We start from the raw sequence: 72089 nt of genomic DNA on the forward strand, positions 1-72089 counted from the left end.
AGGTTTAGGGCTGTGGTTCCCAAACGCCAATATACTCATCCTTCTTCCTTTAATCCGAACAAGTTATAATTCCCCAGAGTCTTCCCCAGCTTCCCCTATTCTCCCCTCCCAACTCACTTGCTTTTGATGCCAGAGGCCTCCCCTGAAGGAAAACAGCCATGAAGATCACAGCACCTCATACTGAGTATGCTCTCACACACTCACACACACATCCCAGAGTAAAATGGGAGATGAGGAAAGGGCTGCCCATAGGTGGTGCATCTGAGACAGGACTGCAGATGGCATCCAGGGTCCGGTGTGCAGGACATAATTTGTACCAGTGCCCAGGAGCCAGAGGGGGCCCAGAAACTTTAAGAACATAAGAAGAGCCCTGCTGGATCAGGCCAAAGGCCCATCTTGTCCAGCTTCCTGTATCTCACAGTGGCCCACCAAATGCCCTAGGGCTGGGGTCCGCAACCTGCCATTCTGGAGCCACAAGCGGCTCTTTCAGCCTTCTGCTGCGGCTCCGTGCGGGGCCAACCCGTGGGAGGGAGGGGCTCACCCCTCCCGCAACACACCTGCCCCTCACCAGCCTGAGCACACTAGCGCAGCTCCCACGCATCCTGCGGCTGTGCCCCATAGGAGAGGGCATGAACGGGCTGGCGGAGCAGCTCCTGCCCAAAGAGCCCCCACCGCCCGTTCCCTCCTGCCCGAGCTGCAGCGCAAAAGCAAGCAATTGAGTGCAGCTGCTCAGTCCTCCTGTGCGTGTCTCCTCAAAAGTAAGTCCCATTGTGCTTGCTCCCAGGAACGGGTGCCCAGGATTACAGCCTTCAAGCTCCCCAGTCAGCATTCCCCGTCACTCACTCACCCTCTCACTGCCCCATTTCCTTCACTTGTTTCCCCCCATGATCACGGCAAAAGCAAGCAATTGAGTGCAGCTGCTTTGTCCTCCTCCAAAGCTCAGAGCACAATCCTGTGTGTGTCTCCTCAGAAGTAAGTCCCATTGTGCTTGCTCCCAGGAACGGGTGCCCAGGATTACAGCCTTCAAGCTGCCCACTCAGCATTCCCCCGTCACTCACTCACTGCTCCATTTCCTTCACTTGGAAACTTGAAAGGGTTTTGGAGACCCCTGCACCAGATGGTATTCTGTATATGTTTGTATACTGTATGTGTAACATACTGTATATGTAGCATCAAAGCATATTTCATTGTTGGGAAGTAATCACTGTTAGTATGCCTTTTATTTTATGCAGTTTTGAACTCTTAGCTTGTTTGTTCAGGAGCACCTTTGTGTACAGTGTTAAGTAGTACTAAGTGGTCTTGTTCAGAGGTAGTATTGTGTGGAAAAGCATTTACAGAAGTACAGAAATGACAGTAAAGAATGACAGTATCCTTCACAAGCAGTTCACCTGTGCACAATCTAAAACAGTTGTTCTCCAACTGTGGGTCTGGACCTGATTTTTAGTGGGACCTAGAAGAGGGAAGTGTATTATATAACTGTGACCTATAAGAGGAGAGCGCAAACTATATATGCAGTGTATATATACTCCCCTGGGAGTGAGTCCCGTTGACTCTACTGGGGCTGACTTACCTTTCCCCCTGTTTTTGCACTGGTATGTATGGAGATCTGCCCCCCCCCAACTTCCATCTGTTGGTTCTGTGTGCAAGGGGTTTTGCAATGGTCTTGCTGTGATATCTATATAGAGATCTTCCCTCCCCCCCCACCTTCTCCCTGTTTTTGCACTGGTCTGTATAGAGATCTGCTCCCCCCCCCCACTTGTATTGGAATCGAGGAAGATCTGGTGAGGAGGTAGATGTGGTGTCAGCAGTGGCCCCTTTAAGGGTAAGCCTGGGCATCCAGCAGAGTGTGCTGCACAGCTGCAGCCACTTGAAGGCAATAGGGCTCTCAGGGATATAAGAGCACCTGAGGCAGGAAGGGTTTGTGGGTTGTAAGTGCAGGTTGACTTTGGAATCTGACCTGGCTTATTGACTTTGTACTTTGACTTGGATACTCTGACTGACTTTGGAATCTGACCTTGGACTGTGACTTGGCTTATTGACTTTGGACTCTGCCCTGGATACTCTGACTGACTAAGGGACTGCTAGAGACACTGGAGTTTGAAGTGCGGCTGCTGTGCCCAAGACCTGCTGACGATCCAGGGTCTGCTGTAGTGGTGGGAGGCTGCTGGCAGGAGAGAGGACCTCTGCAGGTTGAACAGGGGAGCTACCCTGGAGGTGGGGTCCAGCAGGACTGCAGGGCAGAACCAGGGTCATTTGTTGGGGGAAAGAAGGGGAGCTAATTTGCTTAAAGTGGGCATAATTCTCCAGGCAGAGAATGGCCTTGGAATCAGGCAAAACACCATAGAGGACCAGGTGTCTGAAAACACAGGACAAGAATGTATGATAAAACTAACTAAAAGCTACAAGAGGGGGCTACTTTATAAAAATGGGACCTATAAGAGCATAAAGGTAAAAAACAAACAAACTATATATGCAGTGTTATCTTCATTTTAGGTGTCAAAAGGGTTTTGTGGCTCCCGAAGTATTTTTTCCTCTGGAAAATGGGTCCAAATGGCTCTTTGAGTGTTTAAGGTTGCTGACCCCTGCCCTAGGGAGCACACAAGACAAAAGGCACAACCTGCGTCCTGGTGCCCTAAAAATTTATCTGCCCCTATAGGGATTCAAACCACCAACCCCCAGCTCCGCAGGCCAGCACTCAACCCCTTGAGCTATAGAAGCTCTTATAACTTTCTGGGATTTGACATTTTCCAGTCTCACCCAGAATCGCTGCCTGCACATGAGGCTGTATTCCTGTACCTGGCTACAAATGCCAAGCAGCAAGGCAGACCTGAGCTCTGCATTGGGGAGCCCAGTAGATCTGAGAGACTTTTCCAGCTGTCACTCCTTTCCCTCACAGGATGATCAGGTGTCCTCTTTTCCCAGGACATGTCCACTTTTTTCAGCCTCATGCCCTGGGAAAAAACTTAAATGTCCTCCTTTTCCCTGTCAGCAGACTGCACACAGCCCTCTTGTAAATAATAAAGTACATGCAGTAAGTTACATATAATACAGTTTTAAACTGAATACAAATATAGTGTTTAAATTAACTGATACATGAGCAGCTTTAGCCTTTCTTGGGTCCTGTCCTACATTTTTCATAGAATGTCCTACATTTTGTGAACTTTTTGTTTGAGAGTGGCACATAGATGATGATTTGGGGATGCCTTGTCCTCTTTGGCAGCTACAATGCCTAGTCACCTGCTCCCTGGCCCCACTTCTCCCCTCCCCACCTGCGTTGCCCCTCCTCCCTCTCTGTGAAGCGGCCCAAAAGCAGCTTTGAGGCCCCCCATCTGCCTAGACACTGGAGCTGCACTGGGGAGCCTGGTAGACCAGGGCGTCCTCACCCTCCCTCCCGCCCCCCACTGTGAGGGGACCAGAGAGAAGCTTTGAGCCCCCCATAAGCCAGACCCCAGACCGGGTCTCAGCCCAGGGCGTCACCCCCCTTGGGAGGAGGCCGGAGAAGCTGCGCCCCCAGGCCCCCGCCGGGCGCCACTCACGGGTCGGCTCTGTCGGGGCCGCGGCCGCGGCAGTGGATGGGGTTGAGCTCGTCCTGGGGGAAGGCGTGCGCCATGTAGTTGTCGTAGCCGAAGACGAACATGCTGCGGGCGGCGTCGCGCAGCTGGCTGCGGAGGTGCGGCGGAAAGGCCCGGCTGTAGCGCTGCTCGTACTCGTCGCCGCCGGGGACCGCTGCCGCCCGCCCCGAGGAGAAGCCGCCGCCACCGCCGCCCCAGGCCCTGCCCAGGAAAGAGGCCCAGTGCGGGCCCACCTGGAGGCAGCGCGAGGACGGCGACGAGCCGCAGGCGGCGGGGGAGGCGAAGGCCCGCAGGCGCTGCTGGTAGAGGCCGAGGCTAGGCCCCGCCAGCCACAGCAGCGCGTGCCCGGCCAGCCGCAGGGCCAGTAGCGCCAGCACCAGCGCCCGCCATTGCATGGTCGGGGGAGTCGCAGCCCTCAGCGCCGCCACCGCCGCCGCGCAGCACTTCCACGCGCATACTTCAAGGCCGCCTGCCTGCCTGCCTGCCTGCCTGTCTCACTGGGGGCGGGGAAGGGGCGCGAGCGCTCTCGCTTCCGCCTTCGGCTCCTTCGGCCGCCGTCCTCCCGGCCACGCCTCCCGGCTCAGAGCACTGACGAGCTCCTCTCGGGGGCGGGCAGGAGGCTGCCCGCGCCGCCTTGCGCAACACGTTAGAGCGGAGACCGCGCCCGGCTTCCCCCTCATTGGCTATCGCTGAGAATGACGCCAGCCTATGGAATGCTCCGCCTGTGACAGGAGGGTGCGGGGCTTGCGGAGGGAAAGGCTGAGGTGGCTCTCTCCATCTGGGCGCACGCGCTCTCGCTCTCCGCCGCTGGGAGCCCTGCGGCGCGAGGGAGGGGCGGCGCCAGCAGGGGGCGCCCAACGAACTCTGGCTTCAGCTGCAGGAGGCTGCAGCCCGGAGAAGAGGGAGGCAGAGAAGGGGGCTCCACAGGAATGGCCAAGACACCTGCCAGTCAGAGGAAGAAACCGGGGGTTGTTCTCAAAGAGGTCAGGGAAGGACTTTTATGGACAGTTTGAGAACCACCAAGGGGAAAATGAGTGTTTCTCAAACTGGGTCACGAGCCCACTTCAGGTGGGTCCCCATTTATTTCAATAACTTATAGACTTGATGCTCCCATGGGATGTGGCTGCATCTGGGGACGTCTGTACTTTTAACAGGCTACTCTGTGTTGAGTTGGCAACCTTCAGTTTCAAGAGACTACGGTATCACGCTCTGAATGGTGGTTCTGGCACAGCGTCTAGTGTGGCTGAAAAGGCCAATCCGGGAGTGACAATCCCTTCCACACCGAGAGCAAGTGCAGTCTGTCCCTGGTCTGTCTCCCTGGCTGTGGGCCTTCCTTCTTTGCCTCTTAGCCTCAGACTGGTGGCCAAGTGCCTCTTCAAACTGGGAAAGGCCATGCTGCACAGCCTGCCTCCAAGCGGGCTGCTCAGAGGCCAGGGTTTCCCGCCTGTTGAGGTCCACTCCTAAGGCCTTCAGATCCTTCTTGCAGATGTCCTTGTATCACAGCTGTGGTCTACCTGTAGGGGGCTTTCCTTGCATGAGTTCTCCAGAGGAGATCCTTTGGGATCCGGCCATCATCCATTCTCACGACATGACAGAGCCAACGCAGGCGTCTCTGTTTCAGCAGTGCATACATGCTAGGGATTCCAGCACGTTCCAGGACTGTGTTGTTAGGAACTTTGTCCTGCCAGGTGATCCCGAGAATGCGTTGGAGGCAGCTCATGTGGAAAGCATTCAGTTTCCTCTCCTGTTGTGAGCAAAGAGTCCATGACTCGCTGCAGTACAGAAGTGTACTCAGGACGCAAGCTCTGTAGACCTGGATCTTGGTATGTTCCGTCAGCTTCTTGTTGGACCAGACTCTCTTTGTGAGTCTGGAAAACGTAGTAGCTGCTTTACCAATGCATTTGTTTAGCTCGGTATCTAGAGAAAGAGTGTCAGTCAGTGGGACTTACTCCTGGGGAAGTGTGAGGAGGACTGCAGCCCAGGATTGTTAAAAATGTTCCAAGCTTCAAAATTTCCAGAAATTTTACATCTCTAGCTTGTGTTATTGTACATTTAAGGTATTGTGGGTCTTTTGTTAATTTCAGTTTTCTTAATAAAGTTCACAAGAAAAGCAGCCCTGTCAGCCAACAACTTACATCTGAACTTACATCTTACAGGGTGGCCACTGCCTTGTGGGGTCTTTGTTTCTGTTATATATACACTGACACTTCAGAGCTTTGATTGTTTTGAAGGTTGGGATTATTATATATGCTGGGATATTTATATTTCAATCTCTGTAAACTGCCTTGCAGGCATTTTACAGCCCAATCCTATCCATACTTTCCTGGGAGTAAGCTCCATTGAATCTAATAGAACTTACTTCTAAGTAGATATGCATAGGATTGGGCTGTAAGAAAGTAGAAAGACGAGGTAGAAACTCTTTGACCAAATACTAAAAATGAAGAAATAGCCCAGTTTCTCAAAATCAAGGCTGTATAATATGCATATTATGCCAATCATTTGCTAAATAAACAAATTGAGTGGCAGATTGGGAAAGGGTTAAATATTACTGCCCTGGCTTTTCCACACTAAATCTTCACATCCTCTCACTGGTGCTTTTTCAGTGAAGAAATGGAGAACTGAATTTTTTTCCCCTCACAGGAGGACTATTATTATTATCATCATCATTATTAAGAATATATACTGCTTTTCAACAGGAGTAGTTCACATAGTAAAATAAATGGTTCCCTGTCCCTAAAGGGTTCAGTCTAAAAAAAATACCAGCAACAGCCATTGGAAAAGACTCCATGCTGGAGGGACAGCTGGGCTCCCCCCTGCTAAATATGACACCACTTAGAAAGGAGCCTGTTTGCCCAGTTATCAGGGGTATGTTACACACTGTGTTACAGTTGCATACTATGTATGTATGTGTTTATTATAACATTTCTACTTGCCATAAAATAGCCTGCTTACGGAGGGCAGGAAGTCTGGTCTAGAGGGTAGAGCCTCCATTTGCCTGAAGATAACATCCACAGGTCGCCGGTTCGAGGTCACCGGCACCGTGCGACCTTGAAGCAGCTGACAAGCTGACTTATTCCATCTGCTCTGAGCTTGGGAGGATGGAGGCCAGAATGTGAAACCAGATCAGAAAGAAACGTTTGAATGTTGTGGTTCTTGAAAGATAGAATCTTCTTTCAATTGTAAAAATCCCTACAGGGATTTAAATAGCCTGCCTATGTAAACCGCCTTGAATAGTCTTGAATAAAGACCAAGAAAGGCGGTATATAAATACCTAAAAAAAAAAAAAAGGTATAGGTAAAGTTCAAAGGCTAAATGAAAACCAACAGAATCCGCATCAACTGCGTTAACCTTTAACTCATTACATGGACTCATAACCTGTTCTTCTTCTTATATATGACTACTCCTTGTACAGTATGGAGTATGACTACTCCTGAAGTACAGTAGGTGCTACTTCTTTATCTGTAAAATAATGTTTACCACTTCTATGCTCAAAGCTGCAATCATACACCATCTTTGCTGGGAATAACCGCCACTGAATTCAGTTGGATTTATTTCCAAGTAGACATCCATAGGTTTGCACTGTAACAGTACAAGTGTGTGAATCTACTCAGAAGTAAACTCCATTAAGTTCAGTGGGGTTTTCTTCATGCTAATGAAGTATGCATAGATTGCAGCCTAAAAGAAAGGCATGCTTGTACCACCCTGTTGTCAGACTATTGGCTATTTCATGAGCCCCATTCCTTCCTGTGTTCAACATTGTTGAACTTCATAAGATAAACCTTCTAGATCAGGCCATCTAGTCTAGCTCCCTTAGGTGGAGCCCCCACAGGAGAAGGAACAAGGGGGTGGCAGCCAGAATGGTGCCTTTTCCAGTGGCTACCACTGGTGTCTTCAACATTTTTTTTATTCTAGGAGCCCTTTTCGGATAGGGAACCACTGATTATTTTACTTTGTGAACTATTTTTTGTTGAAAAGTGGGACATTTCTTCTCTGTAAGAAATAATAAACCACTTTCCGTTTTCAGAGTTTGCCTACACAAATCAAATATTCCATGAGCCGCAAAACTATGAGAATTGGTCACCAGCCTTACTTAGGTTTCCCCCTCCCCATACTGTAGTTTGCAATGGCTTTCTAGGGGCAACAGCTGGTCCATGTAACAAGCCACTTGACACAAAGTGGTACCTATGTAAAGCAGTGCGCACATACACCTATTGGAGATGAAATAGACTGCCACACATTTATTGTCTGTTGCAGTTCAAGTTCTTCATTTGTATGCAACAGTCAGTTTCCAGAGGTTTAGACACCCATCCAAGTAGGTCACCTCTTCATGCATCTGACAACATAGGCTCTGACCCAAGAAAGCTTCTGCTACAATACATAGGTTAGCATCTAAGACCCTGGAGACCTCCCTTGTTTTTCCCAGACAACTTTTCAAATTGCCTTGCTGTGCCCCTTCGTCTAAAGCAGACTTCCTATATAGACATATCAGAAATGAGATTTGACATGGTGAATTACAGAAGAACTAAATTCAATAATTTGTGGTTATAAAGTTGAGCTCTGGACTATTATGGCCACACCTTCCACAACAGAGAGAGACTTGTTGTTTTGGTGCCCAGCTGTAGCTATCAAAAGCCACATGAAATGCAAGAATAAGTGAAAGAATGTTTTACTTAGCCTATTATTGTTAGGCTTGGTCCTCCTCAGAGTCACTTTTTGACTGCTAAGAAATACACCACTGGGCTAACAGCTAAAGACCTACAGGGACATTAGCCCTCCTATAGCAGTTTGACCTTGTCTTTAAGACATTAACATTCTGTTGTTGGTGAAATATTTTGTCTTGAATTAATTTTATTCCTATACAAATTTTTCTCATTTCTGCTGTAAAGCAAATTTAGGTTTGTATACGAAGTGATAATTCTAATGCAAATTAGTATGTAATACTATCTTGTGCTATGCTGAAGCATAGATCAAAACAGACAGCTCATGACATTTGCTTGCAATTAGTTTTGAAACATCCTTTATCTTCTCATATAAAGACTGTTTGTACAGGACGCTCTGATCTTACAGTATTAGATTACATGCATTTACATTTTTAGTGTTGGTATTGACTTACAAGTCACCCTCCTGTCAACCATGACAAGAATCTATTTCAATTTAGAAAAATAACTTTAGTTTAGCCCTCATTGTTATCCCTACCTAATTTGTTCCTGAAAAAGACCCTTATAGCGAAAATTCAGATGAGTACAATTATATCCGAACATTAATTTCAATGAGAAAAATCCTAACTTGTCCCAAAGCCATTCCAAGTTCACTCAAAAATCACCCTAAATGCCTAATAAAGTTGTGTGGCATGACAGAACAAACAATAACATTACACAGCACAAAGAAAGTGTTGATAATGAAAATGTTTCAGTTCCATCATCACATTATGAGCTTTATCACTTCAAGCGTTAGTTGCGAACTATGATCAACTCTTTTCCCTTTTTCACCTTTCCTATGAGTCTCTATCTTCTTTTGTTCTTTATGACCCATATTCACATTCTTAATTTGTAAGAAATACAGCAGAAACGCAGATTCCCCTTTACGGTGTAACGTGCAACGATCATGCCATGAAGGAGTGGGGACATTTTACCCATCAGGCAGTGCATCTCATGTGAAGGAGGGTGCCTCTTCCTGAGCTGCACACCATCCTTTGAGGATCCTGAAGAGCACTTCCCCTAAAGCCCACAGGAGCAAACCAGAGGAAGGGGACTCTTCTGGACCTTTGTCCTACCAGAGGAAGAAATTCAAAATTTGATTTGACCTCCAGCCGTACAAGTCAAATTCATTCCCTTCTCTGATGCCAGAATTCAAAGCAAAGGGAAGTTCTGCTCATTGGGTAACACGGGAGGTAGATCTTGCCTCCACAAGGGACTTAGGGTCCAATCCTATCCAACTTTCCAGCATCAGTGTAGCTGCAATGCAGCCCCAAGTTTCCTTAAGGAGGCCTCTGTGACTGCCTTCCCACCATAAGATGCAGAGCACACTCCACTGGCACAGTTGCACTGACTCTAGAAAATTGGATAGGATTGTGCCCTTACTGCTTTACCTTTCCCCCACCATTCCAAGACCTATCAAAGATCTCAGTATAGATACAGGGATAGTCTTAATATGAGCAGTATGGCTAAATGAAAAACATTATAGTAAACATGGGGATAAAGAGGGAGGAGTATAGGTATTTGGGATCATAGCTAGGCAGGACAATGAATATATAAGTAGAATTCATTCTGGAGGTGGGCTCCATAGGTCTGAAAGGTTATCAACTACTGCAATAGCCGATTCATTTTTTGTACTTGTTTTCTTAATACTTGTTTTCTTTGGGTAACCCAGTACAGGTCTACAAAGCCCTTAATTATATCACAAAAAGGATTTAACTGGCAAGAGTGTTCATGTTTGCACAAGATGAAGAAGGTCAGTGGAATAATGCAAGCCTCTGATATGGCCAAAATCCAAGTCACATAGTCAATGTTCCGCAAGTACGTAGTTTAAACATTACAACCTGTTATCGGAAATGATCATTGGGATATTCATTTAAATACATGCACATTTTAATTGATCAATGAAAAGCTGGAGACCAAGGTGGGGAATAAGAGTCAGTGGCAAAAGCAATCTGCTTGTAAACACATTTCAGACAAACTCTTGTAAAGATACCTTATGGTTTATTCAACTGTCAGAGTTTTTCATCCCTACTCACCTCCTAATCATCACCTTGCAGCCTGTCCTGCTTTCAAAGAAAATATGACCTAGTACAGAGGGTGTTAAATCTTCCCCCTTCTATAACTTTTTGCCAGGATTTTATTGTTCACATTTGCATAGTCTGGGCTGCAGCTGTAAGCCAATTGAGCTCTGTGCTGATAACAGCTGCTATCAGCAAAGCCATTCCATGGAATAACAAAATCTGTAGAGGTGGCACAGCCCTAGACAACTGGTTTAGCACTAGGAATTAACACTAGGAATTCTGGTTTAGCACTAGGAATGAAAGTGTACTATTTGACTGCAACCCAAAGTCATTCCCATCACATACACTGAACTGGTCATGGTGGCTACTTCTATGCAAGTAAAACTTCAGGGTCTTTACCTTTTCTCAAAGGCAGCTTTTCAAACATCTTGCTCTTTGACATGTTATTTCAATGTCACTCTAGGCCCAGTCCTTGATATAATCAATTTAAATCTTCTCAATGTACAGGGGTTGTTTTGCCTTCGCCGAAGTCCATTATTGAATGTTAGCCTTTTGTACTCCCCCATCCCCACCTTTACCAACCAGTACTGATATTCATCCTTAATCCACTGCAACACTGATCTAGGCTTTTGCAGTTATGACCATCAAGCATCCTTATTCCACATTAGTAGCACTAAGGCTGCAATCCTGTGGGCACTTTCCTTAGAAATGTCATGCTGTAAAGTTATAGCCCACCATCATAGCGCCCAACATAATATCAAAGTCACACTGAAGCACAAGCACACTGAAGCATCCTAAAATGTAATGCTTTGAACTGGACTTTGACCATGGCAATTGCCATCTGCAGCCATGCAGCAGAGTTTTCTAGAAGACCAGCAAGACTATCTCCCACAATATTATTACTCCTTTAAAATATCAACACTTAACCCACTAATAAAGGTAGGGTACAGTTATAAAAGCAGAAGCCAGATTCAAATTCTTGCTCTGGTGTCCTAGGTAGACAATATTTATGCCCAAGGTCAAATACTACTCCAAAAAACTGTGCTCCTCACTCAAGCCCTGCCAGAATGTCTAAACTTGCCAGGGGCAAATTAGGACTCTTTCAAGGCACTTTGCTTTTTTCCACTAAAATTCTGCTAAGTATTGGGGCTTGACTACAAGCTACAGAGCCTTGACTCTATGCAGATGTCAGTGGATAACAGTCCAGACAGCAGCACTTGCTGATAATGCCAGGTCCCTTACTATTTCTTTCTGAGCAAGAATTCTTTGTCAGAAGTTTGTGTAGCAAGATTTACATACAAAAAGTGAGAAAATTGTCTTCAGACAAATGTTCTGGCCTGGGACATTTGTTTAATGGAGGAAACTTGCACTTGAACTTTAAGCAGTTGGCAGAGGTCATTGTACTTCTTCCAGTCTGGCCATTAATATCAAGGCAGAAAGTTTAAGGTACTTCTGTGGTAAGCAATTTCTTCCGTAAGAACAGATAAAAGGCATTTCTGCTAGGAAGAGGGTAGTACAGGAATGCACATTTCTACTTTGTGAATAGGTAACAGTTAAGTGATCAAGCTGATACTGCAACAATAACTTTGGTGGACACAGTGCAGCCTTTTGAGAACTTCTGAACCCAAACAAAATTTCAAACTGCTACTGGCACTGTGACAGCTACTGTTTAAAATATCTGCTTAAACCTGAAGTACAAGAACCCATCTACAAATGGGTTGTACTCTTGCTTTATTTCAAGAACACACAAACTCTGAAGAGTCAAGTGACATACATTTCACCATGACCCTGAAAATGCAAGTTTATTAGATAAAGCTAAAGAGCAATAAACCAACAAATTGCAATCCACCTAAATAAAAAAAAAATTCACATATTTACAGAGTTTGGTAAATGTATAAGTTGTTCACATGCGGAGATTAATGCACAGGTTAAAAAGTTGATAGCAGTTTTTGGATGTCAAGATGTTGAAAGCAGTGATGTACGTACAAAGTAACCAGATATACTGAATTCAGCAATAGGCCAGTTACCTAAACAGAGTTTGGTTCTCACAATCTAGTTCAGCTTCCTTATTTTAGGCACAAGCAGAGTTGCTCTAGTTAAGTGTAGCAGCCCATGTTGAACTGATAACTAGAACAGCAAGTTATCGGCCCTTTTCTACAGCATCAGCAAGGATACAGGGTTTTTTGAAGCACAATGAAGTTAAAAATGCAAGGTCAGTTTGCAAATGGAGGCAATACTTCTGTGCAGCAGCTTGTATGGGAACAGTAGGGCCATGGCAGTATAAAGCAAAACTGGTTGCCCAGGGGCACATTTGTGTATTAGTTAACTTGGTCCATACCTATGGCAAACCTGTTGTAATTTCATACAAGCTCACAACTAGGTTAGGTTTACAGCCACTGCATGATCCGATTTTGTTTACCTCTCATTGTCTGCACAGGACCGATTTGTCACATCCAAGGCATGATATGAAACTTAGTGACAGAAAGCCCTTAAGAGCAACAAAGATGCTTGTACAAAGCTAGAGGAGTTTGCCATACATGAAAGGTAGCAAAGGAAAATCACACTGTGGCTGTTAGAGGAGTGATGCTTGGTCCAGTATGAAATGTCTTTCCAAGAATCTTCTTTGGACTGGATCAGGCACATAAGGAACGAACATGCCCCTACAATTCACCACTCATGTTAAAAACAAGGACAAGTGTAGCATCTAAGTACATGCAGGTCCTGCTTTAAAAGAAAGCCACCACACAATGAGGGGAAATACAAGCAGGTGTACCATATATTTATATGCATACAGTGGGCTACATCAACAGTACTGTATGAACAGAGTCAGCCTCAACAAATCTATCCCTTTAAATATTGACATTGCCAAGAAGGTAAAGCTACAAAAGGAGCATTACAATTTTCCGTTCATACACCTCTATGCTGTAGAAGCTAACCAAGAAACAGGATCAGTTCATTGATTCTTTGTGCTTCACAACACCATTTAACATTTTACAGCCTGTGAATTTTACACATGATTATACACCGAGAAAGCAGGCAAACCTAGAGTTGTCACAATATCCTAGGTGTTTCCTAGCACCAAGTACAATTGTGAACAGCTAAACTATAAACAGAAAAGGACAAACCAGACAGTGATACAGAATTCCTTTTGTGCTGGGAGTTAGTGTGACACACAAGCATCATGGAGCTGCACAGCCTTTGCAACGCATTTCAAAGAAAAAGTGTCTTTTTAAAATCTAGTCTGAGATTACATTCATTTCACCTGCTTATCATGTTTTCCAATCCTTGAAAGCTTTAATTTTAAATACTCTATTCCCTACCCCTTAAGAATTTTAACCCATGTATCATTATTAGCAATGGCCTGCACAGATTTTAAAAGAGTTCAACAGTCTGACATTCCAGTTCACTGGGAGGAATAAAACTTGAGAGTCTATGGTAATTAGTGATTTAATTTCTAGTGTCTGGCACTCTCCATTGCAAACATTTTAACAGTATCTACCACATGCATCAGAGAGAAAAAAATTAGTATCCAATTTAAACAGTGTTTGAAAAGCTTCATAAGCACAATAAATGGTGCTAGAATCCTTGTGCTGTCCTGTGTCAGCATCTTCAATGAGCCACTAAGTACAAGAATTAAATAAATTTGCTGAAAATCAAATATAAAATCCTGGTCAAGGAAGACCAGAGCAGAAACACATGGTTTAATGGTTGGGGGTAGGAGGGGGAAGATGAGAGAAGAGCACCCACTGCCACTGTTTAGATGAACTTAATAAAAACATTTGCACAATTCATGACAGCTCTAGCCAATTCTTTATGACAGAAGTAGGAATACAAGTCTTCAGCAGTGCACATGAGGCATGAACTGTGAAAAAGGCAATCCCTTGGATACAGGAGGACTATCCTGGATAACATTTCATCATGGCGGGAGTAGACAGTTGAGATTATGGCCAACTGGAGGAGGGGTAACAGCACGATTTCAGCTTCTTCTAGATTTCGAATGCTGAATAAGCCACTGAAGTGTGATATCTAGGAAAGAGAAACATTGGTTAATTAGCTTTTAATATATCCTAGGTCCAGCAGTTGACCATCAAAGAAAATAAAGGGATGAAGCTCATTCATCATGTACTTCCAAATAATTCAGTCTATAGCCCATAAAAGCTAAGAGTTTTTTCCCCTAAATTCTATTATGGCTATATTTCATTTTGTGCATACACAAAATTTACAAGGTGGCAGCAGGTAGATGGGTGTCCATAATGGGAAATGCACAATTCTGGAAGTGTTTTCTACCAGACCTTGCCCAACAGCAGATACTTTATACCAATCTTCTCTGGACTTGCATTTCATCAGATATAGGATTGTTTTTGCTCACTCTTTCTAAACTATTGCTTGTTTTATGAAAATACACAAAACCATCCAAAACTGTCCACAGAACCTTTCCTAGCCTTGTTGAGATTGAACACTACCTTTTCACTTTAGATACGAGTTACATAATTTTAGGTCAGGATCATCATTAGCAATATTGAGTTTCTCACCTGTATGAAACGTTAAAGATAAAATTGGAAGTTATGAAATGTACTACGATAGTAGATGCTAGCTAAGTATCTGAACACAGCTTTCAGACTTAGACACTATCATCAAGGGAGATTTGCATATTTGAGAACAGAGCCCTAGGCATCCAGTTTCTGCTTCTAGTAGCAAGTAGCATTTCTGGATTTTAATTACCTATATTGTCCTTCTCTTTGCAGGAAATTGAGTAGCAGCAGATTTCTCTGTCTTGAATAGCAGCCAGGTTCCTGAAAAGCAGCAGCAGAGAAAGAAATTGGTGACAATCCCATGCAGTGCCTACTTAACTATTTGAACAGCACTCCTTTCATATTAACAGGAAAAAAAGCTATGTGATTTGAACATAAACTACTGGAAAGCTATTGTTCCACTCTTCCTACAAGAGTGATTACAGTAGGAAACTGGTTTTTACAATATGCCTGTTATTCTAAAAAAAAAAAAAAAACAGCTTTACAATTAGAGAGGAACAGTATAAATACATTTGTGTAGCACTTACATTTTTTCAATAAGTTGCTTTTCATCCAAAGCATTAGGAAGGTCTCTTTTGTTTCCAAGTACTAGAACCTAGAAAGGTAACAGATAGATATTTAATGGCACTCTTAAATAGAATATATTTGCCCTGGTCAAAAAAGACAAGACAGATTTATTTGCTGAATACAAGTTAAAGATGAGAAACTATACGAAGGAGTCAGATTCCAGCATCTTATTTAGAGAGTCAACCTAAAACAGTAGTAGTCAATTTTTGACAGGTGTGCCAACAAGTGTTAAACTATGGTACTATGCCACTCTAGAGGGTGCTATATTCACATTCATAGTACAGCTTTTAATACTATAGCACTTTACCCCTGGAGCAGGTAGCAGTGCAGGAGCAGCAGGCCGAACACCATAATAACCAGCCTGATCGCCTGACCTGTGATGTGTAGGCAACAGCATTTGTATGCAGAGAACTTACAGAGGCAAAGCATGGGCACAGCCATTCTTAAGCACTCACTAATACACAATTCTAGAGGTATTTTGGAGACCATTAGTTAAATACTTTAAATTCCAAGTATTTAGGGAACTTAATTGTCTCTAGCTAGTTCTACCTCCATCTTGAACGCTAATCATGAAGGTCAAAATCATTCTTTCCATTTTTCATATGGAAACAGAAGTCAGCTTAATCACTGGGTTGATGAAACATATTGAGTGGGTTTGCATGCTAGACGCTTGCACTCTGGGAAACATGAGAAAATTCTATGATTTTATCCAAATAGTAGTAAATCACGACTAAATGTAAGATGCAACCCCATATATTTTGGTGCACTTCTGTACAACATCATCTGTTGTAGAAACTTCTAGGAGAGGATCCATTTCATTGTACCAAAAACTGAGCAAGAGTTGATATTAGCACATGAGAATGACTTGCATATAGCACTTAAGAGTATGGAATGGGCAACACTATATAAAAAGTTGAACAGGTCTCAGTGTGACTAATGTTTGAAAGCAACTTTAGCATGTGCAAAGTTGCATTTCTTATTTTCTAAATGGCTTTCTTCATAGGCGGGCACACAGTTTGTTACTGCCATACTTTTAAAAAAACAGGTGTGTACACACACACACACAAAATGATTACTACTCACAGGAATTCCTTGTAACTGGGGTTTGTCTAGTAGATTGTGCAGCTCATTTCTAGATGCTTCTATTTTTTCACGATCGGCAGCATCTACCATATAGCTGTTAAAAGAATTTGTTCCTGTGAGTGATGCAACCAGTTCATAGGAATTCATATGAACTAGACCACATTGTAAAACACTAGAATATAAATATATTTTTTACAGTTGTAATTATCAGAAGCCCAAGAATCCAAGCCAGGTGAGGAAATAGGGAACAAGGCAAGAATTGCAATGCCTGCAAACTCCTCAGCCAGGAGCCACCATCTTTGATCTCAGGAAATCTTGCAAGATTCAAGATGGTAGTGCCCAAATCTTATTAGCTTTAGGAGAACAGGTTGGAGGGGCCACTGGGGACATCCTGCAGTGCCCCTGTGAGTGTGCTGCAATGCCCTAACGCAGAGGTTTTCAGCCTGTTGGTCCTGGCCTCTTTGACCTTAAGGGGCGGGGGCAGCCAGGAGGCAGGAAGGAGACAGCAACGTGATCCCCAGGATCGCGCTGCTCAGGTGGCTGCAGGCGCTTGGCTCTACTTACCACAGCCTCCTGAAGCCTCCCGGGGGTGCGGGAAGCCCTGCGCAACTGTCTGCGGGGCTCCCCGATGCTTCCAAAGTGAAAGTGAGGCGATCGCACCCCAACTCCGCTAAACCGGAAGCGGAGCGCAATTGCTCCTCTTTCACTTCTGATGGGACTGCAGGGACTGGGGTGCACTCACTAGTCCCTGCAGCAGCCGTCCCTGGGTGCAGGGAGCCTTGTGTGAGCCTCTGCAGGGCTCCCCAGGTCAGGGAAAGTGAAAGTGGAAAGATCGCGCTCCATTTCTGGTTTTGTGGAGGCAAAGCACAATTGCTCCACTTTCACTTTCCCTGACCTGGGGAGCCCTGCAGGCGCTCGCACAGGGCTCCCTGCACCCCGGGAAGGCTGCTGCAGAGACTGGTGAGTGCACCCCAGTCCCTGCAGCCCCCCTGAGCAGCACGATCCTGGGGATTGCATCGCTGCCTTCCCCTGTCCCAGCTGCCTCCCACCCCTCCCTTGCAAGAACTTACTACGGTTTCAAACTCCCAGAGAGTTTGAAAACCGCAGCCCTAAGGCATTGCGATGCACATTGAGAACCCCGGTCTCGAGAATTATAAAAATTGCCATGTCAAAGAAGCCATTCAAAGAAGCGAGATTCAATTTCCAATGCATTGTTACAATTCAAACAGTTAGGGGTGGATTCTGCAAGATACCTAAAGAATCCACACTACACAAAAACACAAACAAAAGCAGCCACAAGAAGTCTACACTTACACAATAGCATTAACTCCTCTGCAGTAGCGTTCCCACATACTTCGGAACCGCGGTTGCCCTCCTATATCCCAGATCTTTGAAGGGACAAGAAACAATTATGCCAGAAGCCTGAATCAAAACTTTTAGAAGTTATAACAAATACATACTATAGGAAATAAAACATTTTTAATGTGCTAAGTGGAGCCCTGGAGGAGATAAAAAGCAGCTCTCTCATTAATACTACTTCTATTGAAACACAGAAAGGAGGGCTTATTTATTCAGAGAGGCTTACATCCAAATTAACTGAGCAATATAAAAGCAGCAACAAGCTTCCTAAACAATTACAGTGATTGCTCCCCATCTATACAAAACAACACTGCTCCTATCGAGCAGCAAGTAAGTCTGTTCCAATTAACCTGAATGTTGCGGGCAACTTAGGAAATGCAACAGGCCCACCAGGCCCTGCAACTCTGCAGCTTTTCAGCAAATGCTCACTGCTGGGCTTAACTTTACCCTGCAGTGTCCTAGTCATGCATACACTCATATTTACCCAAACCTTTTCAAAATGAACAGAACAGTCTAAATTGTGTTTTTCCTATAATATTTTATACTACCAAAACAGCTTCTAAGGCTATTCAACTCTTTCCACAAAGTACAGTATAGTGGCCTCAACCGTTCCTGAGTAATATTTACCTTAGAACATTGTCAAGTACCAGTTGTATTTAGCTGGGCTGAAATATCATGCCTTTCATAAACAGAACTGAATATCTGACACTCTCACCCTACATTTGTGACCCAACACTCAAGGGTTACGTGTACTTGTATTAAACAACTCCTATTGGTTAACAGTTCTAAACAGATAATACAAACATGGTGCTATATATATGGAGCGCCTCAGACTGAATGCTGAAATAAGAGTATATTCCTTTTGACTTTGACCTGAACATCTCATATTTTAAGACGACATTCCTTTCAAAGTGGTAGCAGCTTAGTTTACCTTCACAAGGGCAGAATACATACCTTTATTGTGACATTACCCTTGGTAACTTTCCGCATGTTGAAGCCCACTGTAGGAATCATATCCTCACTAAACTGACCTGACTGAGGAAGAAAAAAGAGCACACTTAGTAGGACAATAGGCAAAAGATCACAAGCCACTTAATTAGCTTTTCTAGCAAAATACATGCCAACTATTTGCTCTCCTATGCTGAAATTCCAGAAGACAGAAGTGTAGGAAAACACTAACCAAGATTTCATGCATCTCCTAACATTCTTTTTAAGAGGACAATATATGCAGTTATAAGACAACCAATGAGCAAGTATCACATGAGCAAGGCCCAAAACCATAGAATGGGAGGAATAAGGGAAGGGATGATCACACGTACTGAATCACAGGCAATGACTCTAATATGGTGTGTAATTTAAGAAGCAAGCATGGAAAGTGTTCTCAGGCTTCCCAGCATTACCTTGGAAATTAATTATGCCACTCCCAAACAGTCATTTGCCCGCAAACATGTTAAGAAACTATTAGCCAACTGAGAGAGAACATCTCATCTATTTAAAATTAGTTATCACTCAAGAAGCAGTACTCCCAGTCCCCTAGGGTGACAGGGCAGTTAGTATCTGGAAGAACCTGAACTTATATACTTCACAGGAAGCAATGCTAGCATCACATGTTGCATAATTTCCAGATGTCAAACTTGAAAATCAACTCTGGGATAAGTCTAGATGTGAGAATATTTTAAGACAGTTTTGAAACTGATATACTACAGTATGTGTTAGTGTGGACCAGGGGTGCCCAAACCCAGGTCAGGGGGCTACTTGTGGCCCCCTAATTCGGCCTGCAAGAAGCCCCCAGTATTCAATGAGCCTCTCGCCCTCCAGAGACTTGCTGGAGCCTGTGCTGACCCAACGCAACTGCTCTCAGCGTGAGGGCGACTGTTTGGCTTCTTGCATGAGCTGTAAGATGAGGGGTCCCTTCATTGCTTGCTATTTCACATCTGTGATGCAGCAGCAGCAGCGAAGGAAAGACCGGCCTTGCTTTGTTCTAGGCCTTTTACAGGCCTTCAGCTACTGCAAGACCTCCATTCATTCAGGTAAGTTCCATCTCTAATATATTCATTTATGTAAATTTATTCAAATTTGAGATGTAAATTCTTCTTTTTTTCCCCAGCCCCTGACACAGTGTCAGAGAGATGGTGTGGCCCTCCTGCCAAAAAGTTTGGACACCCCTGGTGTGGACCATGATACTCTAGATTTAAGTACCGCATCTTTGCTCAACACGTTTAGGCATCATAGTCTGCTTTCCACCCCCACTCATGTACAGATGCCTTGACAAGAAGCATCAATCTGAAACCTTCTCAAAGGCTGCCTTGTACACACTCTTTTCCCTGCAATATGTAAGATACAAGCTTTTTGAGAGTAAAGAGTACCACTGAGCAAAACCTGCAAGCTCTCTGATTAGGGTCTAGCAAAGCACTGCAGAAAATGGAGCCTGCTCCTTTCTGTGAAGGTCTCCAGGTCAGGTTAAATTTGTCAAACTTTGACAAAAGGAATTGGCACAATCACTTGTGTGTTTTAAGACAAACAAGCTAAATCTCCTGGGGAGGGTTATCTTTAAAAAAGACAAACCTGAGAACTAAAGACTATAAAATGCAAATTACAGAACAAGACTAGATCAATGCTTATACTGAGGATTGTATTATTTACACGCACTGGCTAATCGCTTGGCCCAATCCGCAAATGGGGGTGCAATCCTAACCTGTGCTAGAACAGACAAGCCAAGTGGCCTGCACTGTATCTAACACGAGTTTTATGCTGGTTGGGACACAATTCAGAGTAAGGGATTTCCTTCCCCTTACCCCAAGCAATGCCTCAGGCAGCCCTACAAGGCTACCTGGATCCGCACCCGCAATTTCATGGGTGCAGATCCGAACAGCCCAAGTAACACCACTCAGGCCAGGGATTGGGATCCGGCCTACATCACCGTGGCCAGTCCCAGCCACCCTCAGAGGTAAGGTTTGGATCACACTGTGAGGGCCTATACTTTTACTGATACTTGTCTGCTTCATATTCTGCATACAAATAACCCAACTCAGAGCATCTTGGAATAAGTTCTCATCTTATAACACAAAAAAGACAGGACAGGTGTCCCCCTGCATCCACAGAGCTGGTATCCATGGTTCTCCATGCCTATTATCTTCCATTTTTTTATTAGCAAGCAGGCGTGTTTCTTGCTTTAACAGAGGTCAGAACACGAATGCAACATGCTGGAAGGCAGCCTTCACGCTGGAGGAACACAGTAAGAAATTTAACAGGAAACAAGAGCTTCCTATAAGGGGTGTGGGAGCAAATCACTGTACTTTTACAGGGTCCCCTCTTATCCAAGATTTCCATATCCACAGAGGGACCTGGAATTGATCCCCTGTGGATATGGGGTGTGTGTGTGTGTGTGCTTGTACTTACAGGTTGGTTTCTTTCCAAGAATGCCCCCAAAGCAGTGTTATCACCTTTTTTTGGTCATATTATACAGTATTTTGGCATCCCACCCAATGCTTCAGCTATTGGATGCTTACTACAAGACCCATTCTTTCAAAAGGGGTTTCCTCTTGGCAGAACCCCACTTCCTTGGTTGAACAGAACTGTAGAACATGCGGAAAAAATCCCCTGTGAATGCTGGGACAAGGAATTATATGCTCAAACCAGGAAGCTCCCTGCCCTCAGAAGGGCAAGGTTTCAGGGGGAACTCCTGCTCCTTTTGGCAGGTTAGTAGTGCTCCCAGGATCTCTCTAGACACGGGATGTCTGGCCAAGGATGACTGGCAGCGCAAGAAGGACTGGCACAGCTCTTGCCACAAAGAAAGTCCTGGACTGCAGTGAATTGCAATGACATCTGAAGACAAGGAATCTGGAAGACCACACACTAAGAACTCCATGAAGCACAAAGACATCTCACAACAATTAAAGCTGAATGCTAGATAGCCCAACCTACAATTCAAATGCTCTAATGGTCTTATCCACAAGCAGCACAGAGAAGCAGCACGTGCCTCTTGCTCATGGATACAGAAAGTTGGACTAGATGGGCCTGTTGTCTGATCCAGCAAGACTCTTCTCATCAATTGCCCAGATCACTAGCTGAATCCTTAGAGATGTGAACTCCCAGGAAAAAAAACCCAAAAAATTCAGAAAAATGGGTTTTTTCTGTTATTTTCCTGAAGACTTGTTTTTTTCTGAAAAATTGAAAAAGTGATTGCAGAGATTGAATTGAAAAGTGATTGCAGCAATCACTGCATCTGAATCAGATAGTGCACTTTTGTCAGAAATTCCTTATTTATATATATATTGGCAACCTTCAGTCTCGAAAGACTAAGGTATCGCGCTCTGAAAGGTGGTTCTGGCACAGTGTCTAGTGTGGCTGAAAAGGCCAATCCGGGAGTGACAATCCCTTCCACACTGGGAGCAAGTGCAGTCTGTCCCTGGTCTGTCTCCCTGGCTGTGGGCCTTCCTTCTTTGCCTCTTAGCCTCAGACTGGTGGCCAAGTGCCTCTTCAAACTGGGAAAGGCCATGCTGCACAGCCTGCCTCCAAGCGGGTCGCTCAGAGGCCAGGGTTTCCCACTTGTTGAGGTCCACTCCTAAGGCCTTCAGATCCCTCTTGCAGATGTCCTTGTATCACAGCTGTGGTCTACCTGTAGGGCGCTTTCCTTGCATGAGTTCTCCATAGAGGAGATCCTTTGGGATCCGGCCATCATCCATTCTCACGACATGACAGAGCCAACGCAGGCGTCTGTTTCAGCAGTGCATACATGCTAGGGATTCCAGCACGTTCCAGGACTGTGTTGTTAGGAACTTTGTCCTGCCAGGTGATTCCGAGAATGCGTCAGAGGCAGCGCATGTGGAAAGCGCTCAGTTCAGTTTCCTCTCCTGTTGTGAGCGGAGAGTCCATGACTCGCTGCAGTACAGAAGTGTACTCAGGACGCAAGCTCTGTAGACCTGGATCTTGGTATGTTCCGTCAGCTTCTTGTTGGACCAGACTCTCTTTGTGAGTCTGGAAAACGTGGTAGCTGCTTTACCGACGCGTTTGTTTAGCTCGGTATCAAAAGAAAGTGTCGGAGATCGTTGATCCTTATTTAATGACCAAGATAAAAACAACTGTTTTTGACAATCTCAGCATATCTCCACTTACAACTATAGAAGAAAGTAAAGTGAAAGATTTTATTTTTAAAAGGGAAGAATTTTGTTGCCATTCAATTCATGCTGCTGCAAATCTGCTGGATCCAAGATTCAAAGGTGGAAACAGAAATGATGATATCACTGTTACTGCGTTTGAGTGGGTTACAAAACAAGCATCACATTTAGGACTTCACATTGGGAAGGTATTTTCAAATGTTGCAGAATATAGAACATCTTCAGGGATTTGGTCCAGGAATGCAATGTGGGATTCTGCCAAACATATTCTCCCTGCAACATGGTGGTAAGGTGTTTGAACAACACAGCCTCTGACTCCTCTTGCATCTCGCTTTCTTCAGATTCCTCCATCTTCTGCAGCATGTGAAAAAATCTAGTCTATGTTTGGAAACACACTAAATCAAGAAATAAACTGACATGTGAAAGGGTAGAGGCTTGCTTGAATCTGGGTAAACTTTCAGTTTTTGGAAGTCCATAATAACGGTGATAATGACAGACACAACAGAGTAGCTGCAGAAGCAGAGACTGAAACTGATACTGATAATTACAGCTCAGAAAATGATTCTGATGAAATTTCATGCCCATTCATTGAAACTTAGTCCCACTCCCTTCTATACACTTCCCCCCCTCTTCAATTTTTATGAGAATGGGTTTTTTTTTTTTTTTATTTAACACTGTGGAGTGGAAATATGAATAATTACTACTTCTGGATTTTTAAAAATTGTTTTGTGGAGGTTTTTTGTCTGTTCCACATAAACTAGTATACGGTTCAGGAGATTGTTGCTCCATTTGTTACAATTACAAATAATTATTTAAACAGTAAATTCTGTTTGTAATAATTGTTTGGATACACTATTTTTAATATGCTAGTTGTGATAATTTTATGTCAAGTCAAATTGTCCATAGTCATATTTTATGTTCCTAAAGTAACAGAATGACTTTCAATCGGGAAAAGAAAAAAAGTGCTAATATAGCATTTTTTTCAATTTTTCCAAAAATTTCCATTTTTTTTTCCAAAATTCCAGGAAAAAACTGGGGTTTTTTCCAAGCTTCAAAATTTCCTGAAGTTTTACATCTCTATGGTGTTCTAAATAAAACAAAGAAAATTTGTTGTGCCAAACAGAATTCAAAAGAAGAATTCCAAAATGGAAAGCAAAAACACCAACATGCTAATGGCTAGGAAGGCCAGTATCAGGATGTGAAAAGAAAAGAAAAATGCTAGCTGTCAGTCAGTCTCCTTTGTTCATTAAAATTATCAGGTTTGCTTCATCTCTAGAGTAGAAAATTAGAAATTAGTGTGCAAACAGTAACTGATTTTTTAAAACTATTCCTATGGCCTAAATCAGCATTTAGGCTTTATAGACCTTCAAACAATTAAAAACAGGGTTGGCAATTCAGTTGCCCAAACTAAATCAGTCTCCATTTCCCTATGGAACAAGATAGCGGGGATTTCTCATTCTGTACTTTGCTAGCTTCTATTTGAACTCTTATTCAATTTTCAGCATTTGACACTTCCTTAGTTTTAACCACACATGTAAAGTCAGAATAGTCATGAATTTTGTAATCCACACTTATGACTGCAGTCACCTGACCTTTGAAACAGCAGACAGCTAGAGACCTACAGTATTAGTTGCTGTACTACATACTTGTGAATATATTTTAAACCTATGTTTCACTCAATTATTAGATAGCAATTAGACTTACTGCATTAGGTGCTATGATTTCAAAATTCTACTTTTAAACAGTTCTCTAATCTCTAGTTTTATTCTAAGCAAATCACTAAGCTTGGAGCTAGAAAATGCAGATGCTTCAAATTTATGCCTTCAAGGTAAGTGTCATATGCTTGTGTAAGCAAAAAACCAAGTTCAAAAACCTTTACAAATAGTTTAAGCTGACAATGTCAGCATCTCTAACCAGAAAAGTTTGGATGCACAGTTTCAAAACCAAAGGGACAATGTACTTAAAGTATTCTCAAATGCGCAATTGATATACAGAAAAAGATACTCTAAGCCACCCCGGACTTCTCCCTAGAGAAAAATCTGGGTATACATCTTTTAAATAATAATTGCCTGAATAACAAGATGCTAGGTGAACAGCAGGGTTTCAGTTTGGTAAAATGCAGCTACTGAAGTTCACAGTCTAGATCGGGGTGACCAAACCCTGGGCCAGGGGTCACTTGCAGCTGTCAGGGGCTCCCAAATCGGCCCACTGGGAGACCCCAGTCTCCAATGAGCCTCTGGGCCTCCAGAGACTTGCTGGAACCCTTGCTGGTCCAATGCAACTGCTCTCAGTGTAAGGACAACTATTAGACCTCTCACCTGAACTGTGGGACAAGGGCTCCCTCCACTACTTGCTGTTCCATGTCTGTGATGCAGCTGCAGCAGCGAAGGAAAGGCTGGCCTTGCTTTGTGCAAGGCCTTTTATAGGCCTTGAGCTACTGCAAGACCTTCATTCATTCATATAAGTTCCATCTCTAATAAATTGATTTATGAAATTTATTCAGATTTTAAATGTAAATTAATTTTTTCCCAGCCCCCGACACAGTGTCAGAGAGATGATGTGGCCCTCCTGCCAAAATGTGTGGACACCACGGTCTAGATCACAGCCACAGCAATGCAAGTTCCGGGGGAATCCAACCCTCCCACTAAATTACGTTACTCTACATAAGTGGTCTTCAACCTTTTTTGTGCCATGACCCTACTAACTGAAGTATGAGACTGGGCACCCATTACGCCCATCAGGACCTGATGTGTCCCCATAGTCATCCAACCCCCACCCCATTTCCCTCTACCTCTTGCATCTTCCCAACAACCCTGTGAGGTAGCAGCCTAAGCAAGGTTGACCTTCGGAACTGCAGGAGAAAACAGCAAGAAGAGGCTGTGCAGGATTATATCAAGAACTCAGTTTTGATAAGGCAGCACCACTACTGGGTTGAATTCAAGCCTTTCTTTTGCGCAGGCTTTGACCCACAGATTGACAACCTCTGCTCAACATGACAAGAAAAGGGACAGAATCCTGAATGTTTAAGCAACAGTACATTACTAGGCAAGTTGTATGCAATGAACATGAAATTGATCTATAATTCTCAAAACTGGCATTCAAGCTAAAGAATTAAACACTTCTACATACTTGCAAGCATAGTTACAGCATTATTCACAATTATGTAAATTGATGAATACCTTACTAAGGATTTGAGATAAGCATTATAGAATTAACCATGCCAAATGTCTAATAGCTGTATGCAAAACCCTGACTTCAGACATCCAAGCCCTTTCAAATTCAGATGCAGAGTTATATGTCCCTGCAATATGGACAGACACATCATCATTTTAGCACAGGCACAGTCCATCCACTGTGGTGCTTTTGCACAGGTGCAATAGTGCCGGGCAGGCAAGAGCAAGCTTTTTTGATTTGCATACGTTATGACTTCCAGACAAGCCTCCAGCATGGAACCAGTACGTACCTTTGGGAGTTGGTGCATTGGGTTACTAACATCTCTGTATTACAGACCTAATTTAATTTGAACCAAACAAGGTATTGAACCAAACAATGGTTTGATCTCAAACCATGGAAACAATATGTCGGAGATGTTCTTGGTCAAGGCTTTCAAATGGAAATTCCTCATTATATTTGAAAGTTTCAAACAATAATGTGTAGTCTTCAGAATATACAAGAATTTACATGATTTACACAGCAAAAATGCAAACAAGAATTTGATCAGCAGGGAATAGGATGTTGGCTGATGATCCATTCTGACATTGGACTACATGCGAAAAGAGGTAAAACCTTTCATTATGTACAAATTCAGAGAAATTTCTCCTGTTTAATATCGTGACAGTGTCCTGATCTACATCCCAGTGATGTGGCCCTGAACAGTGGGAGCCCTGATCTACATCCCAGTGTTGGAGCCAGATGTTCCTCCTAGCCACTACATTTGCAGCCACCACTCTAGCGCTGAACTGCATGGCCTCCAGGGACGCGTCTGCTGAGAAGGCTGCTGCTAGCGACAACTTCTTGAGGGTGTTATGTGTGGGCCTAGACAGGGACTTGTCTGAGGCCATCAGGTCCACCACCAGGCCATAACAGCTCTTGTCATAATGGAGGTGGCAGCTGATGCCCTAATGGCTAGGGCGGAGGCCTCAAAATCCCTCTTGAGGGCGCTCTCCACCCGTCGGTCGCAAGGGTCCCTGGGGCCCCCTCCCCCTCTGAGGGCAGCACGGCTGAGGAAGATAGTGCTGCCACCAGGGAGTCCACACCTGGGACCTTCAGCTGCTCCATAACGTCAGCTGGCAGACAACAGAGTTTGTCCACAGAGCGTGGGGTATGCCTGGACCTGGTGGGTGTCCCCCATTCAGCCTCTAGGGCCTGCCTGAAGGGGTCTGGGAAGGGAACCACAGCCTTGGTGGTAGCCTTCTGGGGACAGAGGAACTTGGAGCTGGGCCTGCAAGGCTCTGAAGCCTCACATGCCTCGGTTTCCCCTTCGTTACCTAAGTCCAAGATCCTGCTGCCTTGGCCAGTAGGCGTGGGTACAGGTCCGAAGGGAAAAGCTTGCCCCCACTTTCCTCTGGGGACCCTTGGTCCTCACCAGTGAGTTCTCCCTCCTCCCTGGAGTCCTCAGACGGGTCGGGGTGACTGACTCCCAGGGGTCTGAGGTTGCCCTGCTGGATTCCTTGGTCCGCTTGCGGCAGTTGGGCTTGTCTGACTCGCCCTTTTCACCCATGGCCTTATGCCGCTTGCGTGGGGGGGCTCCCTCTTGGGGCTGGTGGAATTTAAGATGATTACGGGGCTGGGGCACCTTCCTTATGAGGAAAGGCTATGGCGTTTGGGCCTCTTCAGCCTAGAAAAGAGACGCCTCAGGGGGGACATGATTGAGACATACAAAATTATGCAGGGGATGGACAGAGTGGATAGGGAGATGCTCTTTACACTCTCACATAACACCAGAACCAGGGGACATCCACTAAAATTGAGTGTTGGGAGAGTTAGAACAGACAAAAGAAAATATTTCTTTATTCAGTGTGTGGTTGGTCTGTGGAACTCCTTGCCACAGGATGTGGTGATGGCGTCTGGCCTGGACGCCTTTAAAAGGGGATTGGACAAGTTTCTGGAGGAAAAATCCATTACGGGGTACAAGCCATGATGTGTATGCACAACCTCCTGATTTTAGAAATGGGTTATGTCAGAATGCCAGATGCAAGGGAGGGCACCAGGATGAGGTCTCTTGTTATCTGGTGTGCTCCCTGGGGCATTTGGTGGGCCGCTGTGAGATACAGGAAGCTGGACTAGATGGGCCTATGGCCTGATCCAGTGGGGCTGTTCTTATGTAATTGGAGCTGGATGAGGATTGGGGGCCGTTTACACTTCCTCTTGCCCCTTATGGGCCTGGGATTGCTGGCTTCCCCCAGGATCTGCCGCACCATGTCCTCAATTTGGGCCTGGGACAGTGCAAACACCCCCCCCCCCCGGGCTGGCCCATACTGGCTTATGGTGGGGCCATGTCCCCCTGGGGTAACTGCGGTGCCAGGTGGGTCCTGGTACTCCTCCTGTCCTCCTTGGGGCTGTGGCCCCAGGCGCTGCAGGTTCCTGTCCTCCTTGGGGGGGGCCTCACAAAGCTGTAAGACTGGAAAAGGTGGGGGGTCAGCTCAGCCTGCCTGGGTGCTCACCCTTCGCCTGGAGGATGCCTGCCCCACGGTGATTCCACTATGAGGGGTGCGGTAGCGCCACCTGCTGGGCGTGCTGCCCATTGGCGTTCCCCCCCCCGCGCTCGCCTACCACTGCGGGGAAGGGGAGACTGCACTGTCTGGGGGCTTATCGGGTCCGCTGCTGCCGCTACTGGAGGTCAGCGGGGGGTCGCGCCAGATGAGGGGGGACCCCGGCGACTGACACCCCCTCACTGCTGCTCCGCTGCCGCTTGGGGGAGCAGCGACCGATGGGCGCTTCACCGTGCCGGCGAGCCTCCTGAGGGGGCGTAGCGTCGCTGGGGCCTGCGGAGTGCTCCGCCACTGAGCTGCCTAGGCCTGAGTCCCTCCCACGGGGAAGGGGGGAGGGCCCAAGATGGCGCTTGCCACGGTTCCGGTGCTCCTGCTGGCCGCCCTGCCGTGAAGGTGCTGCTGCTGCCGCCGCTGGCGTGGGTCTGCCATTGGCTCCGCGCGGGGAGGGGGTTGGAAGCCTCCCACGCCACCTCAACCCGCCGTTCCTGCCGCTTGCAGTGAGGGGGGAAGCAGCGCTGAGTCCCACCAGCAGGCAGGCTCTGGGCTGTTCAGAGCCTGGGAGGCGGGGGGGAAGTTCTACGCCCCTGCTCCTGGGAAGAAGGCTGAAGGAAAAATAAAAAAAATACTGATATTGTGCCAGAGCACGACAGAGGTCCGTCCTTGTTCCTAGAAGGTAGGACCAGAACTGGGGAGCAGCATGGGACGCCCCCAACGTGGGAGGAGTATCCGTTCACTGAGGTTCCGATCCTACCTTCCAGGAGGAGGGGCATCCCAGCAGCAAGAATGCCAGCCCTTCCTTCCCAGAGAACTGTGTGCCTGAGAACTTATTGAATGTCATTTCTTAATCATACGCTTCTGGTTATTTTTCTCAATGTGCTTATGAAAGATACAGATGAAGAGATCAAAAATTACTAAAGAATCAGCATTTGCTGTACCCTCTTGAATGGGATGCAAGAACATAACCACATTCAGGTTGGTATATGATTAGATATGCTTATGCAAAGAGAAACCTCTACAACAAAACATTTAACATATTTACAACTGTAGCATCCAGCCTATGTTACATGAAATACCCTCCAAACGCTCAAGCTTTCCTTTACTCATGTTCCTTGTCAGGAAGTGCTCCTGCATTTTCAGCAAAAACCTATAAATGGTAAATAAATCACTCCTCTGCCGCCTCCTGCAACCATGCCTCACCTCCAAATCCCTGTTCTTGCTTTAGTGCCTCATATTCCATTATCCACTTCAGCCTTCTGCTCCTTTTTCACCCTACATTTTACCATAGCTAATCCCTGGCTATACTCAAATATTTGGCCCTGGAGACAGTATTTTCTTAGACACAGAAGATTAAGCTCATCTCAGCAATGCAGTAGTGCTGAATCTTTGTGATAATACCAATACAACTGATCTTACAACCAAGGTGACTTCATTAGAAGGGAAAGGGCAGGGTGCTAGTTGGTGAATATTAATATACAGACACTCCCTGACTTGTGTAGTTTTGAGTTTACATATAGTCTGGGCTGTGCAAGAGGCTCCACCTGTGCTCCAATCCTCAGAGCACAGTGATCTCGCCCCTTCTTCTGTACAGGCTCACAAATGGAAGAGGAACCACAGAGCACACTGGGAATGATTCCAGCTTACAGAGCAAAGTGAGTGACTAGCATTACAGAGTGACAAGCATAGGTAGAACCCCTTGTACTCAGGCTGATTGTTTAGTCTTCACTTCAGCGTTAAGTCCTAGCACTTATCTGTTTATGTACTCTAGAGCAAAAAAAAAAAGTGGGACTCTGACATGTTCTTAAATACCCTAGCACATTATCTGAAACTTTATCCTACAAGACATTCCTTGAAACATGCATCGAAAAGAAGTTTTACTTCATTCAGAACATTCAAGATGATAAAGGCCATCTTGAGGGCCCTTAAGTGGGGTGGAAAGGCAGGGTCTCTCTCTCTCTCTCTCTCTAACTAACTAACTGTTACAGCGCCAAAACAAGGAGTGAAGCTGTTTTTGAAACAAGTTGTGAAATAACTAGTATCCCAACTCTGGAACCAGAAGTTTGTTCCAACACAACAAGCAATAATGAAAATCTGCAATATTCTGAACTTAAACAGAAGTTTCTGAAGTAGCAGGGTCTGGTCAGGCACTATTTATAAATTCTACATAGGCAGCAGTGTCTAACAATGGCAGTTTTCCAACAGACAATCTCAACATTAAATGTTTCCTAGTAATTAAAATGCAAGTATAGTGACCTCTATAGAAATAGGAAAGGCTACATCACAGAACATTACATATCTGAATTGTGGTTCTCAAACTTTTGAGTACCAGGACCCACTTTTTAGAATGATAATATGTTGGAACCCACCACAAGTGATGTCATTAACCTGGAAGTGATGTCATGGCTGGAAGTGACATGATCAAGCAGGAAAATTTTTAACACCCCCATATGACAAAAATGAAACCAAGTAAGAAAAATATATAATAAGTACAGTATAAGTTTAAAAATTCATTTAAAATAAAGAGGATCCTAACTCTCCCTTGCAGTTGCTGATCTGTTTTAAAAAATTCCCTAACAATCCAAAGGCTGCAGTCCAAGCCACACTTACTTGGGAGTAAGCCCCATTGTCCATCAAGGCTAAAAGCATATATACAGTAGCCTGTTATAAGTACAGATCCGTAACACTTCCCCAAATGCAGTCTCATACCATGATAGCATTTAGCCTAATATATTAAAAACTGTAAAACAGTTTCTCAAAGCAGTGGGTAATGACCCACCATAGGAAGAGAAAACTGGCTATTCCCCATTAAGGGTAGTGGCCCAGAACAGGTGCCCTAACAGCAGCACAGTGATCATGGCACTGCAGGGACCCACGGATATGTAGACATGCAGTGAACTCTGATGCAATTGCAATTGGAGCTCCGAGGAGCACTGCTGCAGAGGAGATGCTTGCAGAGGGAGCTGCAAGCCTCCAGGGGGCTTCCCGACACCCCCCCCCCCGTATGTTTACATACCCCTGGGTCCCTATGGCACCGCAATCACTGTGGCACTGTCCCCGACCACAAGACTTACTTCTGAGTAAACCTTATAGGACTTCATTACAAGTTAGTAAGAAGGGCTTTTTTAATGCATAGGGCCATTTTTGTAAATGCTCCGACATTCAACAAATTTTTAAAAATCAGCAAAATTACACAATTACACCACTTCCTGCTTGCTCCCAGGTTTCAAAGCAGTTCATAAAGTCAGCAAGTTCCATCACTTGACTGTGACATGTCAGAGCAATGGCACAAACTGTCGCTATGTGCTACTCCACCTCCCCCCAAAGTCACCCTAACCTGCTTTCACCACATTAGCCGTCTCGATCTGCTCCAAATTCTGCCATACACCAAACTGCTTTAAGATAGCCATCTATACTGTAGTTCACAAACTGCAGTCACATCCAAAAAGATGGGGAAGTGAAATAGAATAAAATGTGAAAGCTCAAGCACATTCTGTTGAGAGGCAGTTTGGCACCAAGCCTAAGTGACTGGAATTAGGCTTTCACTGATAAAATTAGGTGGTGAGCTTCACCCCTCAAGCTCACTGGTAATTTGTCAGTGTGGTCATGTGTCCTTCAGCTGGGAGCACAAGCAGTATGGCTGCTGAGCAACACATGCCGCCGACAGAGTCACAGCTATGCCAACAAGTGACATCTGCCGACTAAGATAAACAAACCAGTGTTTGTTTTCAGCACTCAAGAAAGCTACACCACATAAACATCTTATACTTTATAAAAGCCTAGGCACACATCAACCCTCACGAAAAGTAAACAAGGCTATTCTACAGTCAAGTTGTACGATCCTTCACTGTAGGCTGAAGTCACTGGGACAAGCCTGAACTTTTACATGCTTTTTTCTTTTGACCCCTTCACACTCCAGAAAGCACTTAAGATGAAGCATATCATTAAAAGGATATAGAGCAAGTTTCCCAACTTAAAACCCCACGACTGGGCTCCCACATTCTGTATTAACTGGCTTGTAAACAGTGCAACAAGTGCAAGAGATTCACAACTAATCTTTTAAGAGTAACAATAGCAGACTATGGCTAAACATGTTGCACAGAGTTTACAATATTCCTGGGTCAATGCCTCTGCTGATTGGCTTCCTGTGAATTGGGGACTATGCTTTGTGCCATGCTCTGTTTAACTTGGTGTATTTGCATTGCTAATTTTATACTTTATTAATAGGGGAATGTTTCTATTGAACTAATTCTCAAACTTTTCAGAACGGAAAACCACCTTACCCTTTGTGGTGGGTCAATGTGGCGCTGCTGATAGTGTTGTCAAGCCTTAATGGGAGTCCCTGGAGGGACTCCTCTGGGTTGTGCCAGGCCTGTGACCCACTCTATTGGGCTCCATGGACTTCCAAATGGCCTGCAGAAGTGTCTGGAAACAACTTCTGGCAAAACTGGAAGTTGTGTTCACAAACCACCTATGGAGGCCAACAGAGTGGGTTGTAGGCACAGCACAACCCAGAAGAGACATCTGGGGCCTCCCATTAAGGCTTGGCAACACTACCAGGAGTTTGCGTCACGCCCTCTGTATAAGTGCTTGCAATCCACCCATGAGTGTACTCAAAAAATGGATCACTGCTTCTGTTGCATTTACTACTGTTTGTGTTCTTATATTCTGTAAGCCACCTTGGGTGCCCTAATGTACAGGTGAAAGATGGGATAAAAGTCAATAAAAGGAGAGAGGAGAAACGAAAGAGAACAGAGAAAGGTGTTCACACACAAGTTTTGCCACTCTTGCCTTCCACACAACCCTTCCTAACCACACACAGGTACAGGAGTGCATGGAGAAGCAAGTCATTTTAAAAGCATTTCAGGGCAAGTCATTGAGAGATCGTTATCTGCAGATGTTTGCTAGCTAAATGCAATTAGAGGTACAATATCCAGCACTTTCTGTTTAATTCAAGGTGTGCAGGAGATACACATCAACACATGCATTTGGGAATATGTGCCTGCCTGGACAGTAAAGGGCCAGAAAGTAATGTGGTTATTTTACAAGACTGTTGGCAAGAGAATACTTTTCCACAAATCATGTAACCACCCCCCCCCCATTAATGTAATGATTGGAGCCCCAACCTTGGAAACAATCCAACAGCCCTCCAACTAGTTACAACACCCTCAACTATTTTATTTACCACATTTTGATACTGCCCTTCCTCCAAAGAGCTCAGGGCAGTGTACACAGCTACTCCCCTCCATTTGTTCTCACAACAACCCTGTGAGGTAGGTGAGGCTGAGAGTAAGTGACTGGCCCAAAGTCACCCAGGAAGCTTCATGCCTGAGGGGGGATTTGAACCTGGATCTTCTAGGTCTAAGACCACCTCCCAAACCACCACACCACATGGCTCTCACCGTAGCCAACTAGGCAGGTCAACAAAGGCAGAACTCAGCAGTGGTCCTGAATTGGCAATTAAGGACCTCCACTGGATTCCATGGGGCAAAAATCAGTAAAAAAAACCCTTGGCATTAGAGCCTCTTAATCCTCATTCTTCTTTTGCCCATTGCATCCTATCTTGATTTTGGGTTACTGAGCATTAACCTGCTAGTGTTGCATTAAGCCCACCCAAGAACCACTGTGTCAGCATTCAAAATCAACACTTCCTTTCATGACTTCTCTCTCCCTGAACACTACCAAAGCTGCTGAAACCTTTATGGGTTGACCAGCCAACCTTTAGGGCAGCTGCTTTAACCAACACATAATTAATTTGTGGAATTCCTTGCCACAAGGAGGTTGTGATGGCATCTGGCCTAGAAGCCTTTAAAATGGGATTGTGCAGATTTAGGGAAGAAAAATACAACAGAAAAATCATCACATGTTACAAGCCATGATGCCTAAACGCAATCTGTTTGCAGGAGAAAAACCAGAAAAGCAGGTCTCCCTTTCATGATGAATGGGAAAAAGCATCACTACTACATTGGTAACTGCCACACACACACACCCCTCATCCAACAAATATAGTTGCTACTTTAACAGCTGTCACCTCCAGAAACTAAGCTGGAAGAACCCAGTTGCAAAGTACAAGTAGTGTCCAAATTAGCCTCATGGTTTTTACAGTTTGTACAAGGTCTTTGCAGTTAGCAAACTATTTGAAATTCAGAAGACCTCGCAGAAAGAATATATTTGCAGTTGAAATGGTTCCTTCTACACATATTACCAGAGATTTCAAATACTAACTCAACGCTTGATATCCTAAATCAGGGGTGCCCAAACCCCGGCCCTGGGGCCACATGCGGCCCTCAAGGCCTTTCAATGCAGCCATCAGGGAGCCCCCAGTCTCCAATGAGCCTCTGGCGCTCCGGAGATTTGTTGGAACCCGCACTTGCCCGATGCAACTGCTCTCAGTGTGAGGTTGACTGTTTGACCTCTCGCTTGAGCTGTGGGATGAGGGCTTCCTCCACTGCTTGCTTTTTCATGTCTGTGATGCAGTAGCGGCAGCAAAGGAAAGGCTGGCCTTGCTTTGTGCAAGGCCTTTTATAGGCCTTGAGCTATTGCAAGACCTTCATTCATTCATATAAGTTCATCTTTAATATATTCATTTATGTAAACTTATGTAAATTTATTCAAATTTTTAAATGTTAATTAATTCTTTCTTTTCCCGGCCCCCGACACAGTGTCAGAGAGTTGATGTGGCCCTCCTGCCAAAAACTTTGGACACCCCTGTCCTAAACTGATAGAAATCTCAGTTACAAGAGATACTGATGGGCCTTGCAGATGGTTAGGATTCAAAATGGTTCAGAGGATATGCTGTTCTGCCTCTACAAGGAAGCAGTTGTGCCAGTTCTTCTGACAAGTAGCTTCAATAAGACTGATCCCTAAAACCACTACAAATTCTAGCAGTTGCTCAACCCAGCCCTTCATTTTTGCCACACCTGAATGAAACATAGTAGGAACGATTTCACCAGGTATGAATTGCAGTATAGTGCTTATGTCCTCATTGTATAGTACTTCACTAAAACTTTGTTAATCTAGGAATTATTAACCAAAAAAACATTCATTGTGTTTAATGATGGGCAGAGATCATCAGGGATCCTCAGTTTTTGGTTTCAGCAATGTATGTACCCTACTGGCAGAGTAGCAACTACATTATCCCTGGGGGCTGGGGATAAGAATAGGCCCTCAGTTTGGCTGTACTTGTCGTAAGAGGCGACTAAACAGCCACCGGGTAGATGGGACTCGTCAGCCTGGGAAGGCAGCTCATCTGAGAGAAGGAAAACTCTGATCCCAAACCTTCACTGCCTTGTGGCTACATCCAGTTATGGAAAAGGCTTCAGGAGTCAACCTCGAGGCAAAATCCGGAGCCGGAGTCCCTGAGGCAGTTCATGGCTGAACACAGTCACGTTCTGGCAACTCCTGCGACGTCGCTGGAACCAACCGTATTGGCCTCTGCCTTTCCATTGGACCATTTCAGCGACGTGGAGAGGGAGGATTTGCTGCATGGCTAACAGCCTATCCTCCATACCTACTTTACCCAGGCTTCGCGCACTGGAAAGGACACTCTGTTCCAGAACCACCATTCAGAGCGTGACACCATAGTCTTCCGAGACTGAAAGATGCCAACAGCTGGCAGAGAGTTACAAAGGCAAATCAAATAAGTCTTCCTACATATGCAGATCAGCTGGCATACATCTCAACCTGAATAAGAATGTGACCAAAGAATTAGATACTTATGGGCAGATACCAGATTTGAATCCACTACTGTAGATATTTAACTCTGGCTCAGATCCTCATGTAGCTGGGTGATTGAAATTCCAACATAATATGCCAGGAGTTGAAGTCACAAGTTTGGTTTTTCTCCCCACAGAAGCCAAAGTGCTACAAATATAATAAAATATCCAAGCAGATGAATGCAGACAGTATGTTGCAAGTTCACTTTAGCTTAATATGTAGTAAAGTACATATTAGTTTGGTTACTGCTTTTCCTTCCAGTTTCATCACTTATGATACAGAACAGATGTCTTGTTCCAAGCTTTGTTACTTCCCTTGTCATTTCTACAACTATACCTGTTTGCATCCAGCATAATTTATGCAGCATAAAGCCATCTGCAGACTACAGCAGGGAGTTCACACAAGAATTATACAATGTTATTGCATTGTTATTGCAACCAGGCGAGGTTGCCAATTCATCACACATTAGGATATCCAATTCTGGGACTGGGCCCTGATTTAAGCAGCCAAATGTATGAGCCAGCAGCACATTAGCCCAGGGCTAAGTACCACCTGTAGCCCATCAACTACTGCTAATGATAGTCAATAAAGCTAGAGTCAACACAGCTCTTTACTCTTCATCCCATTTCAAACACATTTTAATGGTTGATCATACAGATGCATTTTAAGGAAACAGAGACCAAGAACTTCTTAAAGCCAAGCTCTTTGCTTAGCAATACAAAATGATTTCAGCCATCTCATATATTGTCAGGTTGGATGGATCAGGAAATACCTTGCAATAGAATCTAGCCTTCATCTTGATTAGATCATCTTTCATGAGTCATACTATTCTTATATCTGTACGAAAAACAAGCCATGATCCATTGCAGCTGATAAATGGGTATGGGTAAGGGCCTAATCCAGCAATTACAATGTTTTTCATCTCATGGCACACTGACCATCTCTATGGTCTTAGTCTCTTGTAATTTCACTTCTGCCTTCCAGATTCAGTAGCTGTTGTTTCTAGGGTTACTGCACTCACAAATTGTCTGTTCCTCCTCCTCTATCATACAATTCATACAGTATGTCATACATACATACAGAGGGACATACAATTTGTGACTACAGACAGTTGCCCTAGAAACAGAGCTGCAGAACCCAGAAGAGTTTTGCAGCAATTTTCAATTGCTATGCTTCAAACTCCTGTGGCACACCTGCAAACCATTTGTGGCATAGCAAGTGAAAATTGCTGGCCTAATCTATGCAGTGAAAAGTTTAGGAATCTGAACAGTAGAGCAGGCAAGCTATTAGCTCATAGGAACTTGTACTCTGAGAGATGGGCTAAGAGCTAATCCTTTATACCAAGGCGGAAACCAGCACTTTATTTAAAAAGAGCAGAAAAGCCTTATCAGTTGCAACCACTGCTTGATAAGAAATGCCATCATTGCTAAACTATAGTCCAATCAACAATAGAACAAACTACTAACCTACAAAGCTCTTTTTATTTTGCCCAGAAAGGGGTTTGAAAGCATATCAGATTTAATAGCTTTCACTGAGATAAGTCTACAGATATGCTAAAATTTAACTAAGCAATAAGCAAACACATTGCACAACCAACCCACCCTTCCCTTTCCAGTTTATATTTCTACTATCAACAGACTGAAAGAAACCGCCACTACACATATGAAAACTTGCCGAACCAACACAACTTTCACAAATGACAACATACAGAAAGCCCAAAATGTCTTCAAAAAAAAAAAAGCAACAAAAGTCAAAATTGTTCATCTTGGGAAGTGCTATTTCTTTACCAGAGTTTAAAAAATGAATACAGGAAACACAAGCTACCAAATTATTTGTTTAGCATCTGAAAACCAACCAGACCAGTCTAACAAATTGAAAGCCAAGAACGCACCACTTGCTTTTCTTCTTGTTACTCAATTCACACCATAAAATCATCATACATGATGCACAAGGGGTGGAATTATACTTCTACCAATTATTTCCTTCTCATATTCTGTTAACCAGGGCTTGGAAAAATGTTCAGTCACTGGGTGCCTAGCTTGCTGATGCTGGCTCCTAGGAATTTAGATTTGTCTGTTTTTCACTTCTACGTTTAACGCAACTCTCTGGTTGATGTCATCTCAAGTTTAGGTTGCAGTATATAAACTCTTGCTCAGCAGAGAGAATGTAACCTTTATATTGTAGTGTAGTACAATTTGCAAAAGAATAATAAAATTATCCACTAAGAAGCAGTTTCTAAGACAACCACATCTCCTTCTGGTTATTTGAAATCAATGATAAAATTTAAAATGTGTCTCATTTTCCAACAATAGCGTATTTGTTACATAAAGAGAACTATATATCCCAAGTAGTTACATTTGCTCCTAATTCACCTGAAAGGTCACTTGAACATATCTGCTACTTTGTACAGAATCAAGAAACACAGTTCCCCCTTTCCAGCACAAAAGATGTGAATGTGCTTACTCAACAGATCCAAGTCGTGGTTGGACTCCACTCTGAGTCAAACAGACTCCTTTATGGTATCTACTCATCTCCTGGGCCTCTGTTAAACCCAGTTATACAACTATATTCTATAACTCAAATTTCATTTTTGGACTGATGTCATCCCATCACAAAACCCATCCAACAGCTTTCCTGGATATGTTCTCTACTGCAGGATGTCTGAAGCGTCAATCTTCCCTGCAAAAGTGGACAGTGTTGTCTGTTCCTTGTATTTAATTATGTGATTTTGCTTTTCATAATACAAGATCATTAAATACAGAGTTACCAAAAGAGAACAGAGCAAGAAACTAGTATACAGCCATGTGAAAACACAGCCTCTGTTTTGCCACTGTAATTCAATAGCCATTTAGAAAAAAATAAAAGACAGCAGATGTGCTCTACCAGGCTTGAAGAGGGCCATGCACCTCATTCAAAGCATCAAAAAGGGGAATGCACAAAAAGCTGTATGACTCCCACATGATCTTACCATTTAGTGAGTTTAGTCTAAAAATTATATACTCAAACCAAGCCCTTGAGTGCACCTATAAAAAAAGGTGAAACACGACCAATTACACAATCAACTTAAACACATGTTTCACTAGCCCTGTTCTCTCAGGTGTTTTGTTCTTTGAATTATTGGCTTTCCAAATTAAGCAAGGACCAGTCAGTCTTGCATGGTCTATTTTCATTCTTATAGTCCAATCCATTAGGTAATCCACCAGACAATGCTTTAAGCCAGTGTCTGCCAAACCACAGCCCACAGACCAGATCCAGTGTGACACTGAATCTCTCCCCATTGTGATCAGTACTTACCGTTCCACAGTATTGCTCACAAGAAGCCCTTCCATCTTCGTCACGCAACCATCTGGGCAGTTGCAGAAATCTGGGTACAAAGCTTGCTGGGACAGTGGGTTGCAGACACGACTGCCCAGAGCCTCACAATACCTTTTAGGTATTAAAAATGACACTTCTGATTTTACAAAAGAAACAAGAAGTCAGTTTTTTTTTACTGTAAGACTCATTCTGAGCCTGGCAGAAGCCGCGGACGGATGTGCATAGCCTGTGCTGGGCTCAGATGACCCAACAAAGGCGCAGGGAGGAGCTCCCCTTGCCTCCAGAGGTTGGTGGCAGTCCCTGGCATTTGTAGTTTAAGTAAACCACAGGGGGTTCCGGAATGGAACCCCCGCAGATACCAGGACACGCATACTTCTAACAACTTTATTTTTCCAGGTTCTTTGAGAGCATCGGTATATCCCACCACTAGATTCTGTTCTCTCTACTGACTTAGTTTACACTGTAAATGTATATCTTAGCTTCTATTTGTTATATATCTATAGTTTTATAAATAGTTAAATTAAAAAGAAAAATGTAAAAGAATAAAAGACATGGATTGGGGAAATTCATTGCCACCACCCTTCCACACTCAAGTTCTACAGACTACTTCTTCCTTACCCTTGATTCTAAGAACTGCTGCTGGAAAGTCAACAAAACCCCAAACAGTTTCAGACCTCATGCATAAGATCCCCTCAGAAATTTCCAGTCAGGTTACAGGCAAGCTCTCAGAAGAAGCAAACAGGGAGACCATATCCAAAGGCAAAATTCATTATACTGTATTCAATGGTCTGCCAAGCCAACACAAACCAGGAAGCATTTCCCAGAACTGCAAAGAAGATGAACCATTAGTCTGTAAAATATGTTCTAGCCCTGGTAAATTTGTACAGCAAACTACACCCATTAGCAACAGCAGATGCAGCTGTCACATAAGAACCTAAGAAGAGCCCCACTGGATCAGGCCAAAGGCCCACCTAGTTCAGCTTCCTGTATCTCACAGTGGCCTACCAGATGCCTCAGAGAGCACACAAGATAACATGAGACCTGCATCCTATTGCCCTCCCTTGATATTTCACATCAAAGGTATTTCATGTAGAAAGAAAAGGCTGCTGGTTTACCTAATGTCCAAAGATGGAGACATTTTGAGTTTGATCTCATGGACAATGCTGCACACCCTGATTAAATTCACAGCACACATAACCAGAACAAACCAGGAAAATGTAGCAACTTCTATTTGTTATAGCTATGCAGTCATTTTGAAAAGCCACCAACAAAAACTTTTAAGAGCCAACTTCGGGAGAGATAAGCAAGTTAATAACCAAACTAAGCAACACAAATTCTGCAGTTGGGTCCCATCATGGAAGCATTTTACACCCTATCAAAACAGGTTTCCATTGGCAACTCAGGGCCACCCACCAAGTACTGCTGTATTGGGGGGGGGGGGAGGATACTTTTATTCACCAGGAGACAAAGCGAAACCAATTCACCCAACACTGTTTCTTCTAATGGCACACAAAAGATTCTGAACTATTTCTGAAAAGCTGGTCCCAAACTCATCATAACAACTGATGGAAACACTACTCTATACACAGACATGCACCAAAGCACTGGAAGGGAGGAAAACAGGACAGCCTTCAGCTCAATTACAAGACTGCTTGATGTAGGTAAGTTACCTCTGAACACACTTGAGCTACCCTATCATTTTACTATGCGGCAGGTTAAGATGGGGAGAAGAGACTGCCACTTTAATATACACACGCATGATGAAGTAGGACTTGCAATTCATGCAAGCAACAAAAAATGAAAAAACATTGGCTTAATTGCCAGCTCAGGTTGCAACCTATGCCAATTTGCTTGGGAGTTACACAGTATAACTCACTTGAAATTGCTTTCAAATACATACACAACACCTGTACAACCAAGTTGGCCCTGGGTGACTGTTTTTGCCTGTAAAAAAAGAACGGTACCAAGGCAGGAAAATGAACCCCTTTTCCCTGCCCCAGAAGTAAAGAGAGATTCTTAAGTGTTCATTAGAGGGCCTCTAAAGCCACTTGAGGGAGGAAGACAGATATGGAGGGACCATCAGTAATTTTCTACACAATAGCAATATATACATAGGCTGCTTTACACAGAATGAGAGACCAGGTCCCTGCCCGGAGAGGTTTATAGGGTGACCTTGGCTGCTAGAACTGAACTGGGAAGAGCCGCCTAGTAGGGCTGTAGATTGGAATCTCTCTCTACATCAGCAATTTTCCTCCCTTTCCATCTCAAAGCACACTGACAAGGTGCTAAAACTGTCAAAGCACACCATCAGTTTTTTGTCAACTGACAGGGCACACTACACTGCCAGCAGGGGCACACACCCCCAAACAGCCCTACTAATATGACCATCCCCCAAACTCCCATGGCACACACGAGGGCCACATGTGTACCAGTTGGAAATTGCTGTCCTAGACAGAACAAAGGAAACAGGTGAAGCAAAGGGAAACAGAGGCAGAACTCAGCAGGGGAAGAATGTGATTGGCCTATTTACATAGCAGAGAGGAGTAGGGTGTAGCATCAAAGGTTTCATGAAAAGGGTTTTTAAGAAGGTATATGAAGGATGCAAGAGAGAGACATTGCACAGGTGTTTCAGGAAGCAGTTTAACAATAAAAGGCTGCAAGAAAGAAAAGAAAATTTAAAGAGTGGTCAAGCTGAGAAGCAAAGGTCATGAGCTGGAGTGTAATGTAATATGAAAGCTGGGCAGGGAGAATGTTGATGCAAGGACAAGGAGTTTGTGTTGGATCTGTGGGTGAACAGAAAAACAATGAAGGGATATTCGATGGGTGACATGATTACAGCAGTGACAAAGGTGAGTGAATCAAGATGAACCAGTTGAATGCCAGCAAAGACAAGGTTGCTGTGGTAAAGACAAGCCAGGGCACAACCTACTAAAAAAGGCAGAGAGAAAAGGCCATATTCTTGTGATACTGTAAGGGAGAAGCAGTGCAATTTTTGCAACAGGCTGAATATGAAAAATAATGGAGAAAAACCAAGGCTTCAAGTCTGTTTAACAAACTGGATGACAACTCTGTCAATGGATAGAGAATACAAGGAGAGGGCAGTTTGTTGGAGTTTCTTCTGCATCTTTTTAGATTGTGAGCCCTTTTGTTGACTGGGTATAATTTATTAAACTATGTAAACTGCTTCATGAACTTTTTGTTAAAAAGCAGTATATAAATAACCATTATGAGATTAGTCTTGACCTTAAAAACAAAGCACTAAAACAGAAATGTCAAAATGTCATGCATTTTGAAATGCAGAAATTTCTAGATGGCATCAAAATCCAACACCCAGAGATGACACATAAAGAGAAAACAAGGGGATCAGTAAATCGTATGCTACATTTGTATCCTATTCTTATGCAGGAATTGGTCAGACCCAAACTGGTTGAATTTTACTAACTAAAGCACATGACAACTGCTCCCTCTTTTACCAGCTGGCTTAGAATTGTCTCTTGGAAAACTAGCATGATGTGTCCTCTTACTTCCTCCTTTTCCAGAAAGTTTTTACCTTGATCACCATTCACTACTGTAACTTACTTAAGTACATGTGATTGAAACAGTCTATACTTTTCCTGTTTAGCCCATTCCCTTTCTCCATCATCAGCTTTGTACCAACAGCTAGACTGTAAGCACCTCAGGACAGGTTATACCATATACCAGTGCTTTTCAACCTTTTTCATCCCACAGCACACTGACAAGGTGCTAAAATTGTTAAAGCACACCATCAGTTTTTTTTTTGCCAATTAATAAGACACTGTGCTGCTGGCAAGGGTGGGCATCCCTCAATGTCCCTATTAATAAATTACCCTCCCCCAAATTCCCATGGTACATCTGCAGACCAGTGGCACACTGATTGAAAATTGCAGCTACATACAGTACATAAAAATAACCACCACAGACCCATTCTCCAAGCACTCGGATCTTGCATCATGTGACACAAGCAACATGTCCTATCCTAACTGCCTCCAAAGAGGAACAGGCTCTGGCACATCTCCCAACTGAGGCAAACTGAGGGAAAAACCAGGCCTGGAGGTTCTCTTGCAAAAGGCTACAACCTCAAAGCCTCAGTCAGGATCATAGCTACTGCAAGGCAGGGAGGGGGGAAAAAAAGATACTGACCTTGCCCATCCCAGCCAGTGCATGCTAAGCAATGAGTTTCAGAGACGCTGCCAGGCTGGATTGGGCAGCAGCCTCCTCTCAAAGCTTCTCAAACAGTGTGTGTGAGTGTGTGTTGTTGGCAGCGGGGAGGGGGGGTTGCAAGGATGACAAGCCAAGTGAAGATGCACTTTATTTCAGGCTCAGCCCCACCCATCCCCACCACTCAGGCCCAACTTATACAGACAACAGAATCAAGTAGCAAAATTTTCAGCATCCATCTAAAATGAAGAATTAAACTCTGCTAGTTTAATGAATGCAAGCGGGGGGGGGGGAGCAACTTCAGTGCAGATCATTTATTTCCTGTTAACACTGAGAAGGTTAGAAGTAAAACCCTATAGTGAGCTGGACTGCTACAGTGCCCTATCCCTCTTTCCCACTCTGCTTTTAAGTTTTTTCCTGAACCGGAGCACTCTCAGGACTTCAGGAAAGAAGTTCTAATATTGGACCATTTGTCCCCCACAACTCCTGGCACCTCAAAGAGCCAAAGTAGGCCCTCACTACTGTTTTATTAGCATTAGTGAGACTTAAGCTTCCCTAGGGCAGCACTCAGAGCTGTAATCCAAAATAGGGGAGTTGGGCAAATGCTGCAGGTCTGGATTCTGGTGCATGCATGAAGCTAGGTCTCAGGGCCATGGCAAGAGGAGGAGAAAGCAAGTGGAGAAGCCACACTAGTGAGGGTTACCAAAGGGGGACAGAGTGCCTCTACCTTTAACCCCTGAATAGACAAGGGAATTTAGGTAGATGCAGCTCAAATCACCCAATTACCCTATGAATAAATGACCCTCCCCAAATTCCCATGGCACACCTGTGGACCATCCAAGGTACACCAGTGTGCCATGGCACAGTGCTTGAAAATCACTAGATTACAGATATAGGCACTCCCACTTTGTATCTAGTAACCCCATATATATATGTTCACAGATCCCCTGACAAAGCCATTGGGTGAGACACAGAGGTTGACATTGAGTGGGGTTGTTGTAGGTGCAGCAGAGGAAAACTGGAGGAGCAGCAGCCAGAGAACAGGAGCCTGAAGTTTAGGGCAGTGCTTCTCAACATTTGTTCTCCACTGCACCACTTCACATGATCCACCTATTTGAACCAAAATAACCCACAATAACATCACTGCCAGTTACTTCTGGGTTGGGAGGCCAGATACAACACAACAATCACTGGTAAGAGGATCAGGGCAGACAGGAGGGCTTTTTGAGCACAGAAAAGCATGCTTTGGGGCATGCCTGCTGAGCCTAGCCTCCTACCACTGTCTGTTGTGTCACATTGCCAGGTGGCAGGTGTCCTGCGAGTACCACCAGACACCACCTTGAGTACCACTGGTTGAGAAACTCCGGTCTAGGGTGAGCAGATGCAAAAGGGGACAGAGTTCCTCTACCTTTAACCCTTGTATAGGAATTTTGGCAGGTGCAGGTGCAATGTGGAAGGGAATAAAAGGCTGCCAGAATTCCCTCTTCTGTACAAGGGTTAACTGTGGAGGCACTTAGCCCCACTTTGTGCCTGGTCACCCTGTGCCTGTTGAGTTTCTGCCTGCTGTGGAGGCCCCTGCCAAGGAAAGAAGGTGGCAAGCACCTAGGCACGCATGGGGTGCAGCTGCACTTGCTGAGGGTGGCCAGGTGCAAAAGGGGACTGGGTGCCTCTGCCCTGAAGCCTCATGTAGAAGAGGGAATGGGGGCAGGGGCAGCTTTTTAAGCCTTCCATGTCGCACCTGCCCAATTCCCTCTTCTGTACAAGGGTGTATAACTCTTTGTGCCTGCCCACCCCGTGCCTGGTGGGTTTCTGCCTGCTGTGGAGGCCCCTGCCAAGCAAGCGCCTGAGCACGCAGGGGGTGCAGCGCCGTGCCAGGGAGCTCTGGGCAGGGGTCAGGGCTGAGGGTGCCAGGGGGACTGGTGCCTGCGCCTGGAGCCCTGCACGGGAGAGGGAGCTGGGCAGGGGCAGCCTGGGAGCCCTGCCGCGGCCCCTGCCCATCCCTCCTCCGGGCGGGGCGGGGCGGGGCGCGGCCACCTGGAGAGGCTGCAGGGCAGCCCGGGCCGGGGCGCTCTCACCGCGATGACGTTGACGAAGGTGGTCTTGCCCGAGTACTGCAGCCCGACCAGCGTCAGCTCCATCTCCTCCTTCCAGAACAGCGAGCGGAACCAGTCCAGCAGCCGGGACAGCAGCGCCAGCATGGTGGTGGCAGCGGCGACACCGGGCTCACTCCCTCCTCGCAGCTGCACCTCGGCCGACTCCGCTCGCAGCAGCAGCAGCAGCAGCAGCCGCCCCGGTCATATGACGCTCTCTCGCCGCCGGGCCAGAGCGGCCCGCCGCCCGGGAGGCCCGGCCGCACAGCGCCCTCCGCCGGCCACGCGCCGCGTGGCGCGCCCGGAGGACCGAGGGAAGGCCGCGGTGGCCGGGCGGGGAGTCGCTCCCAGCGCTGCGCCTGGCCTGTGCGCACGCGGTCGCCCTGCACCTCTCCTCTGTGTCTCATCCAGTCTGCCTCACACTGTGGGTCAGGACCCACTAGGTGGATCGTGAGCCCATGTCAGGTGGGTCCCCACTCACTGCAATATTTTGTTTGTAATATATTACACTTAATGCTCCCATGGCATGTGGCTGCATTTGGGGAACTGTTACACACCTGTCCTTTTAACAGGCAACTGTGTTTCTCAAACAGTGGGTCACAAGCCCATTTCAGGTGGGTCCCCATTCTTTGCCATATTTAATTTGTAGTATGAGCTAGGATGGAGCAATGAGACAGACTTGACGAAGGTTGTCTTGCCCAAGTACTGGAGCCCCACCAGTGTCTGGTTGGTGACTACATTTGGGGAAATATTACAGCTGTGTACTTTTAACAGGCTACTATGTATATACTTTTAACAATGATAGTAAATAGGACTTTCTCTTGGGTAAGATTTCAGCCTAGGATTGTTAACAATTGTCCTGCTTGATGATGTCACTTCCAGCCATGACATCACATGGTGGGTTCTGACACATTCTCATTCTAGAAAATGGGTCCCAATGCTAAAAGTTTTGAGAACTGCTGATCTAATCTAAGCCATCATCATCAAACCTTGTGGTGGGAAATCCCACGCATTAATTATGTTTGGTGTGGAGAAATCATTTTCCTTGCCTGTCCTGAATCTCCTGTCAATCAACCTCATGGGATGATTCCAACTGCTAGAACACTGGTTCCCTACCTGTGGTCTGGCCCATGAGCAGTGGTCCATGAGATCTCAGAAAAAAAGATCACCTTTGATCACTTCAAGTTTCTCACCAAACAAGCTCTCTGGTACCCCAGAGGCTACCAGAGAGGGTGGAGAACAGACTATAGCCATCAATGAAGCATCTGCTGCAGCTGTGAGCAGTCCATTGTCTGCCATCTCTAGTCTATGGGGAGGCACGCTACCACATTGGAAGTCCATGGGGGGCACTCTTTTGGCAGATGCTTCCCCACGGGCCACTAGAGAGAGCAGAGAACAGACCATCTGCAGCCACAACTTTTCCAGCTCTATGATATTGTTTTTGAAATGTAGTGCCAGGACTGGACAGACAATTCCAAACGAGGTCACATTACAGTTTTGTATAAGGACAGTATGTGACTGGCCACTATATTTTCAGTTTCTTTCCTAAAGATTCTTGGCACTGAATTTGCATTTTTCAGCACTACTACATATGTATAACATGAACATACAGAGAAAATCTGTTGCATACACAAGGACTGTGCATGGCAGAACTTAATGGAAAGCCATGAAAAGGAGAGGCCATAAGTTATCATTTTTATTAATATTAATATATTTATATACAGCTATTCAGCAAAAGGAGTTCACAAAACAGTTTACATAGTAAAATAAATCAAATGCTTCCCTGTTCCCAAAGGGCAAACCCCAGTGGAAAAGACACCATGCTGGGGTGTAGTTGCTCTCCCCTGGATTATATGAGAGCACCAATTTAAAAGGTGAATCTTTGTCCAGTTAGTAGGGACAACAGTAGATAGCTTTATTTTAGGGTTAAGTATACACTAACTGGGAAGAGAAATCAAGAAGAAAATTCCTAACCCGCTGGGTTGGCAACCAGAAAGGTGAGAAGGCAGCAGTGGCGGTGGAGGCAGCTGCAGTAGAAGCTTCTCCCACCTTTTGTCCCCTTCCCCCAGATAAAGTGAATAGCTGCACAATGATTCTCTGTTGACCTGAAGTTGGCATAGAATTCAGAGCCTCCATGTCAGGCATCCAGCTGAACATGGAGGCTCTGGATCCGGTGGAGCAAAGCTCCACTGATCCCACCTCCCTCCCGCCCCACTCCCTCCTCCTTTCACGCCTCCTCCCCACCCTCCCTCTACCTGCCCCCTCCCCGGAACGCCTCTCCCTGTCTCCCCCCCATGCCCCCACCTGCCTCTCTGCCGCTCAGTGGTCCACATGACCACCAAGTGGCAGAGCTCCGGTGCTCCACCAGCGCTAACCCAGTGCTCAGCGGTGAGCTGGCACGCAAAGCTTAGGACTGGGCCCGAAGGCATCTGAACCATCTTCACCTGTACAAGCCTTTCCAAACATTGAAAATAGCTTTCTAAGCCCAGTTCCCTGGCCTGCCACTGATGGTGCTAGAAGGAACTAAGGACAGGTCCTCTTCAGTGGTAGCATGTTAGTTATGGAATTCCCTCCCCAGAGTCTACCCACTTTTCAGTGTGGGTGCATGGGTGTGTCTACCTGGGGTGCCACTGCCCATCCCACTTCTGCTTCTCTACCAGATAAGCATGCAGGAGTGGCATGCGCAGGAATCCATGGCATGGCCATGTGGTTGGCCATGTTGCTTGCCCCATCAGCTATCTGATGGATATGGAATGGTATGGTATGCCATACCAAACATGGAATGGTATGCCCTGTGTAGGATGGTATGTCCTAGTTAGGCCTTCTGGCCCTTTATGCCCCACTGTGGTGCCCAGTGGACTGCCACAGTCTATGGCAACTGATCCTCCCACCCCAGAGTCAGGGGTCCCCCTCCTCAACATCAGGGTCTTGTGGCCCCGGTCTGGGTCCTTTGCCACAGGGGGTGTGGGTTGCTGCTGCTACAGCCTCCTCCTTCTCTCCCAATGTCTCTGGCTGATCTCTTATATGCAATCAGGTGACATCGTGACATCCTTCCAGCATCTGACGCACATCGGGCAATGCCCTTCTGGCATCCAATGCATGTCCAGCTCGTGTCCATAAGTGACATGCTCCTGGCGTCCTCTCGATATCTGGTCTTCAGGGCTTGCATGATGGTGGCTCCAGATCATTGCGGTATGATCCCAGTAAGGCCCACCTTGCTCCTGCTGCAGCTGCAGCTGCTCTTCCACTCTCACTTCCCCTTCCTCCACTGCCCCTGTTATTAAAAAGAGCCAGGCCTCCCATTCACCCAACTGGACATGTGCCATGTGGCCCTTGCTGTATAAGGCATGTGTACAGGATCCAACTTTGGCCTTGGCTGGGGCTCTGGTTCTGCCAGGCAGCATCCAGCCTTCATTGAGACTATTGCTAAGGCCTTCAGGAACCAGGACTTCCATCAGCATACAGGGAAGGCTTGCCACAAGTAACTGATGAACACCCTGGATCCATTCTGGAAACCTGCCCAGCTCAGTTTGGGCACCAACATGGACTATGGCAGTGCCACCATCCAGGTCCTCAAGGAGTAGGAGGAGCACCCTCCAGGTGCTTGTTCACAAGGTGCATGATGGACCTCTGAGTGTCTGACTGGGATGGGGGCATGCTCAGATCTGTCCACAGTTTATTCTGCATTGCACCCCACAGGCACATCAGTAGAGCTGACCTTCAGTGGAAACATAGCCTATCAGAATGGGCCGCATCCCCCCAGCCCAGGACCAGCTAAGCTGCTGCACATGCCCTGCTGTCTCCCATGCATGGACCATCCCCAGCTGGGCTGCTTGGATCCTCTGGTGAGCATGCAAAGACAATGTGTCCTACCTCTCCCCAGGTCCTGCAGTGACTTCAGGCTGTAGCAGGGTTGAGGAGGAGCTCCATTTGTCATCCCACATGATGAGAAGGCTTGAGAAGGTGGTGCTTCCTACAGAGGTGGCCAGGACTCCTGCATCTCTGTCCCCTCTGGCATTGGCTACTCCAGCTGCCCAGGAGCCCACTTTGGTTGTCCTGGCTACCCAGGAGCTCTCAAGGTTGACTGCAGGAGTGGCCTCAGCCATGTCAACTGAGGTCCAGTGTTGAGGCCCCTCTATTGCCATGTGCCCTTTTCCCACATCTTGCAATGTGGTTGTTCTCTGGGACTGCACTGAACAGGAGCACATGGCTAGCTGTGGCAGCAGGCAGCTGATATGGGCCATGAAGGCCAGGCCCAGCTTGTGGGGGCTCTGTGAAGGGACAACACTGTGGAGCAATGCCAGAACTATTCTGGGAGCTCTTTCAGTAGCCTAGGAAGGCATGGAGCAGCAGGAGCAGGCAGTAGTGGACAGCCTCTCTTCTGCAGGAGCAGAACATCCTTTTGGACATCCTGGCTGGGTGCAAGTTCAGGATGTAGGACATGGAGTCAGCTGCAGGCATGGGCACTGGCATGTGGCAGGGAGTCTGGTTGATAGGGTCCCCATTCATCTTTCCTTGCTCCTCTTCCTTTCCCTCTTCCCCCCCTTTCCCCCATGAATTCCATGTGCAGCCTCACTGTGGCATGGCATGGTAGCAGCAGTTGTTGCTGGTGGCTTGGCCATGTGCTGCCAAGGGGACCAAGAGTATCAATGCCATGCATGGTCACCCTGCAATCATCAGCAAGCCGATCTACAGCATGAGGCTGATGCACAGGATGCTCTGTGTGGGCACAACAGTTTCTAGTGGACAGCAGCAAGTGTGGGTACTGTTTTGGTTGCCCAGTTGTGGTGTAGTGGCCATTAGCCTTGGTAGCAACACATCTTCCTTGGTCACCCGAACCATGTATTCTGGTGTCAGCTTGGTCCTCTGTTGGTTCTCCTCAAAGTCAGGCAGTGTTGCATCCCGGGGGCCTGCTCTTAGGCAGGTTTGTTTGGGACTGTGGCCCAGGAGACCCCTTCGGGATGGCATGACTTTGCTAGCTTTGCCAGTCTGTGCCTATGAATTTGCTTCCATGGGGATGGGGCTTGTTCCTGAGTATAGACTTGGTAGGCTTCTGCAGCCTGGTGGGTAAGTCTGGGAGTACACTTGTGCAGTATCACTCAGTCACCGGGTGACTGCTGTGCATGCATACAGAGGCATAATGTACTGCTCTGGCACCTGGGGCAGTGATGCCACGATGTCACATGACATCATTTCCGGGAGCCTCCACAGAAGAAGGAACAGGGGCACAAAGCCACCAGTGCCTCCTCCTCTGGGGAGCCGCATGCAGCACAAGGCAGTCACTTCCAGGTTCTCCCTGGAGAATGGGGCTCTTGTTGTGATAGCTTTATGCTCCTGTTCCTTCTCCTTCAAAGGCAAGACTTCCCTTTGAAGGAGCAGTAACGGGGGGGGGGGCATGAAGCTGACAGTGCCTCCTCTGAAACTAGGGCAGAGCCTGAGGGGCAGTCATGCCCCCCTCCTTGGAGTAGCACGTGCCCCTCAGGTTCTGCCCTAGTTACAGCACTGCATGCATAGTTCAGATGCCGGGCTGTTGCGGTACCAATGCTGCAGCCAGAGATGGTGTCAAAGTGGCATTGCTGTTGCTGGTGACACTGGCATTGATACTGGACTGGCTGTGCCATTGGGCTCAGACTTCACTTTCTCCTGTTCGCTCCCATATTTGCTGAGCAAGCTTAGGATATAATGGATATTGCAATGGAGTCTGTGAAATGTCAGTATGGTGTCTGAATAAGCTTGGGCCTTGAGGTTCTGTTACATGAAAATCTCCTTTTCCCTTCCAAGTTGTGATTTTGTATGTATTATGGACTAAAACTCATGCAAGTCAAACCTCAGAATGCAGGACCCCTTCCCCCAGTACACTTTTCCAGGTATTGGCAACCTTCAGTCTCGAAAGACTATGGTATCGCGCTCTGAAAGGTGGTTCTGGCACAGCGTCTAGTGTGGCTGAAAAGGCCAATCCGGGAGTGACAATCCCTTCCGCACCGGGAGCAAGTGCAGTCTGTCCCTGGTCTGTCTCCCTGGCTATGGGCCTTCCTTCTTTGCCTCAGTCTGTTGGCCAAATGTCTCTTCAAACTGGGAAAGGCCATGCTGCACAGCCTGCCTCCAAGCGGGCCGCTCAGAGGCCAGGGTTTCCCACTTGTTGAGGTCCATCCCTAAGGCCTTCAGATCCCTCTTGCAGATGGCCCTGGTAAAAGTCACAAGTTTAGCAAAGCTCATGGTGATTACATCCCCTCCTCCAGTCAAGGAATGTCTCCTGATTCAATCACTGTTATGCAAAACAAGCATGCACCTCGAAGAAGTCTATTGTTCTATTGTTGTAGCTTTATCACTCTTAAACTCCTTATGCAAACTGCCTCCCTCCCCCAGTCATGGCTGATACCCAGTCTTCATGTTCTTGCATGCTCCATGTGTCCTACTGTGTGTAATGAGCATGCACATCTAGGACAGCTCTAGGTCACATCTGGGTCATTCACATCCAGCTTCCAAGTCAGCCAAACCCCTTTTAAGAGAGAACTCCGCCACATGGCTCTCTCTCTGGCTGCCCCCTGCAAGGCAAAAGGTCCTCCATGGGACTCTCCCCTTCCCTACTGCTCCCTGGGACAGGTAATTATCCTGCGTTTCTGAAATTCCTTCCCTTCTTCCCCATCTATTCCTCCCTTCTTCCCCCATCTTTAGTTAGCAAACTGGGTTTAGCAGATTAAGGAACCCCTAAAATCCTTCCCTACAACCTATCCGTTTCTGATTCCTTCTCGGATGCGCCAAATACATAGCACATGCAACCACCATAAAAGCTAGGTACATTTTTCAAGTACTAGAACCAAGAAATGTATTATGTTTACCTTTGTGTGTTTTGTAATAAAAATATAATCTTTGATTGAATGTTATCTTTCTCCCAGTCTCCTCTTTAAGCTAAACAAAGGATTTTCTCTGCTTTACGCTGTTTTGTTATCTGGCCTTCGATCCTGAGGTTTCCAAAAGGGTAAATAAATAATTCCCCCTAAACATAACAGCCCTTTTTGGTAACATTTTCATTCCTTACACAGTTTCCTGGGAGTGAGTCTCACTTAACACAGTGGGACTTACTTCTGAGAAGGCATCCATAGGATCATGCTGTAAAACTCTTTGTATTAGCTTGCAGCCTTAAATGCTAGCTAGCCATTGCTTTGCTAGGCTAATAATTTAAGAGACCATTTGATATTTCTTAACTTCTTTTAAGAGTCCAGGATGCTTCCCTAGTGGATGATCATTCTGGAAGCAGAAAGCCTTCTGAGCAAGGAAATGTGATCAAAGCTGACTCATCCTTCCTTCCTCCCACTTCCAGGAGGAGGATGTGAGAAGGTAACAAAAAGAAGCAGTTTTTTATCCACTCCTGGGTGAGACAGACAGCTGATCCGATTGGGGTAGAGGCAGATAGGAATAACAGAATGGAAACTAAGAGGGCCAGAGTTAAGAGCTGGAGCACCTTTTGGGTGTAAAAATGCCTCTGTGGGGAGCTGATATAATCAGTTGCTGCTGGTAAGGTGTGCTCTGCCATCTGTCTCTAATGCTCAACTGGTATCTTAGTAAAGATTACAAAGACACCATAAGTCTCCAGTTATCTCTTCTCCAATGAAAGCCCGAACTGAAAGCCCAGTCAGAAACTGGAACTCAATCACTGCTGCATCCCTGGAATTTCTCACTAGTGGGGAAACCCATCACACTATAATCCATGTGGGAAAGATCTTGCTTTCAGAAGTAATTCCCATTGAACGTTGATTTAGGGTCCAATTCTATCCAATCTGATATCCAATTCAACTCCCATTGAATGTTTGATTTAGGGTCCAATCCTATCCAATTTTCCAGTGCTGGTGCAGCAGTGCCAATGGGATGTGCACTGCATCCTGTGGTGGGGAGGCAATCACAGAGGCCTCCTCAAAGTATGGGAACATTTGTTTCCTTACCTCAATGCTGGATTGAGGCTGCACAAGTACTGGAAAGTTGGATAGGATTGGGCCCTTAGTTAGCAGTACAGCATGTCCATTTAGGATTGCAACCCTTCATCAGCTTCCAAAGAACTACACAACTAGCTTGATGGTCCCAAGAGGATTTTTTTGGACATCTGCTTCTTAGATAACATTCTTCCATCCAGTTTTGAAATGGGGGGGGGGAATGTTTCAAGAGCATTTCGTTATATTTCACTCGTCATTGAAACAACAACCACAACAAGAAATACAACTGGAGACAAACAAGCCCATGAACTCACTTGAAATTGTTCTTTAGTCCTTATCTCTGGGTGTTGGCAGACATACCGGCAAACAGGTGCAGGCTTCTCTGTGTAGGAGAGGAACTCTGCTCTGCCCAAGAAAACACACACATAACTTGGTCCTCAAACAGATGTACAGTTTCCAGATTGAATGCTGATTGCCTCTTTCACAATGCAATCCTAGGCATGTTTACACAGATGCCTTGTGTTCAGTGGTGCTTACTCCCAGGAAAGTGTGTTTAGGATTGCAGCCTTACTCTGTTCCCCCCTTCATACTTCAAGCAACAAGCCTGTCCCACACACCCACTGCCCCACCCCCAGTAATAGATGCTTTTCTGGTCAAGAGTGCAATGTTCACTACTTAGTAACTGTGTTTAGAATTGAAGCCTAAATCTTCCTTTGGACTTCATTTTTTTTAAAACCAGTTTAATTACCTTCAGAAAATGTTCTGTGGAAGAGAGCTTCCTTGGGAAGAGCAGCTAACATCTTGATTACAAGGATCGGCCAATTAGTATTGTGCAGAGCTCCAAACAGGAACAACAGTTTTCCCCTGAACTTCATATGGGGAAGAAGATTGTCCATCTGCTCCAGATGTGATGAATGTGCTTCAACAGAGAAGTCACAGCTACAATGAGACACCTCTAAATGTGAGGTGGCTTTTCTTTTCCTTACTTCTGCTATTGCTTCTCATGCCCACTAGATGGTGTCTGTATTCCAAGTGGATCAAAGGCCATTCTGAGTTCTAACTGATTGGATAAAGGGAAGTTTGGGATGATGGGATGGGCCAGCATTAACTTGCCTGTCCTGCATGTGCAAAGGGGGGGGGGAGGCTTGCTCATTGTTCAGGAGGCAGATCGAGAAAAGGCCTTTGATTTATTTAGTTCCAACCCTGCCCTTCCTTTCCCAAAACATTCCCAAGGTGGCAGAGCAGCCAAAAATTCACAACAAAATAAACAATAAGGTGCAATATTAAAACAGGTTCTTTCTTTCTTTCTTTCTTTCTTTCTTTCTTTCTTTCTTTCTTTCTTTCTTTCTTTCAATCACCACTTTTTCAAACACCACCTTTTGCATATCCTACTTTTGTGAGTACCACCACTGCAGCCAGAGATGTCAGCTGTGCAGAGGGATGGCACTTTGCCCCAGTCAGAGTGTCACTCTACTTACACTAACATACCATGTCTCTTTAAAAGGGCCAGGCAACTACTTATGCCTCCTGGGGCACCACTGCCCCTGCCATCTCCACTTCCAATGGGGTCAGGTCAGGCTGCATAGTGCCACATGATCACCATGGCAGTGGAAGGACTGTCCCATATGGTATAATATGACAGCAAGTGCCACCTGTCATATTCTGATTTACCCACTGTTTGAAAAAGCACTGGTCTCTAAACAAACGGGGTTGCATCATCATGAGTCTTGAGTCTTGGTAACTATAAGATGACACACTCTTTATGATATAAGGTCAGAACGCACTTAACTCACAAAGAACAACAACATATGGGCTACTGTCCTAGTCACATTTACATGGGACTAAGGCCCTGATCCTATGGTCACCCTTGCATCTTGAAGTGCAGGGCGCTTTCCAGCATCACAGAAGCCAGGCCACTGTTGCTCACTGCTGGGCCACTGTTGCGAACGGCAAGTGGTGAAGCGCATGTGGCACATGTTGCAGCATCTCCAGGAGGCTCTGCTAGCTCCAGTAAGATGTCAGCGGGGGTGGTGAGGGGAAGTAATGGGGCATTTCAGGAGAAGAACTGGAGAAATGTTAGGGAAGGGAGGGGTGGATCCAGCAGCACTTGAATGCACCAGATCCAGTTCCAATTTTTCAGCCCATTCCACCCCTGGCTCTCCTTGGACTTGTACCAGCTATTACAAATGGCATAGACCCAAAGAGAACCATAGGCCATCAGGGAGCTTATGGGGAGGTAAGGGAAAACTATGTTACCTCTCACAGGCCTCCTGATCATCCCCCCCCCCATAGCATGCAACACGTATCTCTATGGCATGTTTGCAAGCTACAGCACGGCAGGGGATAGGATTGGGATGTGAGTCCCATTGAACTCAGTGGGGTTTTCTTCTGAGTAGCATGCACAGGATTGCACTGACAATGTGTTAGGAAACAAAATATTGCAAAATATTCAGGACTGTTTTGAAGGTGCGGTTACAATTTAGGAAACCAGGCGCCACAGTGAGGTTGGGTGACACGGCACACTCTGTAACTCAGCCACAGTGTGTTCCCTGAGACATTCCTGCCCTACAGGCAGTCTCTGAAAGTCTCAGCCATTCGAAAAAGGTACCCAAGCTCTCCACATGGCCTTGGTCACATGAACAGTGAGTTGCAGCACAGAGCCAAGCAGGCATAAAACCACTCACTGTGAGCTCAGGGGCTGACCATGATAGTAGAGGACAAGGGAAGAGTGAAGAACTTCAGGGAGACACAGTTCATGCTGCTGTAAGAGCTGTTTGGTGGCTGGTGTGCAATTATGCTAGCTTGGTGATTCTTGGCATCACCTGGCAGGACAGAGTTCCAAACAACACAGTCCTGCAACATGCTGGAATCCCTACCATGTATGCACTGCTGAAACAGAGACGCCTGCGTTGGCTCGGTCATGTTGTGAGAATGCATGATAGCCGGATCCCAAAGGATCTCCTCTATGGAGAACTCGTGCAAGGAAAGCACCCTACAGGTAGACCACAGCTGCGATACAAGGACATCTGCAAGAGGGATCTGAAGGCCTTAGGAGTGGACCTCAACAAGTGGGAAACCCTGGCCTCTGAGCGGCCCACTTGGAGGCAGGCTGTGCAGCATGGCCTTTCCCAGTTTGAAGAGACACTTGGCCAACAGTATGAAGCAAAGAGGCAAAGAAGGAAGGCCCACAGCCAGGGAAACAGACAGGGACAGACTGCACTTGCTCCCAGTATGGAAGGGATTGTCACTGTCCAGTATGGAAGGGATTGGCCTTTTCAGCCACACTAGACGCTGTTCCAGAACCACCATTCAGAGCTTGATACCATAGTCTTTCGAGACTGAAGGTTGCCAACATACTGGTGGTTTCTGCTTGAGCAGAAGTTGGAGTATGGCATAACATGATTGTAGTTACTGGGGAAAAAGTTGAATTTCAAAAGGTGTCATTATATAAAAAGAACCCTACTGGATCAGGCCAAAGCCCCCTCTAGTCCAGCTTCCTGTATCTCACAGAGGCCCACTAGATGCCTCAGGGAGCACATAGACAACAAACCTGTATCCTGTTGCCACTCCCTTGCATCTGCCATTCAGAGATAGCCTACTTCTAAAACCAGCACAATGGCTTGTAATCTGTGATATATTTTTCATCCATATGTTCAGTACCCTTTTAAAGGCATCTAGGCCAAGTGCCATCACCACATCCTGTGGCAAGGAGTTCCACAGATTAATTGCACGCTGGGTAAAGAAATATTTCCTGAATCAACTTAACAGATGAAAGGAGAAAATCGACAGCAAGGTAACCAGATCAGAGGAGACCAAGGGCTATACAGTGCATTTAGTGGTAACAGATGCAGCTTCCGGCTCCTGCAAGAATCTCTTTATAATGAAGCGACACTACACCCATCCAGAAAAATAATACCTTTTAATTTTATCAGCAATTCACATGTGGAGGCCGAAATGCAGGGTGCAAATCCCTTTCATTTCTGAGATAGCATTTCAGCTCTAGTCAGGGTTAATGCTCCTTTACTTTTTGTTATAACACTTTAACCTTCCTGTTCCCATCCCCCACCCCCATTCCAGTTAGTTTCCTACTGCATCAAGCATGATTCCAGGGGGCTTCCTATCGTTTGCGTGCACTCTTTCCAACATCCAGTAGAGTGCGCCGTCATCTCATGGAAGTGCCCTCTTCCGCAGTATGAGCCTTATGAGCAAATCAGGCCATCTCTGGCAGGAAACGTGGTTTCCTCGTGATCTGGGGCCTCCTGGGCTGCCTATTCATTGTACCGCTGCCACCCTGACACGCAGCCAGCATGTGCTTCAGCAAATCTTATCTCCCAACTGGCATAATAAATCCAAAGGCAATAACTGCATAGTCAATAAGATGGAAACAAAAGATGAATGAAGGCAACAGGGACATTTGGCTGACGTCTCAGTTCCCACTTCCTTTAACCAGAAGGTTAGTTTTAAAGCTTTATGCCTGTGCAGGAGAGATGGCCTTACGCCAGGCAGAACAGGGTGAGGACAGAGGCACGCCTATTGTTCCTCGCCTCTACTGCAAAGGACTTTTTATAATACTAGCAATTCTCTTGAGGTGGCACTAAAAACATTTTTCAGTCATCTTGGTGCTATGATTGCACACACGTGAATTGCACACACTGTTTGGAATGCCAAGAAATGCAGCCATAGAAATGGCCATGTCAGATGGCTCCATCAGCCCCCAGGTTCTCTTGTATCACCTGTAAACAGAGGGTTGTGTCCAAACACACTTTTGTCCAAGCACCATTTTTGCCAACAGCAGGACTGAGTCAGGATTAACTTTCTTGTCTTTTCTGCCTGGGGCCCATGATTAGTGAGCCTCCATCTCCTCTGATTATTGGAGTGTTATCTGCTTCCCAAAGCAAGCAAGTCAGGGGGCAAGGCCTCTCACTGCTGTTGCTGGGAGGAACTGTGGTGACCTTCGACACAAAAGACTGGTTGGTGAACAAAGGCAATGTACATCAGTCCCTGAGACAGAGGCAGTGATAATTAAAGCCATTTTCAAGCCACCTGGGGAAACTCCCCAAGGAATTCCTACTCCCCTACTGTCCCAACACAACACAATTTTCACATTAGATACCACTGTACCTGGGGGGGTTAGGGGCAATTACCCCGGGGTGCCCCCTGGTAGGGGGCACCAACACAACCCCCTCCCCTTGATGCCCATATTTTTTATTTTTTGTTTCTTAAAGCCCTTTTACTGGACCTTAGGAGACCTTCTGAGGCCGCTGGATGGCCTAAAAACATCACTTCCGGTTTCAGCAAAAACCAGAAGTGATGTCTATGGGTCTTCCAGAGGCCTCAGAAGACCTACTGGGGCTGGGGAGACCGCAGGTGGCCACTCCAGTCCTCAGAAGGCCTAAAAAATCACCTGGGTTTCACCAAAAACCAGAAGTGATGTTTTCAGGCTGGGTGTGGCATTTTGTGGTCCTGGCCCTGGGTGGCACAGGGGTCAAAATCTCAACTGGATGCCACAATCTACTATTCCATCACACGAACCTTGCTTCCCAGAACTATAGTTCTCAGAAAACCAAAACCGCAAAGCTGAGTCCCACTGATACCAAGGACCTTACCTGTACGCTGCATGACTATCTTAATATAAGCAGAATGACCTTCATTTTTAGATCTAAAATCAAACAAGAAGACTGAATATGCAACAGCCAAATAGACAGGTCTGGACATTACATGTCAGTGTCAGCGACAAATTGCATATACACCTGTAATACTATGCAGTGTTTCCCAAAGGAATTTCCCAAAGGAGTTGGAGGCGTTAAATAAAGCTATTGTTTGTGAAGTTCCCCACGACCAAGGAAGCAAGTATTTGAATAGGCAAAGTATCCCAAATCTGTATCCACTTGTCCTTCATTACAAAACCTCACTCTCAAATTTCAGCGTGTTCTGAATTTAATAGTTCAGTGCCTATGAACAATGTTGTCAAATCCAGAAGTACGGAAATCAAATCCAGCACATACTGTCCTGGCCAAATAGGAACAGCTTGAAGGAAATCTGCAGGTACATACAACTCTTGCTTAAAAAGAGAGTTAAACGTATAGGTTTCCTCAGGCTGAAATTCCTTTATAGTCTCTTATCTTTAATTTTTGGGAGAGCCTTACCATGAGATATGGCCTTACCATGAGGCACATGGTAAAATTATAAAGCCAACCTCAGGCTGCAGAATTTGGATGGAATTAAAGTGAGGCAAGTGATCAGATAGTTAATTGGGATGCACCGTTTAAATTTTCCACATTAAGTATCTTGGATCAACCCAGAATGAAACTAACCAAGATGGACTGCAAGCTGCCAGCAGGGAAGGTTTTCTGATCATCAAGATGCATTCCTTGTTTTTTTGTTTTCTCAGAAGCAGCAAACAGGAAAGAAAATCTGCCATGCCAGGAGGTGCATTTAAAGATCTGCAATATTCTGAGTTGGACCAATGCTCCATATCATCTTGGTCTGTGGTGTCAATTCAAATGGGCCAAAGAGCGTTCATGGTGCCTGCTAAGGGCCAGTCATTAGGCTAAAAGTGACATCGTTAAGCAGGAGGTGGCCAGAAATGAGTACTTTTTCTTACTTAGGAACTCAGCTGCAAACGACAGAAGAGAAAATCTATATCTTGATCATATATTCAAGATATGGAAAAACCCAGTGATCACATAGGCCGCCTTTCAGTAGTGGCAGTTCTGTTGGGGCATCATTTTGCACTGCATCAGCTGAGGGGTGCTCTGCGAAGTGTCACCTCTGCAGAAGCAATGTAGCTGAAAGGGCAGTCTATGTGATAATTGGGCTCTCCCAGCGCCTCTTCTCCCTTCTTTTCTCACTGCTCTTAGTCTCCCCCATACCATTCCGCACCTTCTGAGGCTTCCTTCTGTCTCTCCCTCCCACTGCTGGGATAAAGGGCCTTATGTTTGACACCCCTGATCTAGATTATTTAAGCCTAAGGCTGCCATTCTAAAAGTATTGGATTTCATTATGGAAGAGAAGGAGATTCAGTTCCAATGTATATTTTTAAATTTTTAAATATTACTTTATCCAAGTTTTAAAATACAGGTGGGGCCTCAGTATATGTGGGGGATCCATTCTCGGACCCCTGCAGATGCTGAATTTCACAGATAATTAAATCCACGATCAGCCCCACTTGAGCCCTCCAGAGGGCTTTCTGAAGCCCCGGGCCGCAGAATGCCTTATACGGCGTAAAAATGTCATTTCCAGTTTCCTTCAGAAAAGTGCAGTGCTTTTTTGGCCAAAAAGGCCATTCTGAAGCCTGCAGAGGCAGCAGGCGGACTTGCGCTGCCTCTGCGGGTTTCAGAAAGCCCTCCAGTGTCAACTGGAGCACAGCTTTGGTTGCCTCCTAAAGGTTTCAGTGGGACCAAGTCTGGCTCCACGTGGGCCAGGGGGGACCCACGTTGAGCCAGATCCACAGATGAATAATCCGCCAATACGGAGACTCCACCTGTATGTCTTTTTGTTAGCTGCTTGGGGCAACCATGTGAGGGATAGGTAGGATAACAAATTATCAAATAAATACTGTTTGTTTATTTTCATTTCCTTGTCTGATTCTATTTGCAACACACAGTGAATGGCCTGGCTCTAGCCCATCCTTTCCCTACAAGGTCCTCCTAGGAAGTAAGTTTGTGTATGTTGTCCAGTCTTCCCAGGATTGTCAATTAAAATGTTAAGAGTTTTTGTTACCCAAAGGAGATGTAGTTACTCAGCTCCTGCGCACAATACAGTACCTTGAATGCCCCACCTGACTTTAACTGGCAAAGGCACCGGGACCTCAAGATCAGATCTGTTTACCAAGGTGGGAGGTTTTAGTTTAAAAAGAGGCAGGACTGGTTGTGAGACTTTCTCTCTCTTTCTCTCTTTCTTTTGAATGGATTTTATCTGATGTGAGAGATAAATGGGTTGGTCAAGTCACTCTAGGATATGGAAGCCAGGTGGTCTGAGGTATGTGGACTCTTTGAGATGAATAAGAGACTCTGTAAGCTTGCTAAGCCCCACTGGGCAATTTCAATTAAGTCAAGCAGAGCAAAATGCTAATTAGGCAAAGAGGCACCTTTTAAAATGACAGCTCTCATATTTAGCAGGCTGCAATCCTATACACACTTACCTGTAGTAAGTCCCATTGAATTCAGTGAGCCTTACTTCTGAGTAGACATCTTTGGACAGTGTCTATTTCCAGGGGTTGTTTGCTGGTGTTTCTTCTGCATCTTTTTTTAGATTGTGAGCCTTTCTGGGATGGGGACCATTTATTTATTTGCGAACATTTCTGTTTCAATAGCGATATATAAAATATTCTTGATAACGACAATAATCCTTTGTTTTTGCTGATGTATATGCTAAGATTTCCCTCCGGGTTAAAACGTTTAGAGACAAAAGAATTTGGTCCATTGGCTTCAAAACCAGATTTGCACGTGGCATGACACATGAAAGGCATGACACAGATTGGTCATAGGCATGTTTTCTTGAGAAGCGTCCTTATGCCTAGATCAACATAGGGGAAACAAGAACTTACTTATCTCCCCATCTCATGCTTGATGCTGCATGATGATGAAACGTGGGATACAAACAAACTGTGCATGCAAATAATGCTCTTTCAGTGGCCCCCCCATCAGATGCAGCCCACCACGCATTTCCTATTTCATTATTTTGCACATCCTCACTCTTCTTTTCTGCAGCCAGTGCATTCAAAGCAACCTATAAAATTGTTCAAGAAAACAGGAAAACAACTAGAAGCTGCAAATCCACAATGAAGCAGCAGGAAAAATTACCCATCAAATATCTGAGAGTAACACAGTCTTTGCTTTGATGATGCAAGAAAAACAGGGGGTAGGGGAGGTCTTTGCAATGCCCTTCACTTGTTGGTCTGGTGGTTGCTTTACTTCTGCACCCTTTCCAAAGAATTCGCTGGCTCTTTCGAAACCCACTTCCTCTACTGCTCAAAGTCAAGCAACAGGTTTTCAATAACTTCAGTTGGTTCTTCTTCCTTTTGAAAGAGCATTCAGGTTTTCTCTGTGAGAGTGAATCACAAACTCACATGTTTGTTGCAGCTCCCATGATCCCTGAACTGACCTTCTGAGGGCTGGTGAATATTTTCTCTTTGGCTCAGCTGCTTAGAAACAGAGTCAAGTTAAGGTCACATGAACCACAATGCGTGAAAACAACCTGTGTTTTCACAAGTGACACTAAGAGACCCATGATGGGCTTTCTCATGTTGCTTGTTTTTTTCTAGTTCAAAACAGCTGTAGAATCCATGCCAAATCAAATTGGAGGCAGTAGCACCGGGGGAGAGGAGTGTAAGGATGTTACCCTACACCACTTTCTTTTTCTAAATCATTCTCTACCGCCCGGCCCTCAGCAAAGCTGTTTCAGGTATTTATTGTGTGGGGTAAAATATAGAGATAGCTGTATGAAGCTTGTATTTTGTTTCCTGGAAACCAAATAGTGGCTTTGGGCAGGGCAATTAAGATTAGGAAAATGGAACTTATGCCCCTAGGGTGCTCCTCCAATCTGATTCATGTATGTACCCAACCAATGGTTGCTTTGAACTAAAAAAAAGGAAAAAGGAAATGTTTGAAATCCTATCACAAATCTCCCAGCATCATTTGTGAAAAATGTTCCTAAGGGTTGACATGAACTTAGGTGGATTCTGCTTCCAGGCAGCTCAATGAAATATCCCTGATTTCTCAAGAAGCTGTGAAAATATTAGACAGACAGAGAGAGACCCTGTCACTGCTTTGAATTCAAAAAAGCCTGTCGGAGATCCAATCGCAGATCTTCCATCATCTCATCTATGCTATACTTGCGAAAATACGAAGAAGGCACTCGGCGCAGCTAGAAGCCGAGCAACTTCATCAGCATCTCACAATCTGGAAGTAATTGGCAGTGACGTCATAATGTCACCGCCGATTACTTCCGTGTCTGCACACTTGGAGGGAATGATGCTATGAGTCACTGCACTGGGCTGCAGAAGAGGTAGCAACCCTGCTGTTTCAGGCTGGAATGCGTAACAGCCATCTGATTCTCGATGAGTTCACTCCAGTAGATAGACTGGCTCAAGTGCCAAAACAGTATCTAATGATACCTACAGAGTTTACAGATCTGTGGTCCATCTAACCGCCTTTCAAGTGCTGAGGTCCACATGACTTCTGCCAATCCCAGCTTTGCATTCTGCCGACCTGGTTCAGATCCTTATCCTGCCCTCATCAGAAATTCTCCTTCATCTCTTCTCCCTTCACATTCCACTGATGAAAGGAATGGTCTCTTGTGACTCACACTGAGAGGAATGCCCACACCTCAGTGGTGACTGCTCAGTACAGACTGGAACAGCACAAACTGAGATGTGAGATATGTTCACTGCTTGTTTACCGCAGCATGCATGTGGTAAGAAAAATCACACCCTCGAATACGCTGCATTAATGTATAAGAATCCCCCCTTGCTTGTAATCATTAGAGCAGATTCGAACCCCCTTGTGTTTCTACCAAGTATGCATTGAAAAGGGGGGAGGGGCAGGCTCCACCTTTTGAGCCAACCTGGTTGTATTTTATAATGGGGCATAATGGGGTTGTTAAAGGATAACTAACCCTTGTTCAGGGAGTTGATTTTGAATCCACAAAGCCCTGTTCTTAAACTGAGCAAAGATCTAAAATCCTTTAAGTAATCCAGGCCAGGCCCAGCCTGTCTAGGAGGTTACCTGAGGTGAGGTGATGGGAGCACCCACCCGCTGCCACCTGCTGCCCACCCCATTTTCCATCAGTCCTCCTTCTCCTCCGTTCTGTTCTCTGGATTCAACAGGAAGAGGGAAATGGAGCAGAAGAGAAAGTGTGCAGAAGAAGAGAGTGGTGGCCTAGAGGGTCTCTAATACTTCACTTCCTTTTCTGCTGCATTCACCTTTTCATTGTCAAATCTAGGTCAGAGGATCAGAGTTGGCATTTCATGTGGCAAGGCATCATGTGAGGAGGGCAGCATTTGCTGCATTGCTTCAGATACTCTTATTGGGTCAGTTCTCATTCCAGCATTATACATCTCTTGTAGTCTGGGGATATATTGCACCCGACACCCTGGTCCCTGGGAAGTTTATTACCTAGAAAATCAGCTTCTTGAATGGGCCTTGGGTATGTACTTACTAGATCAGAGGCTGTATTTTTATAGAAATGGAGTTCAGCAGCATCCATGCCAATCTGCATGCAGAATGCGTGCACCCAGAGATTTTAATAAGCATTTCTACAGTGCATTAGAAAGTTCAAAGAGTTTCACAGTCATTATCTCAATAGTTCTTAGAACTATTAGGGCAGCATTGTTAGTCCCATGTTGCAGACTGGGGACTGAGAGAGAGAGAGAGAGAGAGAGAGAGAGAGAGAGGCTTGCCTCAAGCCCCCACGTGATGGTGTGGATCCATGAGTAATAGGACCATGAGTAATAGGAGAAACATATTGCAAGAGAGCAGCCTAATGCCCCACTCATTGCCCATAGGGAGTTCCCAGCACAGTGCCTGTTTCTGAAGCTGTATGTACAGATGTTTGTTCAGGTGGAGCAACTTTCCTTTTCTTCCTGAACACCCTCAGGCCCATTCCTGCATCAGTCACTCGGTAATGGTACAAATGTAATGAAAGAATGAGTGAGGAACACTTTGCTGTGGGGAAGAAGCAAAAGTCTTTGCCCTTCTTTTGAAACAGAGATGAGCCTGCTGCTAGAAAGGGGGCATGCATGCTCTTCAAGGAAAAGCAAGATGATGATGATGATTAAACTTCATCACAGTCTATGCTGGACTGGTTATAGTCTGCAGTTCGGGATCTATCATCATCATCATCATCATCATCATCAGTAGTAGTAGGTTTTGAAATGGTGGGATGTTCTGAAGGGGAGTAAATAGTCTATACCAGGGGTCTCCAAACCCCAGCCCAGGGGCCAGATGCGGCCCGTGGCAAGCCTCTATCCGGCCCACGGCCAGCCTCTTGTCCCCTGAAAGCCTCTGGTCCACTTGGCCAAACATGACTGGAACTATGCTCTGGTTGCGTCTGCAGGGTGTTCAAGGACCAGAGAGGTTGAATGAATGAGCCCATTCATTCATTTATTCACTCATCTAAGTTCCATCTCTAATTTATTTAAATAAATTTTATATTTAAATTTTTTTTCCGGCCCTCAACACTGTGCCAGATATTTGATGTGGCCCTCTGGCCAAAACGTTTGGAGACCCCTGGTCTATAAATTTTTTAAATAGTCGCACAAATGCATATGTGGACAAGAATTCAGGGTCCAATCCTGTCCAACTTTGCAGCACTGATACAGCAGCGCCAATGGGGGTGTACACTGCCTCGTGCAGCGGGAAGCCAGTCATGGAGGCCTCCTCAAGGTAAAGGAACATTTGTTTCCTTACCTCAAAGCTGCATTGCAGCTACCTTGGCCCTGGAAAGTTGGAAAGGATTCATCCCTCAATGACTAATGAGTTCAGGGCCCAATCCTATCGAACTTTCCAGTGCCAATGCAGTCCTGAGGTAAAAGCCTCCATGTCTGAGGAGGCCTCCATGACTGTCCCCCCACCACAGGATGCAGTGCTCACTTTTTTGATGCAGTTGCATCAGTACTGGTGGGTAGGGGATAGGATTGGGCTATATGAGAAGTGGGATGTAAGCATATAACAAAAAAAAAATTGTTAAAATCCCACACCTGTTCAGCTTCAGCTAAGAGTAAACCCATATACAAAGTGTTTTGAAAATTGAAATTCTGGAAAAGAGGAGCAATGGGGGGGGCAGTCATGGAGGCCTCCTCAAGCTGCACTGTGTCTGTATCAGCACTGGAAAGTAGGTTAGGATTGGCCTACTGTTCTCATAACTTCTGTTCCTTAAAGCGGAATGACATGAAAGCATAGCTCTGTGGCTGGACCTCTGAACTCAATGAACCTAATAACTGGTTTAATTAGTATTTCACTTCACTGGATAGAAAGCTTCATTTAGCTGACATGACTTGATCAAATATCACAGGTTTGCTCAGTCTACCTTGGAGCTGCTACATTAATTAGCTACATTGTAAGAGATTAGAAGGATTAAAAACAGAACCATTTCTGATAGTTGAAGAAACTATCTGGGGAAAGGGAGTTTCCAGTCTGACCTTCTCCTCACCCTGATTAGCAGGGGTAGCCCAGAAAAAAAAGGGAAACCTCTACTCAGGCAGGATTGAATCTGCAAGACACAAGTGCCTTCATTTCAGTGCATGTACAAACCTGAAACCAAAAATACAGGTTGAGTCTCATTTGGGCAAAGGTTCCTTCCCAGAACTCACAAGGATGGCAAAAATCGCATTAAGGCTGCAATCCTAACCACACTTTCCTGAGAGTAAGCCCCATTGAACAAAATAGAACTTTCTTCTGAGTAGACCTGGTTAGGATTGTGCCCTAAAGCAAATCCATTTAAAAAACAATGTACATTTGCTAGGCAATTTAAAAACAGCCTTGCTGACCTTTGAGATGTCATCATTCATTGTTGGCAACCTTCAGTCTCGAAAGACTATGGTATTGCACTCTGAAAGGTGGTTCTGGCACAGCGTCTAGTGTGGCTGAAAAGGCCGATTCGGGAGTGACAATCCCTTCCACACTGGGAGCAAGTGCAGTCTGTCCCTGGTCTGTCTCCCTGGCTATGGGCCTTCCTTCTTTGCCTCTTAGCCTCAGACTGTTGGCCAAGTATCTCTTCAAACTGGGAAAAGCCATGCTGCACAGCCTGCCTCCAAGTGGGCCGCTCAGAGGCCAGGGTTTCCCACCTGTTGAGGTCCACTCCTAAGGCCTTCAGATCCCTCTTGCAGATGTCCTTGTATCGCAGCTGTGGTCTACCTGTAGGGCGCTTTCCTTGCACGAGTTCTCCATAGAGGAGATCCTTTGGGATCCAGCCATCATTCATTCTCACAACATGACCAAGCCAACGCAGGCGTCTCTGTTTCAGCAGTGCAAACTTGCTAGGGATTCCAGCACGTTCCAGGATGCATCGGATGCATTGACCTTTGTGATGTAAGACAGACTCATTAGGCAGATAGCTCTGCCTAATAGCATAGCTCTTGGACTCAATCAGTCTCTCTCCAGGTGCTTAGAAAGGTTTCACACTGAGCTAGCAACCCCTCCCTTCCCAGAGCTGGGAAAGAATGCAAAGTGAATGGGAAAGTGCAATCTTTCTTTCATGTACTGGGGAGGGAGGGGTCACTTGCCTTGGAGTGAAGCTGTCCTAAGTGCCTGAGAGAGAATGATTGATGGCTTTCTCACATTAACAAGGCTATTGTTAAAGAACTTTTTTCCTTTAATTTAAAGGGCCCTTCTCATCATGCTGAGATAAAACCATGGGTTAAAAAAAAAAATCCATGGATAATTAGTTTATACCTGTATTGTGATCTGAGAAAAGGTCTGGTCTTTTTAGTTTGTCTGTTTATTCTGTTTGTGTTTGTCTGGTGCCAGATAAACAGGTAGGCTCTACTTGCTAACAAACAGGGAACCTTTGATGCTGAGGGGCACAACTGGAAACAATTTTTGCAGGGCCCCAGCTTCACAGCAATGCTCTGTAGAATTTTAGAGATATCAATACAATTTATTATTGATTTTATATTTGGACTATAACTGGAGTTATTATAAGCTTTATAAATGGAAAGCAATCAAAAGGTGTGCTTAGAAAGTGCATGCGAGTTAATGGGCCAAATGGATCTAAGCACATTTTAATATCACATTGCCTACACGTGATTGTTACAAGTAAACAATCAAAACGTGTAGATTACCTTTGAAAAGAAAATAGTTACAAAACCACTTGACTTAGTGACTGTGGAATGATTTAGTAAAAATATTAATTTATATATTTATTTTTAGGTTAGCATGGGGGCTCCTTAGCTGCAGGGCCTGACTGGGAGCAATTGATCCAATTGGCTTAAAGTTGGCCCTGCTAACAAAGATTTCATCTGGGCAGCAACCAACCCTACTTCCTGTATTAGTACTGCATGGGGGGGGGGGGAGAAAGAAACTAGTTGCAATAGACATTCTCAGGCTTCAATAAACTTGCATGGGAGCTCTGAGCCTGCATTTCTTAAAACATGTCATATGGTGGAAATGGTGGATTGAATGAACACTCATTCACTGTATTCTGAGGCATTTGATTTCAGCATTGAGACTGTGGATTAGAGATGCTGACATTTGCGGGGGGGGGGGGGGAGAGCATAAGCTGGCCTCTTAATGATAGGGCTGAATGGGGAGGTAATTAATGTCTGATCTGTCCCTACCAGTTCTGCCATACTGAGTATCTATATGGGCTGATTTGGATGATATTTTCTTAATTTGTCTCTCTTCATATGATGAGAAGTGGAATCACATGCATCTTGCCTGTCCTTCCAGCACATTTCTTCCCTTCCCCCTTATTTTTCTAATCAAGTTGGAGAGCAGTTCATTTCAAAGATATAAGAATCACAGGTGAGCAATTCACATCTCCTGCCACATTTCTTGTTGTTGTCTAATTTGGATCAAACTTATGGCACTGAGGCTAGGAGGATTAATTAGCCATGTGGGCATGTCCTATCACTATTGACCAAAAGTTGCTATGTGTTGGTATATGGTACTACCACATGTGAGTCTATACACTTCTAAAATTCTCCTGCCTACATTTGCTATGATGCAAGCTCTGTAGACCTGGATCTTGGTATGTTCTGTCAGCTTCTTGTTGGACCAGACTCTCTGTGAGTCTGGAAAACATGGTAGCTGCTTACCGATGCGTTTGTTTAGCTTGATATCGAGAGAAAGAGTGTCGGAGATCGTTGAGCCAAGGTACACAAAGTCATGGACAACCTCCAGTTCATGCACAGAGATTGTAATGCAGGGAGGTGAGTCCACATCCTGAACCATGACCTGTGTTTTCTTCAGGATGATCGTCAGTCCAAAATCTTGGCAGGCCTTGCTAAAACGATCCATGAGCTGCTGGAGATCTTTGGCAGAGTGGGTAGTGACAGCTGCGTCGTTGGCAAAGAGGAAGTCACGCAGACATTTCAGCTGGACTTTGGACTTTGCTCTCAGTCTGGAGAGGTTGAAGAGCTTTCCGTCTGATCTGAAATAGATGCCTTCTGTTGCAGTTCCAAAGGCCTGCTTCAGCAGGACAGCGAAGAAAATCCCAAACAAGGTTGGTGCAAGAACACAGCCCTGCTTCATGCCGCTTCGGATGTCAAAGGGGTCTGATGTGGAGCCATCGAAGACAACAGTGCCCTTCATTTCCTTGTGGAAGGATCTGATGATGCTGAGGAGCCTGGGTGGACATTGCTCCCAGTGTGGAAGGGATTGTCACTCCCGAATTGGCCTTTTCAGCCACACTAGATGCTGTTCCAGAACCATCTTTCAGAGCGCGATACCATAGTCTTTTGAGACTGAAGGTTGCCAACATGATGAATTTGCTATGATGCATAAAACCCATTAAAATACTGCAGGTGTGACACCTCTCGTTTTGGTCTCTGCTCTGTGTATAAAGCATAAGGGAAGGAAAGCAGAAAACAGACACTGCTCAGCTATTACTATATTTACCACTCAGTCTGTCATCACTGGAACTGGATGTCCCAGGGGATTTGAAATAGAACCTGCTGAATTTTTTCCCTTGAGGTCACCAGTTCAAACATATTCCAGGCCCATCACCACACGTTTGCCTCCTCAGGAGCCTGTTAGTGTCCTTAACTGAAGTACATGGGTGAAGAAGACAGATGTCTCTCCGCTGACATCTGGGGATCTGAAACCTTAGCTGCCATTCAAGTGGCTTCAGTGCAGGCCAGGCAGCCAAAACCTCCTTATGCCTTCAGCATTTATAAAATCAGTGAATCCTACATCGCCCCTGACATCAAAGCCTTCCTAGATGATAAGATCTGAAGCCATCTGCATTAAACTGAAGCTGACTCAGTTAACTTTTGCTGCTGGTACTGAACATTTCTTTGTGGTCAACAGTACACAAAGTACTGAATGGAATAGTGGCTTTCAGATTTTCTGCCTTGAGGAGATCCTGTCTGTTGAACTTGTCAACTGAAAAACCCCTATCATGGAACCCTCTTGCATTACTAATAGCCTATTTGTGTAGGACCTTACTCCACGGGAATGAGCATTCAGGTGGTGTAAGGCCCTTTGCAGCTTCACAAAATGTGACATGCCACTCAGCACACAGCCTGGCCACTTCTGCAAGCAGCAAGCAACCAGGTTCATGTGCCAGAGGCCAGAGGGTGCCCACCAGTGCCAGTAAGTCAGCACAGAGGCTGGGAGGGAAGTGGGGAGGGGGTAGAACAGGAGGGGGAGGAAAAGGTTGGAGATGGGGTAGGGAGGAGGTTGGATTAGACACAGGGACAGTTTTGGTGGCATATGCCAATGTCCTATTCCCCTTCCTGGCCCGATCCCCAGACTTGGATCCACACAGACTCGTGCCAGCAATAGCTGGCACAGTCTTAGTAGACCCAGCAGGCTTGCGCAAGCTTAAGAACATAAAAAGAGCCCCGCAGTATCAGGCCAAAAGCTCATCTAGTCCAGCTTCCTGTATCTCACAGTGGCCCACCCAATGCCTCAGCTAGCACACAAGAAAACAAGAGACCTGCATCCTGGTGCCCTCCCTTGCATCTGGCTTTCTGAGGTAACCTTCTAAAATCAGAAAGTTGCACATACCCATTGCGGCTTGTAACCTGTGACGGTTTTTTCCTCCAGAAATTTGTCCAATCCCCTTTTAAAGGCATCCAGGACAGATGCCATCACCACATCCTGTGGCAAGGAGTTCCACAGACTAATTGCACACTGGGTAAAGAAATATTTTCCTTTGTTCTTCCAAGACTCAGTTTTAGTGGATGTTCTCTGGTTCTGGTGTTGAGTCAGAGGGAAAAGAACATCCCCCTACCCACTTTATCCATCCCCTGCATAATTTTGTATGTCACAGTCATGCTCCCCCTCGGGTGCCCTTTTTCTAGACCAGGGGTCTCCAAACGTTTTGGCCAGAGGGCTGCATCAAATATCTGGCACAGTGTTGAGGGCCCGGAAAAAAAATTTAAATGTAAAATTTATTTAAATGAATTAGAGATGGAACTTAGATGAGTGAGTAAATGAATGAATGGGCTCATTCATTCAACCTCTCTGGCCCTTGAACACCCTGCAGACGCAACCAGAGCATAGTTCCAGTCATGTTTGGCCAAGTGGACCAGAGGCTTTCA

General features: G+C 45.5%; 2 protein-coding genes across 2 annotated transcripts in view; both read right to left on the bottom strand.

Annotated features, from left to right (window-relative positions):
* The window catches only part of EDEM1 (ER degradation enhancing alpha-mannosidase like protein 1), a 23181-nt gene extending 19080 nt beyond the window's left edge, over window positions 1-4101 (bottom strand). The window contains exon 1 of the mRNA XM_066617462.1: window positions 3537-4101. Within this exon, the coding sequence (XP_066473559.1) occupies window positions 3537-3967 (431 nt within the window). The 5' untranslated portion in view covers window positions 3968-4101. The remainder of the gene's footprint in view (window positions 1-3536) is intronic.
* Window positions 4102-12061: 7960 nt separating this feature from the next.
* Window positions 12062-46166, bottom strand: ARL8B (ADP ribosylation factor like GTPase 8B). Its single transcript, XM_066616704.1, has 7 exons — window positions 45939-46166; window positions 18786-18866; window positions 17787-17860; window positions 16473-16566; window positions 15350-15417; window positions 15013-15083; window positions 12062-14316 (listed from the first exon to the last, which is right to left on the bottom strand). Exons 1-7 carry the CDS (start codon window positions 46059-46061, stop codon window positions 14267-14269), a joined length of 561 nt encoding a protein of 186 aa, XP_066472801.1. The 5' UTR covers window positions 46062-46166; the 3' UTR covers window positions 12062-14266.
* Between the last annotated feature and the right edge of the window lie 25923 nt (window positions 46167-72089).

Source organism: Tiliqua scincoides, chromosome 2, assembly GCF_035046505.1.
Source record: "Tiliqua scincoides isolate rTilSci1 chromosome 2, rTilSci1.hap2, whole genome shotgun sequence".
Taxonomy (NCBI): domain Eukaryota; kingdom Metazoa; phylum Chordata; class Lepidosauria; order Squamata; family Scincidae; genus Tiliqua; species Tiliqua scincoides.

What these genes read in the sequence shown, in the direction of transcription:
- ARL8B (XM_066616704.1), bottom strand. Translation starts at nt 46,061, where the DNA reads ATGCTGGCGCTGCTGTCCCGGCTGCTGGACTGGTTCCGCTCGCTGTTC. An exon ending in CCTTCGTCAACGTCATCGCG is followed by an intron (nt 18,867 to 45,938) that starts GTGAGAGCGCCC and finishes TTTCTTCCTCAG; the next exon opens with TCAGGTCAGTTTAGTGAGGA. An exon ending in CCCAGTTACAAGGAATTCCT is followed by an intron (nt 15,418 to 16,472) that starts GTGAGTAGTAAT and finishes TTACCTTTCTAG; the next exon opens with GTTCTAGTACTTGGAAACAA.